The sequence below is a fragment of the Lutra lutra genome, chromosome 10 (assembly GCF_902655055.1).
Source record: "Lutra lutra chromosome 10, mLutLut1.2, whole genome shotgun sequence".
Classification (NCBI taxonomy): Eukaryota; Metazoa; Chordata; class Mammalia; order Carnivora; family Mustelidae; genus Lutra; species Lutra lutra.
Genome location: NC_062287.1, coordinates 43,494,026 through 43,566,114, shown reverse-complemented (window position 1 = coordinate 43,566,114; position 72,089 = coordinate 43,494,026). Strand labels below are relative to the sequence as shown.

Sequence of the window (72,089 nt, the reverse complement as noted above, 5' to 3'; positions counted from 1 at the left end):
TAACACCAGACCCAAAGCCACAGAGGGGATGACAGGGCACGATGGGCTCTTGCAGGTATCTTACCCAAATCACAACTGTGCTGCAGATGGAAGTCAGGCACTTTGGGTCCTTCCAACTAGGCCAGGTTGTGTTGATCGAGAACAACATGAGGCTGTAAAGCAATCAAGAAGATTTCTTTAAGGTCTTAGGAATTGTAACCCAGAAGACAGAGTTACAAAGTCAGCTGAAATCAAGTGTGCTCTGACTTGGAAACAGGGAGTACAGGTTTATAAAGGCAAAACTCACAAGGTTACATAACTTGTTTTGAAAGAATTATGGTTAGTGCTGCCAGAGGTTAACTATCTAATACAGTTTAGCTAGTAGTTAGTACATTATCTCTATTCCAGTCCAAAGGAGAAAGATGTGTTGGAGGAAGTGGTCCAGGTGCAACTGACAAAAGTGGAGGTAAGAGTTCTTGGTTTTCTAAAAATTGAAACAGGAGGTGTGCATAGACCCTGCTTCCTCAATGTCTTCCTGGTCCTATTTTGAAAGATTCTCTTGGCAATACTTACTTCACTTTGGAATCTCTTTCACAAATGATAAGAGTCCCCATCTCCTAGAATTGTTGTGAGGGTCAAGTGCTTAAAACTGTTAGCACATGGTCAGTTCTCAGTAAGTGTTGGCTATTATTATTTATTTGTATTATTATTCAATATGTCATATACCCTAAAGGGCCCAAATCAGTGCTTATCCATATTAGGAGTTGCCCAAAGTATAAAAGTTTAAGATACAGCAAATTGAGCCACACTGCTTTGTAGATATCAGTAAATTGAGCTAAATACAGATTTAAAACCAAAATTTGAGGCAGCCTTAAAATATTTTGAGGAAACATTTTTATTACTTTGTTTCCATTTCATGAATGTCATAATTCTTCTAGCAAAACATTGCATTATGTATGATGCACGTTTTTGTTTTGTACATTTCTTTGGATTAATTTCAGTGTTGCTTGCTCATCATGGTGTTGAATTCTTCTCTCTTACATTAATTCTCCTTACCAAATTCAAGTCTGTGACAATGCTGAAATGTATACTTCTAAGCTTTTCTGATTTGAGGCATTAAATCAAGATTCCTTCTTCTCTTATTCTTAGGAGATGGATACTGTTACAAATCCCCACTCAGTACTCCAGAAGAATGTTACTTTCTTATGAATATTCTACAGAGCAAGCCATACAGACATACATCTAGTATTTGGAATGGCTGGTCATTTGTACCCCAGGGCCAAGGTAGATCCTACCTTGTAGACTCACCAGGAACTCAGTGATGAAGTATCAGACCACCCAGGGATGCAGCTCTGTGGTTTCAGGAGTCCACAAAGACAAGAAACCTAAGGCTGTATGCTAACATATGCAGAGGTCACCCTAGTGGACTCGGAAAGATCATGGGCTAGCCTCTATTTCCCTGATCGAATGCTTTTTTTCCTCTTTCCAATACATGCAAAACATAAACCAAACAAAATTCTCTTTTTATAGTCCACTTTAAAAGTGGACAAACTTAAACTTTTTTTCTCCTGATTTCTTGTGGAACTGTATTTGAAAACTATTGCTTGAGGTCATAATCCTCGTCTTGATTGCTTTTCTTGTCAAGTAAGCTTTAGGACAACTGACCCTGGAGAAGTTTATAACCTGGGAGAGAATTCAGTAAGATTCAGTAAGTTTAATTCTACAGTTTGTCAAAATAGCCCATATCCAAGCATTTCCCCACAAGCATTTTGAAAATTTTACCAAAATGTGTGTGTTCTTCTGTACAGGTGATCTTTCATTTCTTGGTTCAATTCTGCCCAAACTGCATGGAATGGGAGGCCAGGCTGTCCTACAGACTCTTGAAGCTGGTATACCATCATGGGAGTCCACTTTCTTCTGCTTTGAGGGTGCCTTTCAGCCTGGAAGAAATAAAACATGACATTGAATAATTGAAACATTCTCTTTGAGAGCTGGCATTCTCGTAGAGAGCTGGCAAAGACTGAGTATACCTGTAAGTTACTGGGTCTTTCTCTGGAGACTTGATGGACAACTTTGAGAAAGTAAACTACATCCTGAGCAACAGTGCTGAGTGGAATACACTCAATGCTGTATTGATTTATAGGCCTGCATAGTTACACAAATATTTGGTACTTACAGTTTGCTTATAATAGACTACAGTGCATCAGTCAGATACCTTCAGTTGAGTAAGGATGACACACAGAAAGAAACCTCTGGCTATAACTGGCAGAGCTTGTATGCTCAGAGTGAAGTCTGGCTGGCTTTTTACAAGAGTTGTTCTTTCTTTTGCAGACATTTATCTTAGCGGGATCTGAAGGGAGTGACAGACCTAGGCAAGAAAGCAGAGGCAACATCTTGTGACGCCACTAAAGGATGAAGCCAAATGAACCCTCGTTTATTTTCTGGTTTTTCTTTTCCCAAAGATTCCTTGTCCTAAAAATTACAAATTACATTAATATTCTTGAACCAACACTGACCAATGTGTAGGACTTGCATATATTTTCTTATGACCTGAAGGAGTTGAACACTCTGTATTAAGTACAAAGTACTGCAAAATAAGGGAGACATACCCAAACAATGTATGTCTAATGAAGATTATCCATTGCATTTCCATTTACTGTCTGTGAACCAGTTTGTATTCCTGTAGTATTTTAGAATCCCTTTAAATGCTAAACAACTCCTCACTCTCTAGAATGTCTGGAATTTTCTCCGATTTTTGGTTAAGAGGTGTTCCCTTCTTCATGTTTCAAATAATCGCTGATGGATATGTATATATATATAGAGAGAGAGAGAGAGAGAGAGGGACATGCTCTGGAGTTCACTCCATAACTTAAGGCTACAGAGGTTTTTTTTTTTTTTTTTTAAATGCCAATATCCAAAGTTTAGTCAGCCATTCCATGGACATTCCAAGCACTAGGAACATTTGGGTGTATACTCAATATCCTAATCAATGTGACACTTGAATTAAGCTAATTTGTTCAGTGCAAACATGACCTTGAATTATAGAGTAATATTTTAATGTTGCGCTAAGAAACTTTACCTACTGGGAAGAATTTTAATTAGAGTATGATAAGAAAAGACACTTAATTTGGCTCATTGACTCGTTGCTGTTCAGAAAATAATTGGCACTGTTTGGAAGTTGCATGGAGGGTTTCACATTAAAGAATCATTTGAACAAATGGAAAACCAGGTATATTTTGGAATGGGAGTAAGTAAGGTCTGGAGCTCCTAGTTCTCTTGTTCATTCATGAATGAAATTAAACAATGCCGAAGGGTGAAACAACCTCTCTACTTAAAAGCATATCTTTAGCGCGGCATCCAAGCTCTTGCTGGTTTTTTCCTCCCCCTTCATCATCCTCAGGACATTCACATTCAATGAGCTACTGAAAAAGGAGTCCAAACGTCTGTTCTTTCCAGCCTGCGCATTCTTTCAGACACTTTTATTTAGGGTCCACCAGCTGCACTGCACGGTTTTGGTGTGTGAAACACAAGTGTTTAGGCACATCCCTGTCTTCAGAGGATTCCAGCCTATTGGAAGAGACTGACCTATAAACAGTCATTACCATGTATTGTTATGGCCACTGTACCAGGGAGACTAGAGTCCTGTTGTCACCTCGGCACACCTCAAGTGAGGCAGTGTATCCAAAGCTATTTCAGATATCTCTGTTGAGTGTGTGTTTTCTTAAATATAGAAAACTAAGCTTATAATAGAACATAGTGTAAACCTAGAAAAACACTGGAACTGCATCATCAATGTTAATGACTCGTAAACTCAAGCATTCCTTCTTAACACCCTTTTTAGTTCTCACCGATGTTCTCTCTGACTTCCAGTCTAGGGGAAGAAAGGAAAAAACTCCAAAGGGCCTCACTCACAACGCTGTGAAACTTCTCCTTCAGTACTCTTGTTATTGAGACAGCGTTGCATCCCACTGTGAGGGTGTTCGATGGATATCTACTTCCCACACTATGTTATAGATGCTATCAGGGCAGTGACACAATCTCTGTCCCCTTTATATCCAGTGTCCCCTGAAAAGTGTTAGTCCCATAGTATTTATTTAATAATTTTTGGAGGGGTAGATGAAACATGGATACAAATACAACTCTGGTGCAGAAATGATAGCATTCTGGATTAGGGAACAGAAAACAAAGTGGATGGATTTAAGAACTGAGAAAGTAATGCAGGTTCTGGTTATTGATTAGACACATTGACAAGGACAACATCCGGATATCCTGTCTGAGTAATTGGTAGAATGGTAAGTGCCCTTCCTTGAGACAGATAAATTATGTCCCAGTGCATTAAAAGGACCTAACAGATATAAAAAAAAAAAAAAAAAAGTCAGCAAACAGTGAGAAATGAAAGGCACTAAAACAGGGGGATCAGATATGTTCTGAATTAATGAGACATTTAATAGATCCATTTGCAGTCCTTTTCTAGGGATGCCATAACAAAGTACCACAAACGTTGTAATTATTTTTATAATTATATGTATCAATTGCTTTAAATAACTTTACGCTAGGTGTTATTATTCAATTCACTTTGTATATAAGGAACTTGAGGCATATAAGGGTTAAATAAATCGCCCAAGGTCTCAGCTTCTAAATGGTAAACACAGGTTTGGAACCAGTCTGCACTCTTAACTACTAAAGAATAATACTTCACAGTAAATTAAAGCAAACAAAAAGTAAGGTTAAAGAAAATTTGAATAACACAATCAATAGCTTGATCTAATGGGTATACACTAACTTTGTACTCTAAAGTAAGAAATTCCTTTCAATTATACATGGTTCTTTCTGAATATTGATATTTTAGGGTACAAAATGAAAATGAAAACCAAATACCAGAATTTTACAGACCATGTTTTATGACATTATATTAGAAGTCAACAGATGGTAACTATATTTATGTACATTATGAAATGCTGGTCATAATTGCTGAATCACTACTGTTGTACACCAGAAATTAATGTAGTATTATATGTCAAGGATACTTTAATGAAACAATAAAAATCAAACAGAAAAAGTGGTCAATTAAAAACTATCCCCTAATAAAATTTTTTTTTTCAAAAATATGTATTGCTAAATAATGTGTTGACTAAAGAAGAAATCATGATAGAATTTAGGTCATAATGAAAATACTATCAAGATGTATATGATTGCATATACCATATGTAAAAACTATTATCTATATTACACATCAAAATGAATTGCAGCAAAGCATTCCAAGAGAATCAATAAAATATGAAAGAAAAACCAAAGATTAAAAGCTAAGCATTCAAATCAATAAGCTAGAAAAGATCTAAAAAATTAATGACATAAACCGTAGAGCATATCAACAAATCCAAAAGCTATTTTTTTAAAGACCAGTAAAATGGTTAAAACTGTTAAGATTTATCATAAAAGGAAAGACTATTAGATTTTTCTAGAAATCATTAGAAATGGCATGAAGAATTTAGGGCAATAATCTGCAAATTTGGATGTAATGGGCAATGTCATAGAAAATGCTAAGATCAAATAGATTTAATGAGAAAAAAAAGAAAACTGGGCCTCTGGTAATTAACACAAATGAATAAATTGTTAAAATTTTCCAACTACCTTCCTTTCAAAATGCATGAGATTTGAATGGGTTTCAGGTAAGTTTTCCTGAAGGTACAATTTCAAACCATATACTTTTTCCCAGCAGTATAAAAGAAACACTCCTAACTTCATTATGAAATAATACATTAATATTTAATAATTACATTAAATATAATTTAATATTAAAATGAAGTAATGATTAATATCTCGATTCTCTTCCTTCTGGAAACATGGGGAATGGCCATGTGACTTAAGTGAATTACACTTTTTTCTTTTAAAAGCTTTCAATTAAAAGAGGAACGTGTTAATTTCACATATTGCCCATTGGCCAATATAGTTGGATTCTTAAGCAAATTAGAAGAAATAATTCAAAAATATTTATAAAATAACCAAAAAATATGCAGGGTCTTTGTGAAGAAATCCTAACACTACTGAAATAGAAATAAAGGACATTAAATTTAAAGATAAATCATATTCATGGGTGGAGAGAATATTACAATTCAAATGATTGTCCTAAAAATTAAATTGGAACATTAAATGAAATTTCAATAAAAATATACAAAGGGATTAATTTCATTGAATGAATAGATGTAAAGGTCCAGACAAATGTGACAAGTCTTGCTAACCTAATTTAGTCAGTAAGACAGTGTGACTTTGATGCAAGATAAATAGATGATTTTATCAGAAATATAGCACAGAGGCATATCTACCATATATGAAAACTTACATTATAACAAAAGTTGCATAAAAAGTAGTAGAAAGAGAATAGATTATTTGACAAGTGGTCCTGAAGAAGGAAATCAACTGGAAATAAAATTAGATCTCACCTTGTCCCCTAAACAAATGACTTCCAAGTGGATGAAAGACCTAATTATGAAAAGCCAAACCTTAGTATGGAATGCAGAAGGACACAATAAATACAAGAATAATTTTTTGATAAACAGAACATTTAAAAAATAAATTTGCATTAAAATTTAAATCTTTTATGTGGCCAAGACCTCTAAACAAATTGGAAGATAAACCACAAACTTGGAGAAGGTATTTATATGTAGCCAAGGATTAGTAGTTAGAATGTGTTTGTAATAACAAGGAGTGACACTTTTTTACACAACCAAAAGAAAATTGGAAAAAGGGATTGAAAATTCCTGAAAGAGGAAAAACCAATGGCTGACAAATGCACAGAAAACAGATCAAATTCATTAATTATTAGGGAACAACAACACTAAAAAGGTACACTATGTTACTCCAACAGATTGGCAAATACTAAAAGGTTAAAAATACCAAGTGTTGCCCAGGAGATGACGAATGGAATGCTCACCCTTTATTGGTGGGAGTATAAATATGTACAACCACCTTGGATTTAACAAGAACTAGAAGTTCACAGTAGTGCATACCCTTCAATGAAGTGATTCCTCTGTGACTGTATTACAGATTAGAACTATTTACACATGTATACATGGGTGCCTGTATAAGAATATTTATTGCAGCATCATTGTAAAAATGAAATATTGGAAGCAATCTAAGTTTGCATTAACAAAAAAATGTAAACACATCCCCAAAGGCAAGGGAAAGGAAAGTGAAAATGAACTTTTGGGACTTCGCCAAGATAAAAAGTTTCTGCACAGCAAAACAAACACTCAACAAAATGAAGAGGCAACCCATGGAATGGGAGAAAACATTTGCAAATGACACTACAGACACAGGGCTGATATCCAAGATGTATAAAGAACTCCTCAAACTCAATACCCAAAAAACAGATAAGTCAAAAAATGGGCAGAAGAAACAGACACTTCTCCAATGAAGAAATACAAGTGGCTATCATTCACATGAAGAAATGTCATCATCATTAGCCATCAGGGAAATTCAAATCAAAACCACATTGAGATACCACCTTACACCAGTTAGAATGGCCAAAATAAACAAGACAGTAAACAACTAGTGTTGGAAAGGATGTGGAGAAAGGGGAACCCTCTTACACTATTGGTGGGAATGCAAGTTGGTGCAGACACTTTGGAAAACAGTGTGGAGATTCCTCAAAAGATTAAAAATAGAGCTACCTTGTGAGCTGGCAATTGTGCTACTGATGTAGTGAAAAAAAGGCCCACATGTACCCCAATGTTCATAGCAGCAATGCCCACAATAGCTAAACTGTGGAAAGAGCCGAGATGCCCTTCAACAGATGAATTGATAGAGAAGATGTGGTTCATATATATAATGGAATATTACTCAGCCATCAGAAAGGATGAATAGCCAAGTTTTGCATCAACATGGATGGTACTGGAGGAGATTATGCTGAGTAAAATAAGTCAAGCAGAGAAAGTCAATTATCATATGGTTTCACTTGTGGAACATAAGGAATAACATAGAGGATATTAGGAGAAGAAAAGGAAAAGTTAAGAGAGGAAATCGGAGGGGAAGATGAAATATGAGAGACTGTTACCTTCAAGGAACAAACTAGAGGATTTCAGCTGGGTGGTGGGGGGCTAGGTGAGCCAGTGGTGTGTATTAAGGAGGGCATGTATTACACAGAGCACTGGGTGTTATACGTTAACAATGAATCTTGGAACGCTACATCAAAAACTAATGATTACAGGAGGAGGAGTCAAGATGGCGGAGAAGTAGCAGGCTGAGACTACTTCAAGTAGCGGGAGATCAGCTAGATAGCTTATCTAAAGATTGCAAACACCTACAAATCCAACGGGAGATCGAAGAGAAGAAGAACAGCAACTCTAGAAACAGAAAATCAACCACTTTCTGAAAGGTAGGACTGGCGGAGAAGTGAATCCAAAGCGACGGGAAGATAAACTGCGGGGGGGTGGAGGGGCCGGCTTCCAGCAAGCGGTGGAGCAACGGAGCACAAAATCAGGACTTTTGAAAGTCTGTTCCGCTGAGGGACATCGCTCCAGAGGCTTAACCGGGGTGAAGCCCACGCAGGGCCAGCATGGCCATAGGTCCCGCAGGGTCACAGAAGGATCGGGGCTGTCTGAGTGTCGCAGAGCTTACGGTATTAGAACGGGGAAGCCAGCTACAGAGAGCCGAGGAGTAAGCTCTAAGCTCGGGGTTACCTTAAACCGGTCGCAGGCTTGGTCAGCTTGGAGCGCGGCCGGAGGCCAGGGTGATGGGAGTCATTGGGCACTGTTCTCTGAGGGCGCACTGAGGAGTGGGGCCCCAGGCTCTTGGCTCCTCCGGGCCGGAGACCAGGAGGCCGCCATCTTCATTCCCGTCCTCCAGAACTCTACAGAAAGCAAAGCGCTCAGGGAACAAAAGCTCCCAAAAGCAAACCCGAGCAGATTACTCAGACCGGCCCCGGGTAAGGGCGGTGCAACTCCGCCTGGGGCAAAGACACTTGAGAATCACTACAACAGGCCCCTCCCCCAGAAGATCAACAAGAAACCCAGCCAGAACCAAGTTCACCTACCAAGGAGTGTAGTTTCAATACCAAGGAGAGCAGCGGAATTCCAGAGGAGGAGAAAGCAAAGCACGGAACTCATGGCTTTCTCCCCATGATTCTTTAGCCTTGCAGTTAATTTTTTTTTTCAATTTTTTTTTCTTCTTCTGCTAAATTTTTTAAACTTTTACCCTTTATTTTTTTAGTTTTTTTTAAATTTTTTATAAACATATATTTTTATTCCCAGGGGTACAGGTCTGCGAATCGCCAGGTTTACACACTTCACAGCACTCACCATAGTACATACCCTCCCCAATATCCATAACCCCCCCCAAACCCCCTCCCCCCATCAACCCTCAGTTTGTTTTGTGACATTAAGAGTCACTTATGGTTTGTCTCCCTCCCAATCCCATCTTATTTCATTTATTCTTCTCCTACCCCCTTAACCCCCCATGTTGCATCTCCTCTCCCTCATATCAGGGAGATCATATGATAGTTGTCTTTCTCCGATTGACTTATTTCGCTAAGCATGATACCTTCTAGTTCCATCCACGTCGTCACAAATAGCAAAATTCATTTCTTTTGATGGCTGCATAGTATTCTATTGTGTATATATACCACATCTTCTTTATCCATTCGTCTGTTGATGGACATCTAGGTTCTTTCCATAGTTTGGCTATTGTGGACATTGCTGCTATAAACATTCGGGTGCACATGCCCCTTCAGATCACTTTTTTAACTTTTTTTTTTTTTAATTGTTTCTTTTCTTCTTCTTTTTTTTTTTCTTTCTGAACCTCTTTTATCCCCTTTCTCTCCCCTCATGATTTGGGATCTCTTCTGACTTGGCTAAAGCATATTTTCCTGGGGTTGTTGCCACCCTTTTAGTATTTTACTTGCTCCTTCATATACTCTTATCTGGACAAAATGACAAGGCGGAAAAATTCACACAAAAAAAAAGAACAAGAGGCAGTACCAAAGGCTAGGGACCTAATCAATACAGACATTGGTAATATATCAGATCTAGAGTTCATAATGACGATTCTTAAGGTTCTAGCCGGGCTCGAAAAAGGCATGGAAGATATTAGAGAAACCCTCTCAGGAGATATAAAAGCCCTTTCTGGAGAAATAAAAGAACTAAAATCTAACCAAGTTGAAATAAAAAAAAGCTATTAATGAGGTCCAATCAAAAATGGAGGCTCTCACTGCTAGGATAAATGAGGCAGAAGAAAGAATTAGCGATATAGAAGACCAAATGACAGAGAATAAAGAAGCTGAGCAAAAGAGGGACAAACAGCTACTGGACCATGAGGGGAGAATTCGAGAGATAAGTGACACCATAAGACAAAACAACATTAGAATAATTGGGATTCCAGAAGAAGAGGAAACAGAGAGGGGAGCAGAAGGTATGTTGGAGAGAATTATTGGAGAGAATTTCCCCAATATGGCAAAGGGAACAAGCATCAAAATCCAGGAGGTTCAGAGAAGCCCCCTCAAGATCAATAAGAATAGGTCCACACCCTGTCACCTAATAGTAAAATTGACAAGTCTTAGTGACAAAGAGAAGATCCTGAAAGCAGCCCGGGAAAAGAAGTCTGTAACGTACAATGGTAAAAATATTAGATTGGCAGCAGACTTATCCACAGAGACCTGGCAGGCCAGAAAGAGCTGGCATGATATATTCAGAGTACTAAATGAGAAAACATGCAGCCAAGAACTATATCCAGCTAGGCTATCATTGAAAATAGAAGGAGAGATTAAAGCTTCCAGGACAAACAAAAACTGAAAGAATTTGCAAATACCAAACCAGCTCTACAGAAATATTGAAAGGGGTCCTCTAAGCAAAGAGAGACCCTAAAAGAAGTAGATCAGAAAGAACAGAGACAATATACAGTAACAGTCACCTTACAGGCAATACAATGGCACTAAATTCATATCTCTCAATACTTACCCTGAATGTTAATGGGCTAAATGCCCCAATCAAAAGACACAGGGTATCAGAATGGATAAAAAAACAAAACCCATCTATATGTTGCCTACAAGAAACTCATCTTAACCTGAAGACCACCTCCAGTTTAAAGTGAGGGGGTGAAAAGAATTTACCATGCTAATGGACATCAGAAGAAAGCAGGAGTGGCAATCCTTATATCAGATCAATTAGATTTTAAGCCAAAGACTATAATAAGCGATGAGGAAGGACACTATATAATACTCAAAGGAACTGTCCAACAAGAAGATCTAACAATTTTAAATATCTATGCCCCTAACGTGGGAGCAGCCAACTATATAAACCAATTAATAACAAAATCAAAGAAACACATCGACAAGAATACAATAATAGTAGGGGACTTTAACACTCCCCTCACTGAAATGGACAGATCATCCAAGCAAAAGATCAACAAGGAAATAAAGGCCTTAAATGACACACTGGACCAGATGGACATCACAGATATATTCAGAACATTTCATCCCAAAGCAACAGAATACACATTCTTCTCTAGTGCACATGGAACATTCTCCGGAATAGATCACATTCTTGGTCCTAAATCAGGTCTCAACCGTTATCAAAAGATTGGAATCATTCCCTGCATATTTTCAGACCACAATGCTCTGAAGCTAGAACTCAATCACAAGAGGAAATTTGGAAAGAACCCAAATACATGGAGACTAAACAGCATCCTTCTAAAGAATGAATGGGTCAACCAGGAAATTAAAAAAGAATTGAAAAAATTCATGGAAACAAATGATAATGAAAACACAACGGTTCAAAATCTTTGGGACACAACAAAGGCAGTCCTGAGAGGATAATATATAGCGGTACAAGCCTTTCTCAAGAACAAGACAGGTCTCAGGTACACAACCTAACGCTACACATAAAAGAGCTGGAGAAAGAACAAGAAAGAAAGCCTAAACCAGCAGGAGAAGAGAAATTCATAAAAGATCAGAGGAGAAATCAATGAAATAGAAACCAAAAAAACAATAGAACAAATCAATGAAAACTAGGAGCTGGTTCTTGAAAGAATTAATAAGATTGATAAACCCCCTGGCCAGACTTATCCAAAAGAAAAGAGAAAGGACCCAATAAATAAAATCATGAATGAAAGAGGTAGAGATCACAACGAACACCAAAGAAATAAAGACAATTATAAGAACATACTATGAGCAACTCTATGCCAACAAATTTGACAATCTGGAAGAAATGCATGCATTCCTAGAGACATATAAACTACCACAACTGAACCAGGAAGAAATAGAAAGCCTGAACAGACCTATAACCAGTAAGGAGATTGAAACAGTCATCAAAAATCTCCAAACAAAAGCCCAGGGCCAGACGGCTTCCCAAGGGAATTCTACCAAACATTTAAAGAAGAACTAATTCCTATTCTCCTGAAACTGTTCCAAAAAATAGAAATGGAAGGAAAACTTCCAAACTCATTTGATGAGGCCAACATCACCTTGATCCCAAAACCAGACAAGGATCCCATCAAAAAAGAGAACTACAGACCAATATCCTTGATGAACACAGATGCAAAAATTCTCGCCAAAATACTAGCCAATAGGATTCAACAGTACATTAAAAGGATTATTCACCACGACCAAGTGGGATTTATTCCAGGCCTGCAAGGTTGGTTCAACATCCACAAATCAATCAATGTGATACAACACATTAATAAAAGAAAGAACAAGAAGAAGAACAAGAACAAGAACCATATGATACTCTCCATAGATGCTGAAAAATCATTTGACAAAGTACAGCATCCCTTCCTGATCAAAACTCTTCAAAGTGTAGGGATAGACGGCACATACTTCAATATTATCAAAGCCGTCTATGAAAAACTCACCGCAAATATCATTCTCAATGGAGAAAAACTGAAAGCTTTTCCGCTAAGGAACATGGCAGGGATGTCCATTATCACCACTGCTATTCAACATAGTACTAGAAGTCCTAGCCTCAGCAATCAGACAACAAAAGGAAATTAAAGGCATCCAAATTGGCAAAGAAGAAGTCAAACTATTACTCTTTGCAGATGATATGATACTATATGTGGAAAACCCAAAAGACTCCACTCCAAAACTGCTAGAACTTGTCCAGGAATTCAGTAAAGTGTCAGGATATAAAATCAATGCACAGAAATCAGTTGCATTTCTCTACACCAACAACAAGACAGAAGAAAGAGAAATTAAGGAGTCCATCCCATTTACAATTGCACCCAAAACTATAAGATACCTAGGAATAAACCTAACCAAAGCGACTAAGAATCTATACACAGAAAACTATAAAGTACTCATGAAAGAAATTGAGGAAGACACAAAGAAATGGAAAAATGTTCCATGCTCCTGGATTGGAAGAATAAATATTGTGAAAATGTCTATGCTATGCTACCTAAAGCAATCTACACATTTAATGCAATTCCTATCAAAGTACCATCCATTTTTTTCAAAGAAATGGAACAAATAATCCTAAAATTTATATGGAACCAGAAAGGACCTCGAGTAGCCAAAGCAATATTGAAAAAGAAAGCCAAAGTTGGTGGCATCACAATTCCGGACTTCAAGCTCTATTACAAAGCTGTCATCATCAAGACAGCATGGTACTGGCACAAAAACAGACACATAGATCAATGGAACAGAATAAAGAGCCCAGAAATAGACCCTCAACTCTATGGTCAACTAATCTTCGACAAAGCAGGAAAGAATGTCCAATGGAAAAAAGACAGCCTCTTCAATAAATGGTGTTGGGAAAATTGGACAGCCACATGCAGAAAAATGAAATTGGATCACTTCCTTACACCACACACGAAAATAGACTCAAAATGGATGAAGGATCTCAATGTGAGAAAGGAATCCATTAAAATCCTTGAGGAGAACACAGGCAGCAACCTCTTCGACCTCAGCTGCAGCAACATCTTCCTAGGAACATCGCCAAAGGCAAGGGAAGCAAGGGCAAAAATGAACTATTGGGATTTTATCAAGATCAAAAGCTTTTGCACAGAAAAGGAAACAGTTAACAAAACGAAAAGACAACTGACAGAATGGGAGAAGATATTTGCAAATGACATGTCAGATAAAGGGTTGGTGTCCAAAATCTATAAAGAATTTAGCAAACTCAACACCCAAAGAACAAATAATCCAATCAAGAAATGGGCAAAGGACATGAACAGACATTTCTGCAAAGAAGACATCCAGATGGCCAACAGACACATGAAAAAGTGCTCTATATCACTCGGCATCAGGGAAATACAAATCAAAACCACAATGAGATACCGCCTCACACCAGTCAGAATGGCTAAAATTAACAAGTCAGGAAATGACAGATGCTGGCGAGGATGCGGAGAAAGGGGAACCCTCCTACACTGTTGGTGGGAATGCAAACTGGTGCAACCACTCTGGAAAACAGCATGGAGGTTCCTCAAAATGTTGAAAATAGAACTACCCTATGACCCAGCAATTGCACTGCTGGGTATTTACCCTCAAGATACAAATATAGTGATCCAAAGGGGCACGTGCACCCGAATGTTTATAGAAGCAATGTCTACAATAGCCAAACTATGGAAAGAACCTAGATGTCCATCAACAGACGAATGGATAAAGAAGATGTGGTATATAGACACAATAGAATACTATGCAGCCATCAAATGAAACGAAATCTTGCCATTTGCGACGACGTGGATGGAACTAGAGCATATCATGCTTAGCGAACTAAGTCAATCGGAGAAAGACAACTATCACATGATCTCCCTGATATGAGGGAGAGGAGATGCAACATGGGGGGTTAAGGGGGTAGGAGAAGAGTAAATGAAACAAGATGGGATTGGGAGGGAGACAAACCATAAATGACTCTTAATCTCACAAAACAAACTGAGGGTTGATGGGGGGAGGGGGGTTGGGCGAGGGGGGGTGGGATTATGGACATTGGGGAGGGTATGTGCTATGGTGAGTGCTGTGAAGTGTGTAAACCTGGCGATTCACAGACCTGTACCCCTGGAGATAAAAATATATGTTTATAAAAAATAAAAGTAAAAAAAACAAAACAAAAACACAAACAAAACCTAATGATTACAACATAACACAATAAAAAGAGGAAAAATGTAAACATAAAAGTATGCATAAAATGTAATATTGAAAATTAAAATTATACCAGAGTTACATGTATTAGTATAGAAAAACTTATTTCAAAGTTCCAATGTTTAGTGAAGAAAAATTTGCAGAATGGCATGTTTATGTGCAAAAACTCATTCAATGTTCTCCATTAAGTATGCTTCCATATTGAGTGTATATAAACATGCCTGGCAATAATACAAACCAAATTCAGGATATGTTCTCGGATAGGCAGGAAAGAAAAATTTAGAGGGACCTTCACCAAATTTGTTATTTTTTAATAAAAATATCTTGTTCAAATATATCAACATGTTAGGTTTTAACCAAAAATTAACCAGGTGTAACACATACTTTTTTGGTAGTTCTTTTTTAACCTATAAAATACTTATTAATTTCTTTCACAATAAAATATTTTAAATTTAAAAAGAAATCCTATATTTTTGTGTTTTTGTGAATATAATAATGAATAATACGGGTTTGAAATATGGGTGGGATTTTAACAGGTTGCAAGGGGGAAAGAATTTCAAATGACATCTTGAACAAGGGCAAAACCACAGAGATGGTGATGGGTAGGGTACTAGGAGAAGTCAGGGAGAAACCACACGTCCTGAGAGAGACAGAATGGTGTAGTGGTGAAGAACAGGCCTTCAGAGTCATGGAGAAGACTTGGTTTTAGGCCCAACTCTCCTGTCCCCTCCATGGGGCTGTTTGAAAATTTAATCAGGAGTACGGGAAAGGTTGAAGCACAAGACTTGACCCTAGTACTTTCTCAGCAGTGGCTGCCCTTAACTGCCATGGTCATGGGAAAGTAAGAGGGAGTATGGAGGACGAGTGAAAGACAGCTTGGCCCTAGTGTCTCACACACCTGAGAAGTCTTAATTTTATCCTCAAGACAGTGAAAAACTGTCAGTGATATTTTATGAGAAAGTAAGTTTAAAGTTTGGCGGAAAAGTTTCCTAAGTTCATCTCATCCCATGGATACACCAAGCTATGTATTGCAACTGTGAAAAAAGACCTGAGGATGCAGAATAGATCTTCCACATCTAGTCATTAAAAGAAGAATACATCAAAAATGGTAGAAGGCATAGAGACATTGTCAAGAACCAAACCACCAGTACAACTAACCGCTAATGGGAGGGACATAACAGGCAGAGTGAAGCAAGAAGATCAGACTCCGCACCCACTACCTGTGGTTTTGGGGACCTGCACTGGGAACACAAGTGCCCATAATACCTAGCTTTGAAAATCAGTGGTGCTTAACTCAAGGAGAGCCAGAGGGCAACAGAAAACCAAGTCTCTCTCCTTTAAAGGCCAGCTCGCTAAATAACTCAGTCTCAGGTACAGCACAGAACAGCAATTTGAAAAGCTCTTGGGGTAAGAGTAAAAGAGATTTCCTGATTAATTTTAGGACATGTGTCTGAGTGGCAAGAATCTATAGGAGATTTCTCTAGGAACAAAAATGCTGGCAGACACCACTTTCCTTCTCCCCCCTGAGCCTGGATCACTATATGCTTCTTGGAGCCACTGTTCCCCTGCAGACCTGCCTCACCTAGTCTGCTTGCTACAGCCGGCACCCACCTTCCTGCCTGCCACACTGGCAGGCAACCCCCAGTGGGGGGATTTGGAGGCAGCCCTCCGAAAGGACTCCGACCCTCTGTGTAGGGGGCAGTTAACCCCCTACTATAGCAACATCCACAGTTCCTGCAATGAAGCGTCTTAGCTGCCTGCACAGGGAACAAGCCCTGCCCTTCAGTGAGCCTGCAGCTATCACAGAGGCTAAATGCAGATAGCCAGGCTGAGCACTGACCCCACCCACCAACAAGTTCCAAGATAGATGCACAAGGTCTCCTGCAGCACAGGGCGCAAACCCTGCCCAGTGTGCTCACAGTGGGCAAAGACAGTCATTGCAGCCAGCGGAGCTGAGGACCAGCCCCACCCACCTATATGCCCGGAGCAAGCATGGATCAGCCATAGTGGGAGGGTACACACAGCCCACACAGAGGATACCCCTGGTGACCAGGGATTATTGCACTACAGGGTGTGACAGGACTTCTACTACACGAGACCACTACTTTCAAGACCAGACAATGTAGCTGACCTACTTAATACACAGCAAGAAATACAGAGAGTGAGACAAAAAGAAGAGACAGAGGAACAGGTCCCAAATAAAAGAAAAGACAAAATCTTAGAAAAAGAGATAAACAAAACAGTTGTAAGCAATGTGCCCAATAAAGAGTTTAAAAACAGGGGCGCTTGGGTGGCTCAGTGGGTTAAAGCCTCTGCCTTGGGCTCAGGTCATGATCCCAGAGTCCTGGGATGGAGCCCAGCTTCTTCGGGCTCTCTGCTCAGCAGGGGGCCTGCTTCCTCCTCTCCCTCTGCCTGCCTCTCTGCCTACTTGTGATCTCTCTCTGTCAAATAAAATAAAATAAAATAAAATAAAATAAAATAAAATAAAAAGAGTTTAAAATAATGGTCATAAAGATACTCATCAAACTTTAGGAGTGCATGAATACAGTGAGAACTTCAACAAAGAGGTAAAATATATTAAAAAAGAACCAATTAGAGTGGCAGGATACAGTAACTGAAATGAAAAATACACTAGGTGGAAGTGCCAGGAGGTCAGAAGATGCAGAAGAATGGGTCAGTGATCTGGAAGACAGTGTAATAGTAAGCAACCAAACTGAACTGCAAAAAAGAAACAGAATGATAAAAAATGAGAATAGGCTAAGGGATGTCAGTGACAATATCAAGCATAACAACATACTCACAGGGGCATGTCAGAAAGAGAAAAGAGAGACAAGAGGGCAGAAAACACATTTGAATATAAATAGCTGAAATTTCCCTAATCTGGGGAAGGAAACAGACATGGATGGCCAGAAACACAGAAAGCTCCAAACAAGATGAACCCAAGGAGGTCCATACCGTGACACATACTAATGAAAGTGGCAAAAACTAACGATAAAGAGGGAATTTAAAAAGCTGTAAGAGAAAAGAAAACAATGACATAGAAGCGGAACTCTATAATGCTATTAGCTGTTTTCTTCAGCAGAAACTTTGCGGGCCAGACGGGAAGGCATTATATATTAAAAATGCTGAAAGGGGAACAAAACCCAAAAAAACCGAAAACCAAAACAACAACAATAAGAACACCACAAATGAACCTAAAAAATTACAACCAAGAATACTTTAGGTGGCAAGGTTATCACTCAGACTTGAAGGAGAAATAGAGTTTCCCAGACAGATATGAAAGGAGTTTATCACCAATAAACCAGCCATATAAGAAATGGTAAGGGAAATTCTTTTACTGAAAAGAGAAGACTATAACCTGAAGAAAAATATTTAACTGGTAAGAGCAAATATATATTAAATATATAGATTTACTATATTATTATTTACATATATATTTATATATAAATTATATTTTATTTATATAGCAAATATATAAAGAAAAATATTTTACTGGTAAGAGCAAATATATAGTAAGTATATAGATAAATCACTTATAAAGCCAGTATGGTGGTTCACAAAAGTAGTAAAATTTATTAGATCTATAGAAATGAGCTAAGAGTACACAAAATAAAAAGAGGTAAAATATGACATCATATACACAAAATGTGGAGAGGAGTAAAAATTTCGTGCTTCTAGAACATGCTCAAATTTAAGTAACCATCAACTTAAGGTAAACTGCTACATATATAGAATGTTAAATATGAACCATATAGCCAAAAATCTAAAGCCTACAATAGATACACAAAATATAAAGAGAAAGGAATTCAGGCATAACACAAAGAGAGTTATCAAACCATGGGTTACGAGAACTAAAGAACAATCAGAAAACAATGAAAAAAATGGCAAAAAATGTATACCATTAAATAATTACTTTAAATGTAATGGACTAAATGCTTGAATCAAAAGGTATAGGATGACCAGATGTACTTAAAAAATTTTAAAAAGACCCATCTAAATGCTGTCCACAGGAGACTTATAAACTGAAAGTAACAGGAGGAAAAAGATATTCTGTGTAAATAAAAGTGAGGGGAGGGAAGCTGGGATAGCAATACTCAGACAAGATAGACTTTGAAACAAAGACTGTAATAAGAAACAAAGATATTACAAAATGATAAAGAGATCAATTCAACAAAATGATATAATAACTTTAAATATCTGTGCATCCAAGAGAGGCATACTTAAATATACAAAGGAACTATTAACAGAAATAAAGTGAGAAACTGACAGCAAAACAACATCAGGGGACTTTAACATCCCACTTACATCATCCAGACAGAAAATCAACAAGTAAACAACAAGTAATGTGTGTGTGTGTGTGTGTGTGTGTGTGTATAAATCTGTAAAGTCCATCTGGTTTAATGTATCATTCAAAGCCACAGTTTACTTGTTGATTTTCTGTCTCTCTCTCTCTCTCTCTCTCTCTCTCTATATATATATATATATATATATATATATATATATATATATATAATATTCCATCCCCAAACAGCAGAATATCTATTCTTTTCAACGGCACATGGATCATTCTTCAGAACAGATCACATGTTAGGTCACAAAGCAAGTCTCAATAAATGTAAGAAGACTGAAATCATGATTTCAAAAACACTGTTTTTTACCACAATGGTATGAAACTAGAAATCAATTATAGAAAAAAATAGAAAAACACAAACACATGGAGGCTAAACAACATGCTACTAAACAACCTTAATGAAAAAAAAATCAAAGAGGAAGTAAAAACAATACATAGAGACAAATGAAAATGGGAGCACGATGGTCCCAAATCTTGGGGATGCAGCTAACGTAGTTTTAAGAGGAAGAGGAAAGTTTAAAGCAATATAGACCTACCTCAAGAAACAGGAAAAATCTCAAACAATCTAATCTTACACCTAACAGAAGTAGCAAAAGAAAAAAAGCCTCAAATCAGAAAGAAATAATGAACATCAGAGCAGAAATAAATTGAGACTAAGAAAAAAAATAACCAATAGAAAAGATCAGTGAAATCAAGAGCTGGTTCTTTGAAAAGATCAACAAAATTTATAAACCGTTAGCCAGTCACCAAGAAAAAGGAGAAGGGACTCAATATCAGAAATGAAAGGCGGGGGAAGGGAAAAAAAAAAAAAGAAACAAAAGAGAACAAACTGACACCACAGAAATACAAAGTAATATAGGAGACTGCTGCAAAAAAACTATATGCCAGTAAACTAGACAATCTATAAGAAAAGGAACAATTTCTAGAAGTATTATTTTCAAAACTGAATCAGGAAGAAATAAAAAATTTGAGCAGACTCATTACTAGTAACACAATTGAATCAATAATTTAAAAACTCTCAACAAAAAAAAGTCTACAACCTGAAGCCTTCACTAGTGAATTCTACCAAACAATTAAAGAAGAGCTAATACCTATTCTTCTCAAACTATTCTGAAAAATAGAAGAGGAAGGAAGATGTCCCAATTTGTTCTATGAGGACAGCATTATCATGATTCCAATAACAGACAAACACTGCAAAAAAAGGATTATTAGCCAATAGCCCTGAAGAATGTAGATGCAAACACCTTCAACAAAATACTAACAAAACAAATTCAATAATATATTAAAAGGATTATTCGGGGCACCTGGGTGGCTCAGTGGGTAAAAGCCTCTGCCTTCAGCTCAGATCATGATCTCAGGGTCCTGGAATCGAGCCCCACATCGGGCTCTCTGCTCAGCAGAGAGCCTGCTTCCCCCTCTCTCTGCCTGCTTCTCTGACTCCTTGTGATCTCTGTCTCTGTCAAATAAATAAATAAAATCTTTATAAAAAAAAAAAGGATTATTCACCATGATCAAATGGGATTCATTCCAAGGATGCAAAGATGTTTCAATATTCACAAATCGATCAGCATGATACATCACATTAATAAGAGAGAAGATAAAAACAATATGATCATCTCCATAGATGCAGAAAAAAAATCACTTGACAAAATGCAACATCCATTCATGATAGAAACGCTCCACAATGTAGGTTTAGAAGGAAAACACTTCAACACAGTAAAGGCCATATATGACAAACTCACAGCTAACATCATACTCAATGGTGAAAACCTACAAAGAGAGAGAGTTTGACTTCTTCATTGCCAAATGAATACTTTTTATTTCTTTTTGTTGTCTGATTGCTGTTGCTAGGATTTCTAGTACTGTATTGAACAAGAGTAGTTGAGAGTGGGCATCCTTGTTGTGTTCCTGATCTCAAAGGGAAGGTTGTCAGCTTTTTCCCCCATTGAGGATGGGTTTTTCATAGATTTTATGAAGTTGAGGGATGTTTCCTCTAGCCCTATACTTTGAATCGTTTTAATCAGGAACCAATGCTGTATCTTGTCAAATGCTTTTTCTACATCAATTGAGAAGACCATGTGGTTCTCTCTTCTCTTATTGATTTGTTCTCTCACAGTGATTGATTTACAAATGTTGAACCACCCTTGCATCCCATGGATAAATCCCACCTGGTCATGGTAGATAATCTTTTTAATATACTGTTCAATCATATTAGCTAGGATCTTGTTGAGAATCTTAGCATCCATATTCATCAGGGGTACTTTCAATGCCACCCTGATCAAAATTCTACCAGCATTTTTCACAGAGCTGGAACAAAAATTATTAATAAAATACTTAGGAATAAGTTTAATCTAGGAGTTGAAAAACCTATATTCTGAAAACTGTAAGACTCTGATGAGAGAAATTGAAGACAACAGAAACCAATGGAAACATATTCCATGCATGGATTGGAAGAATTTATATTGTTAAAATGTCCATACCAAAAGCAATCTACAGAGTCGATGCAGTCCCTATTAAATTATCAATAGCATTTTTCACAGAACTAAAACAAATAATCTTAAAATTTGTATGGACACAAAAGACCCTCAATGGCCAGACCAGTTCTGAGAAGGAAGAACAAGCTGGAGGCATCACAATCCTAGATTTCAGATGCGTTACAAAAGCATAGTAATCAAAATGGTATGGTACTGGCATAAACATAGACACAGAGATCTGTGGAACAGGATAGAGAATTCAGAAATAAATCTATACCTATATGGTCAATCAGTGACAAAGGAGGCAGGAATATACAATGTGAGGAGTGCAGTCACTTCAATAAATGGTGGTAGGAAAACTAGAGCACTACATTGAAATAATGAAACTGGACTATTTTCTTACACAATGCACAAAAATAAACCCAAATGGATAACAACCTAAATGTGAGACCTGAAACTCTGAAACACCTTCAAGAAAACATAGGCAGTAATCTCTTGGACATTAGCCTTGACAACATATTTTTGGATATGTCTTTTCAGGTGAGGGAAACAAAGCCAAAATAAACTATGGGAACTACAACAAAGTTAAAAGCTTTTGTACAGTGAAGGAAGGCATCAACAAAACAAAAAAAGACAACCTACTGAATGGGAGAAAATATTTGCAAATGACATATCTGATAAGAGTTAATATCCAAAATACATTTAAAAAACTTATAAAACTGAACACCCCCAAAACAATCTGATTTAAAAACAGGCAGAGGAACTGAATAAATATTCCCTCCCCCCAAAATACAAATGGTTAACAGACCCATGAAAAGATGTTCAAAATCACTCATCATCAGGGAAATGCAAATCAAAACCACAATGAAGTATCATCTCACACCTTTCAGAATGGCTGGTATCAAAAGACAAGACATACCAAATGTTGGTGAGGATCCAGAGAAAAGGGAACCTTCACGCACTGTTGATGGGAAGGTCAGGCGGTGCAACCACTATGGAAAGCAGTACGGAGATTCCTCAAAAACTTAAAATAGAAATAACCTGATTCAGCAGTGCTAAACATTACTGGGTATTGACCCCAAACAATACAAAAACATTAATTTGAAAAGATATATGCACTTCTCTTTTTATTGCATAATTAGCTACCATAGCCAAGATAAGGAAGCAAGTCAAGTGTCCATTGATAGACGAATAAAGAATATGTGGTATACATTATACAATAGAATATTACTCAGTCATTAAAAAAAAAAAACAATGTTTTGGTATTTGTGACAACATGGGTGAACCCAGATGGCATAATGTTGACTGAATTAAGTCAGAGAAAGATAAATAACATGTAACTTCACTTACATGTGGAATCTAAAAGACCAAAACAAATACAAACTGATGGTTGCCTGAGAGGAGGTGAGTGGGTCAAACAAGACAGATGAAGGGGATTAAGAGGTACAAACTTCCAATTATAAAATAAATAAGTCACTGAGGTGAAAAGTATGGCATAGGGAAAATAGTCAATAGCATTGTAATAACTTTTACAGTGACAGATGGCGACTATACTTACTGTGGTGAACGTAGAGTAATGCAAAGATTTGTTGAATCACTATGCTGTATACTTGAAATTAATATAATGTTCTGTGTCAACTATAATAATAAAGTATTTTTAAAATTTTAAACAAGAAAGTTGAGGAGGTCACTGTGGAACTGTAGGTGTGAGGTGATAAACAGATGTATGTGATCTTTCTAAAGGGGGACACTAAGTGATGACATACAGGGAGGGAGGAAAGGCTTGCAAATGACACTGGAGTTTCTGAGTGAATTAAAAGGGAAGGTGCTATTTGCATAGATAGGAAAGGGAGCACGCAAAGTTATTTTGGAAATAAAATTGTTTCATAAGAAGCTTTAAGAGTAGTATCACTGGTCCAAATGCTCATCCCTGCCCCCCAGCCCCATGCAACTACACTGCAGGAATGTCAGTAAAGCCTGTGAGCATGTTTTCCTTCTATGTTGGGCAGCATAGCTCTATAAGCAGTGTATGTGATTGGTGTCTGAAATAGCTGAGTTTAAATCCTGGCTCTTCTAACATATTGCCTGTCTCAGTTTGCTCATCTGTTGAATGGAGATAATAGTACCTACTTCATAGGGTTCTGGTGAAGATCAAGTGCAATTTGTTCCAGGTCCATGATTCTGCTTAGAAATGTGGCCTTTAATCACAGAGCAGAATGAATTGTTGCCAAGAACTCTAACGTGAATGGGCTTCTAGTTGATTGCAGGTTTACAGGAAAATGATGAAAATTTCTGGCTTAGATAGTAATGAAGAGGTTCAGAATAGCAATTCTTTTTTCACACAGGTAGTAATTTAGCTTGTGTAAGTTAAAGCACTGGTGAATAATTGATTGCAAAATATGCATTATAATGTGCATAATTTAGTCAAATAAAAGCACATGCAAAGTCAACTTCAAAAAGAGATGTATTACTCAGGCTATAGGCACAGTCTTTCTATCTAGAACAACCCTTGAAATTTTAAAACGTAAGTCAGTTCAGGGAAAGTGCCAATTACTTATTTGAGGAGGAATAGTTTCCTGTGCATATATGAGTATATGTCCTATTATAGTATTATATATTATGTTAGCATACATACTGTATGTCCAAAATATTATATATGGTAGTTACCATATAGTCAGTATAAATCACACTCTTTGTAAATACTATATGTGATATAGAAATATGCATATACCTAAGTAAGTGTCATGTACATTACATAATCACATGGAGTATATATCTTTGTGCATACACACACACACACACACACACACACACACACACACACACTACATATATCTATATAGGTACTATATACCTTAGTGTGTATATACACACACACATACACACACTGGGGTAAGCAGTGTATATATAGGTATTCTGGAATATGTATCTTACTACACACACACACACACACACACACAGGAGTATATCTTTGTATGTCTATCTGTTAAAAAAAGTGTGTGTGTGTGTGTGTGTGTGTGTGTGTGTGTGTGTGTGTGTATCTGTTAAAAAAAGAAAAAGAAAACCACAGGGGCCCTGGGGTGGCTCCGTTAAGTGTTCAACTCTTGATTTTGGCTCAGATCATGATCTCAGGGTCATGAGATCAAACTTGGCATCTGGCTCCATGCTAGGTGGAGTGATTACTCAAGATTCTTTCTCTCTTTCTCCCTCTCCACCTGCCCCTCTCCACCATGTTCACTCTCTCTCTTAAGAAAAAAATAGAAAGTCACAGGCCCAGACCCAAAATGGCATCCTTTAGGCCCAAGCTGGTAAACCAGGACTTACCACCTCATCTAAATGTAGTTTCCACCCCCCAGGAATGTAACCTTTAACCAGTCAACATGGGAATTCCTGGTCAGCGTGAGACATTTACTGACGGGCTTCTTACATTCCCCTTGGGAGGGTGAACTTGCTTAAGATAATCGATTTGTTTGCCAATAATTTCTTTTTTTTTTGGTCCCTCTCTACCTTTAAAACCTTTCCTTTTCTGTAGCCCTTTAGAGCTTCCCTGTACTTGCTAGATGGGATGCTACCCAATTCATTCAGCCAAATAGATCTTTAAAAATTTTCAGTTGAATTTTTATTATTTAACATATCTAAATGTCTATCTCATATATAGAAGCCAATGTGAACGTGTAAGAAAAAGCATTTTGCACACCTTAAGACACTGAATCTATTTTACCATGCATATTTTATGTAAATATACTGTAATCTGCCAAGAAATCAAAGATATATAAATGGATATGTAGTGGAATTTTTAAAAAATTCTAATATAAAAATGATCTGCTCCCTTCACAATTATTTTGTCAGGGTTCAGCATCTCCAGTGAACCATATCAATGGATTATAAATACTTTAAAACCAAATAATTTTTTTTTTGGAAACATGAACCAGCTCACAGTGAAAACAAACCTTTATAAATTCTAAAATACCTAAGCCCCAAAAGGCCTTCTCAAATTACTAAGATGCATGAGTTATTGCATGTTGTAAACATACCTGGGTTGTCGTAAAATACTGAGTCCTTTAGGGGGCGCTCCATCTTGCCGCCACCTGAGCTCTCCTACCAGAACTCTGGATCCCCCGTGCACATAGAGTCTGGCTTTCGGATGAGTCAGAGAACTGCAAGGCCTTGGTGTTCAAAGGCTGAAACCCCAAGAACCTGAATAAGGAGCCATTGCAGTCCTGCCTTATGGATGGATGGATGGATGGATGGATGAGCAGGCAGGCAGAACCCTGCCCTGGAAGGCTGGGACCCATGTGCCTGGACTCTGGACTGCCCCATCTGTGGCGGCACATGGTCTGTCTTCTGGACCTCGACTGTCAAACAAACTCAGATGACCTTAACGCTCCTGAGATGATGGATGGCCAGGGTCTGGGATGCTCAGCAGGGCTTCCCTATCTTATCCCCCTTGATCAGTACCAATACCAACACTGCCTGTTTCCAACTTTTTTCACTCTTCTCTGGGCACCTGACTGCTTGAATTTTCAGCAGTCCAGTCCACGGACGACCACACCTTTGTGCACCTGATTAACAATAGGTGAACACTTGCCTTGGCCCGCGAGGAGGCGCCATGGCGTTACTGTGAGGGAGAGTGGCGGGAGCGGACTCGGGGTTCTGGCTGTTTCAGGCTCGCAGATGAGCGGTCTTAATCCCGAGCTGATGGCAAATCTGTAGGCAGGTCTACACGACCGCAGCCCTGGATTAGTAGCCCCCCATAAGTGAACCCAGAAAGGGGCCGCTGGCAACGCAGACATCTTCTATAGCCCCGTGGACTCCTGTGGGGCTTGGCAAAGAATCGCTTTGATGTTAATTAATGCCAACTGGAGAGCATTTACAGTGATTTGGAAGATCAAAGAAAATACTTTGAAAGTAATTTTTAGGATCAGACTACATGGCAGTTGAAGCGGGGGAGAGGAACCAGTTCCCTGGATTCAGTACCAACCTCCCTCGGTGATGACCTCAGGGTCCAGCTGATCACCGAGGTCTCTGCTCAGGGGCACGCAATCAGCAGGGGAACTGGCTAAAATGTCATCCAGGGTGCAGAGAACCCTGCTTTGGCTCTGCCTGTCACAAAGAGTAAGATGATGAAGGAAGGCTGGTGCTGAAAAGCACTCAGAACCCCTCAGGTCGCCCCATTTCTGACGTATTGAGGACCATGGCCACAGGCGGCAAAGCAGAGAAGCCTTCATTCTGTTGCCCGGAAGCCAACAATGACAGCTGCAGGCTGTAAGGGACCCAGACTCAAGCCAAAGGCTCTATGCTCTGTCATTCTGTTTTCCAAGTGAACAAGCCGGGGGATGTCCTCTGACCAAGGGATGTATTCCAACTCGTGATTAATTTTCATGGAAAGACAAAGGGAGAAAATATTTGTAGTGCGAACTGATCCCCATGGGAAGGGAACACGGTCACAGGGACATGCTGCAGGTGGACCGGGAATTGGCTGCAGCAGTTAGGAAGGAATCCATTCCAGGTTGCAGGGTTATGTTTGAAGGGCCAGGAGCACCAGCCACAGCAGGATAAAAGGGAGAGGGTGACATCACCTAAAGAACGCATTCAGAGGGGCGCCTGGGTGGCTCAGTGGGTTAAAGCCTCTGCCTTCGGCTCAGGTCATGATCCCAGGGTCCTGGGATCGAGCCCCGCATCGGGCTCTCTCCTCGGCGGGAAGCCTGCTTCTCCCTCTCTCTCTCTCTGCCTGCCTCTCTGCCTACTTGTGATTTCTGTCAAATAAATAAAATCTTAAAAAAAAAAAAAAGAACGCATTCAGTAAATATTTATTACTGAATAAATGAATAAATTAATAACAACGGTCCATGTCCGGCAAACAGGCAACAGGAAGGGCAGATAAACAAGCCTGTCCCAGGCTCTAGAAAAAAATAAGTCCTGTTTCCGGGCCTTGTTACTCCAAAGTTGGTCCCTCCGCAGCACCAACGGCCTCACCAAGGAGCTGATTAGAAAATTCAGAGCCCAAGTCTTACCCGGCTCCCCAGATGACCAAGTATATACATTCAAGTTCAAGAACTGCTCTAAGGATGTGCCTGGTCACTGTCAATAGAAAGGACAGACAGATGGGGCCCAAGGTTATCGGAAGCTAATCAATCACTGTGTGCAGGCTATGAGGACTGCTGGTGAAATCACAGGTTTCATGGGGGAGAGACAGAATAGGCACAGAGAGAGAGGATCAGAAGTTGAAATAGATAATAATCATAGATTACGGGAGAGACAAATCAGGTGCAGGAACGAGATAAACAAGAATGGGCCATATAAGGGTATATCCAAATACTAAAAGAAACATTTAAAATGTCCTCTGGTGCCAAGAGGGAAAGAGAACTACCCACTCTGTTTTGTTTTCTTCTAGTATTCCTTTAGAAGTTGCAAATGCTTTCAGGAACTGCTTCAGATGTATGTAAATCTTTTTAAAAGTGAAAGTAGCCTCTGGCCTGTTCTGGCTCCTTAGAGTGATGTTCTGGGAGGCTACTGGCATCTCTCTGGAATGTGAGTGTGGGGAGGATGGTGCCCAGATTTCCCTGTCCCTGTGTGAGTTTAGTTAGCTTAGGCACCTGCCTCCAAGTGGGAACCATTCGCTTGTCATAAAGGTAAAGTTTATTTTCCTTTGGAGAAAGATAATTAACATTGTGTAATGGAATGTATCTGCCCAGCTGTTCTAAAGGGCAAGGTTTCTTTCAGTCCTTGCAATCACTTTAGCAATTGCCTGTGATCTGCCTTGCAGTCTGGTTTCACGCTTAATCACCAAGAAAACTGTTTCATTCTTTTCTATATTTTGTAAAGATATTTCTTTCAGGTTAGCAGGAAATTTTTTTTCCAAGGTTCTTTTTTTAAAAAAAAAATCTAATTTAACTTAATTTTATTCTTTTTGTATTCCAAAATTCATTGTTTATGGACCTTACCCAGTGCTCCATGCAATATGTGCCCTCCTTAATACCCACCACCAGCCTCAGGTTCCAGGCAGGAGATTTTTAAAGATTACTTCCCCAATACTAATCAGAAGGGACATGAAGCTTGGGGTGTCTGCCCCCCACAACGTGTAGGTAAAATGACTCTCAACATGGCTGTAGGAGAAGGCAGCTGAATCAAAAGGTGGATTGTCATTTCATTTTTATTTGCGATAGTTGGTGATATACAGTAGGTCTTCATTACAAGTCTTAAAAAGAATGGAAAACTATGTGACAATGGAGAAATAGAAACTGTTTTTTACAGAAGAATACAATTCTGAGAATGTAAATCTTTTACAATCTTTTCCTGAAACTAGGAAAGAACAGTGGTCCCTGTAGTTCTAAAAGTCACAAATGATGACACCAAGGGAGGACAACCTCATAACTCTGCTTTTCCTACCAGGACATAGCCCATGAGGGCCTAGACTGGTCTGGCCTGGAGTCACGGGTTTTGCGCAGGGGGACTGGAGCCGAGAGCAGTGTAGTGGGCTACACAGCTGGTGTATCCTCTCTGGAAGATCCCTGGAGGTACTGGTTGGTCCATTTACTCATTCATTCACACCCCCCAACATTTATTAAAGATCCTAGAGCACCAGTTTTAGCACGAGATACTGCAAGCAGAGCTGGATAAAACTCAGGTCTTACTCTTAAGGAGCTTCCAGCTTACTGGAGAAGAGACCCATGAGTGACAATGGCAGAGAATGACAAGTGTCATAACTAGAATCAGCACAAGGAGTGATGAAAATTTAGCAGACAACAGACATTCTGGGGACAGGTCAGTGAAGTCTTCCAGAAGATACAACAGCTGGGCCCTGTCTTGAAGCTGAGAGTCTAAACTCTACAGCCTTGGCTCTCATATATCTTCTTTTTGGCCTGGCTAACTCTTAAGACCCAGATCCTTTCCGTCTCAGCTTATATAACCTCCACCAGGAAGACTTCAGTGACCAGTAAGGCCAGGATAGGTGATGCTTCTTTGTGCCCTCACAGGGCCCTGTGCCACACCACCCCCATCACTGTTACTAGTTTCTTCACTGTCCACGCTCATTTACCTGTCAGCCCCATGTCACCCTGGGAGCTCTGGAAGGGCAGGAGCTTTACGATACTCCCCTCTAGATCTCCAGCACCTCGCATAGTACCTGACACAGAGGTAGTGCTTAATAGATAGCTGGGAAATGGCTAGATGCCGGGCGAAAAGCTGTATGCGAGAGAAGGATGGGGAGGGGAGGAGAGGAGTTATTGACATTCTCAGTAGAGAGAACAGCATGAGCCTATGGAGGCAGAAATAACTAAGTATTGTGTGGGGGAATGACAAATATTTTGGAGTTGCTGGACCATACCCTGCAAAGGAGAGAGTGGCAGGAAATAAAATTGGAAAACTAAGGAGAGACCCAGCTTCAGTATCATGGTAAATGAAGTCAAGTGCCCTCCATTGATCTCTGTTTTCCTGTGGCAGGGTCTTAAGGATTGCTCACTGAAGCTGACATCTGTCTAATGTGAACATGGTACAGACCATTCTCCCTACCAAGTAATGCAACAGAAATGCAGCATGTACAGCAGCTGAAACTAATATGGTGACCCTAACTGCAGCCCACTGTGAACCTTTGGAGGACACTTCTCCGGAAAGAGTTACCCACACCAGAGGGGATCTACAACAGAGCCCAGGAATTAGGTACAACATAAAATCACAGGTACCTAACTAGTACCTAATTTGTGTCAAGTTCCAGAATGTCCGAAAAGACACTGCTTGGCCACTGGGCATTTTCAGCACCAAGCTTGTTGGTGGGCTGATACCATGGTGGTGGAGGATAAGAGGCCACTGGTGGGTTAATATCTGTACACCCTGACCTGACCCAATTTTAAGGCTACCTGCATCAGAGATAATCCTGAGAGGAACCAGGGAGATCAGCCAGCTTGGTGCACTGAGATGGGGTGTGGATGAAGGATCAGAGGACCCAACTTCTGTTTCTGGCTCTGTTTTAAATGAGTTCCATTTTCACTTACAAGTCATACACCTCTGGTTTTGAGATCGTGGATGCAGAGGAGATCTCGGACGCAGAACTCTAAAACAGTCAACAATTTTAGCATTTTATTACTCACAAAAATCAATACTGAACCTGATCAGGCAATCCCTCTGAGTCCAGCTAAATACAAGGGCTGGAGAGGGTACAAGGAAGTAAAACTTTGTATTTCTGCCCTCACGGTTCTTTCTACTTTGACAGTAAAGACAAAATCAACAGACACATAATAGAGAACAATTAAGCTTGGACTCCTAAGGCAATCTGAGTTCAGGTAAGAGAGGAATCAATTGAGAGATGGAAGTATGATGGAAGTTCCAAGCTGAGTGTTAAGAATGATTTTACCCTTTTCTCTTTTCCTCTTCTTTCTTATCACTTCTAATTCCCACAGTCACACACACACACACAAATAATAAGTACAACTGTCTATACTGATTAATAAAAAAAATCTCAGTACACTAAGAAGAGAACTACCTTAAATTTGACAAAAGTTATTTATGAAAGGTCTACAGCCACTATCATATTTTTTTGTTTCAGTTGAAGGTAGTTTCTGTTCTCACACTTTAATTCTTCATGCTACTGGGAGTTCTAACAATACAATGCAGCATGAAAAGCTAATAAAAATCACTAAGTTTGGAAAAAAAGAAGTGCAAGTATCCTTATTGCAGGAAACGTGATTGTCTCTACAGAAAGAGCTAAGGAAACTGCAAAGGAAGTAACAGAACTAATGAGTGAATTTAGCAAGGTTGCAGAATAGAAGGTCAGTGTGCAAAAACTGTGGTTTTATAGACTAGCAGCAAACTTTTAGAAAACAAAATAAAAATATTCATAGTAGCTTAAAAGAGGAACTTATGTAAAATACTTGGATATAAATTTAACAAAATGTTTGATACATATCCATTCACTGAAAAGTACTAAACATTGCAAAGAGAAGTTAAGTAGACCTAAATAAAAACAAGATACACCATGTTCAAGGATTGGGAGATACCACAGAAAATTATCTTCCAATTATTTAAAGTTTTAGAATAGGTACAATTAGTTTAGAGTTAAAAATGTTCAGAACAGGGACACCTGGGTGGCTCAGTGGGTTAAAGCCTCTGCCTTCGGCTCAGGTCATGATCCCAGGGTCCTGGGATCGAGCCCCGCATCAGACTCTCTGCTCAGCGGGGAGACTGCTTCCTCCTCTCTCTCTACTTGCCTCTCTGCCTACTTGTGATTTCTGTCAAATAAATAAAAAATCTAAAAAAAAAAATGTTCAGAACACTCTGAAAAGGTAGGAGTGTTTGACTGGGAAATGACGTGAAGAAATTTTTTGAAGTTATGGAAATATTCTATGTACTATTATGAACAGAACTGCGAATCATATGTATGCATTTGTCAAAACTCATGAAATTTTGTATCTAAGATTTTTGTTCACTGAACATAAATTTTATCTAAGTAAATAATGTAAATCATATTGAACTGTAGTTACTAGGTGTGCGTGGTGCTGTGGTATGGAATACCAACGCTGAAATGACTTTTTGTGTTTTCCAAGCTTTAGCCAATGAGTAATTGTGTTGGGAAAATGGAAGCCAGCGTTCTCGCTATTATGTACTAAGAATATTCTTGTGTGTGTGTTTAAATATATGTATATTCCCCAGATATTTTATTGAGATGGTCTAAAGGCATGGTCTATCAGTTGCAATGAGTACAACGTCATTATTCACAGTATAGTACAACATTACTCATCAGCCCAGATCTTGATTTCTAAATATCATTTTCTATTAAAAGGAACCAAGATTCTTTAGGGAAATGGACATATCCAGGACTGAGGCAGGGAAATTATGAATTGACCTTGAAACATGTTATTTTGTCAGAAAATATGGAATTATTCAAAGAATGATGAGAACATTATAAAGGGACACCAGAGACAAGTTATAGCAACTTCATTGGCCAAATCGGTGGCAATTTAGGTCCCAAAATAAATAATCATAATATTAAAAATGTATTTTTAACCACTGAATGAAATATAAACCCATGAGTTATACCAGTATAAAATGTGAATAAATGGGAGAAAAGGAAAAACTTTCTGTTAGCGGAATTTCAACAAAGAGAGACATAAAAGTAGGTTAGTGTTTGATGGGTAAAAAGATATTTACATGGTCTCAAGTTATTTCCCCACAAAATACCCATTAGCAATTGAAAATGGCACATTTATATTGGATAAGCCTGATAGACATTGCCTAAATCAAGTGATAATGTTAACATGACCAACATCAGGACCAACTGTCATTATGAAAATCCTGTGGGGGATATAATGACACTCTTGTGCTGTCTTGAGAAAAATGCCTAACTTAAATGTAACCATGAAAACATATGATAAATCCAAATTGAGAGTATTCTACCAAATAATCGTTCACTCTCTTGAGAACTATCAAGGTCAAGACAGGTGAAAAAGGACTGAGAAATGATTTCAGAGTAAAGATGATTACCCAAGAAAAGTGACACATAAATGAAATGGGTGATTCTGGGTTGGATCCTGGACTAGGGGGATCAAGACTTACATACTACTATTGGGGCAATTGATTAGATTTAAAAATAGATTAGAAAACATATTATGGCAATATTAAATCTCTTAGTTTTGGGTAACTGTATCTGATGATATGAGAGAGTGTCTTTGTGCTTAAGGAACACACACTGATCTTGTCCTTAGGAAATAGGCACATTGAGAAATCAATGAGGAAAGTGTGTCCAACCTCTTGTCAGATGGTTCATCCATACATAAAATGATAAATCAAATGAACAAAATGTCAACAAATGTTGAACCTGGGTTAAATGTATCCAAGATTTTCTTGTAGTATTCTTGGCATTTTAAGTTTGAAATCATTCAAAAATAAAATCACCAAAAATGTGGCAGGATGTCTAAAACAAAAGTCAGGATAATGATTAGGTCTTGAGGGAAAAGGAAAGTAGGGAGATGCTAAGGGCCAAGGGTATAGAGGGCCACAGGGACATTTCTCACATGTTCAGAATATTCTGTTTCTGAATCAGAGTATTGGGTAATCGTTGTATATTGTATTATTTTTGAAACTCCTAATGTATGCTTTATACCTGTTTCTATAAGTAGGATTCCTTAAATAATAGAAAATGTGGCACCAAGAGTATAAAGAATCATCCAAAATATGACTACTTATTTATGTTAAAGTCAGGGCTGAAAGCTAAGTCTTTGGATTCCCATCAAGTCCATTTCTCCACCAGTGACAATGTTGTGAACCATAATGAGGTTGATATGCTTTTGGCCAGAGAATTCCTAACCCCTGGCCTCAATCAGCCATCCCTGCCTACAGGGTCCTAAAGGGAAATGTATGCATAGAAAAAAATGTCCTATTGACTGACGAAGCAAAACTTCAGGGCTGACCAAGTCCTTGATCCCTAAACCCAGTGCAATCCCTGGTGAGTAAACTGGACCAGGAAGAGAAGTTCTCTTTTCCAGGCTGTAGATGGCCAGACCCTAGAAGCATAGCAAGGTGAATGGCCCTTTTCACCCCATTCTCCCTATGTCCAAGTCCTGAATTGTGTGTGACCCTGATAGCAAAAGTAGTTTTAAATACAGCAGGCCAGCCCCCAAGCAGAGCAAGAAGTCTGTGTATGCTTGTTCATATCCTGCTACAATCCATTTCTTCGTAAAAGCTGCCCAATCAGAATCCTTGCCCTCAATCAAGAAAAAATGATACTTTTGGCAATCCAACCGTCTCTGGAAATCAAATGTATTAAAACATTTAGTAAAAGAAAGGGAAACCTGAAAAAAAAAAGATACTTTTGAGAATGGGGTTGAAAGTGAGTTGTGAACTCATTCTGGTCAATCAATACCACTGTCTGTTCCTATTTATAGGCAATCTTTAGGCCAACGAGATCACAAAGGCAGGTAGGTAATGAAGACCCACCTGTGCTGTAAATATAGACAACTTAAGGAATTCAAGCCTTGGTAACTTGTGAACAAGTCCAATTATAGCATTTCTTTATCTGCTTTCTTATTATGTGACTATAGAAAGATATCAAAAATGCATTTAAATTTTCCTATAGGGAGGAAATATGTAGATCATAATGAAGGTAAGAATATGCTTATAACCATATGCTTTTTTTCACCAAAGAAAATGTGCCCATATACAAAATGTTCCATTTTGAAGCTTCAGACACCATGTGGTGGTGGTGAGTTGAAATGTCCATGGTGGGTTCTTTTGGGTTTTCTTCCCCTCATATTGTATGTTTACATTGTTCAGCCTAAAGGTTTTTATATTGCCATCTCTTCCCTCACCTCCTTCCCAGCCCCCAACCTTGCTCTTTTGTATGAAGGTGGGGTCTGAAAACACATTCCAAATAATGTCATATTCCATATACTTAGAGACAAAGGAAATGGTTGCCTAGCAACAAGGCCCTGTTAGAAATTTTGAGCACTCTTTTACTTTCCATTTTAGGGCAATGCTCAGGAAGCTGTTTGCAAAGAGATCCAAGACTAGAATCTCTTTGTCTAAGAACTCAGTCTAAGATGGAGGGAAAAGAGGAGAAGAGATGGGGGAGAAGGTGGAGGAAAGCATCAAGGTCTTTCCATTACAGTCTAAGTGGTATCCTCAATGGCAATTGGAATGGACAGTCTAGTCCCTAGGTGGGATGGAGCACTTCCCTTTTCCATTCCCCTTCTGGTTCCCCCAGTGTTTCCCACACTTAACCGGGATACTAGTAGATTAGCTGAGCTGATATGGAAAAGCTCTAAGGGATGCCAACCCTAGCTCTGTCAGCCATCCAAGCTCTCTTGTCATGAGGGTTTTAGGCACAGCTTGAAAGAGGCAGCAACTTAAGGTTCATTTTGGCTGTTATTAGTCTTCCTTAAAATATCTACCAGTTCTCTGTAGGATGAATACTGTTGCATTCTTTTTTAATACTGCTGCATTTTTAAAAAAAGATTTTATTTGTTTATTTGTCATAGAGAGAGAAGTGAGAGCAAGCACAGGCAGACAGAGTGGCAGGCAGAGGCAGAGGGAGAAGCAGGCTCCCTGCCAAGCAAGGAGCCCGATGTGGGACTCGATCCCAGGACGCTGGGATCATGACCTGAGCCGAAGGCAGCCACTTAACCAACTGAGCCACCCAGGTGTCCCAATACTGCTGCATTTTAATTGATTTTCTATTGGGGACATTTTCCAACATTATTAAATATTTCATGATGATAAGGTTGTTCAGAAACATATGCTGTAGGAATCACGTGACTCACCTAACCAGTCATAATTGTACACTTAGCATATTCAGAACAATTTGCTTCCATTGTTGCTGTTTTCAGGAATTTACTATTCTGAAACTTGTTATATCTCAGAAATTTCTGTAAAATCAGTGGCTAAGAGAATTTAGAAATACCTTAAATTTTTTAAAATTGGACACTTTAATATATTCTTGATATTTATAAGCTGATTGCTTCTAGAAAACTTGTACTAATTTATGAGCAAATATTTTCTGATTTGACAGGCACTAACATGTTGATAGTTTTTTTTAGCTATTAGTTGGTTACTAGTTAGGTTAAATACATTTTGCTTAAAAGCCATTTCTAAGCCTGCCTGAAGTTTCAGATCATGTGATTTCCCATTATTTCCTGTTTGAGTGTTGTCTTTATTATTTCATGAAAACTTTTTATATTCCCCACACATGAGTAAGTGTCCTTTATACAATGATGACTGACGTAAGGAGGATGGGGTAAGAAGAAGGGACTAAAGTAAAAGACATATATTTATGATCTTATCTGTTGAAAATATTTCTCCTAATTTGTTATTTGCCTTTTACTTAATGGGAGGTTTAAGGTTTTTTTTACTTTATGGGTTTTTTAATGATTTTTACTTTAGATCTATAGTTTATAGCATCCCAGAGAGCACAGTAATGAACACAGTTTCCAGTATTTGCATCCCTGGGTTGGAATCCTGGCTCTGCCATCTCCATGCTGTGTTATCTTGGTCAAAATACTTCAACAGCTCTCTGCCTTACCTTTCTCCTCTATAAAATGGGCATATTAATTGCACCTAACTCAGAGTGGGTGATGAATTTTCACCAAACAATACGTAAATAAAACACAGAGAATGAAGTCTAGAACATACTAAGCATTTAATAAGTTAGTCAAAATCATGTAAAAAATATCCTAATGTATTCCTTTGTGATTTCTCCCATAGCTCAGAAAATGTGCATCCGTAGAAAAGTGATAAAGAATTCATTTATATTCTGTTTTATTTTCATTATTAATTTACTCATTTTTAATGTTTAGCTCACGAGAATTTATTTTGGTATATGGTAAGAGGTAAGGTAACTTGATTTCCCCCCCAAAATGTTCAATGTTGCCTTTTGTCAATTAATCAACCCTTTCTCACTGGTTTGTATGATTTCCTTATCCTTACCAAGTTTTTAATATACACTTGGGTCTGTTTTTGATTATTTGTTATAATCTATTGCTCTGTCCTTTGATTTCTATTGTAGTGCCATGTTGAAAAAACCAATGCAAGTTTTATTATTTACTAGGTTAGTTCTGTTTGCATTGTTTTCAAAACTCTTTTAGCTATTTTAGGCTGTAAGTCGTCCAGGTGATTATCTGAATCATTATAATAAGTAAAAAATATTCCTGGGATTTTGAACAGGATTACAATGATCTATAAATTGATTTAGGGGGAACGGACACTTTTGAACTATTTAGTTTCTTCATTTACAAAATGTTTTGGATCTCTCAATAGATTTTTTTTTAGCATTTTCACAAAGCTTTCCATACATTTCTTAATATTTTAGCAGTTAACTTTTTTCCCCCTAATTGTAGAAAGGACTTTATCCCCTGGTATAACTAGATGTAGAAAGAGACAAGTTATAGTCCTAGTTTTCAACTCAACCTCACTTTTTTTACTCACATTATCTCTGTGTATTCTTTTCCTAAGATTGTTTGAATTCTGAAATGGGGACTATACCTCTAAAGTTTTGTTTTTTTTTTTAAAGTAAACAAATTTTGATTGCATCCCAGCAACATGTAATGCTTACCTGCAGAGACAGAAGTAGTTCCTGGTACAGAGTGGACGTAGAGAACTGATTTAATCCCAGCTATGATAAGAATGAGGGAGAATGGCTGGGGCCCAAGATGAGGGTCTAGCCTGGGGCCACAGCAAGCAATCTGTAGGAGATGATATTTGAGCTGAGCTCTGACAGATGTAGGAATTAACCAGGCAATCCATGGGAGCACCTGACAAAGAGGTGAGCCCGAATGTAAGATGTTCAAGGAAATCAAGATAAGATCTCTGTGGCTGTGAAGCAGAAATGGGGAGTGAGGTGGGACGTGACATTAGGTAAGTCAGAGGAAGCGTTTTCACCTTAAGAGGAAAACAGAAGGGCGCCTGGGTGGCTCAGTGGATTAAGCCGCTGCCTTCGGCTCAGGTCATGATCTCAGGGTCCTGGGATCGAGTCCCGCATTGGGCTCTCTGCTCAGCAGGGAGCCTGCTTCCCTTCCTCTCTCTCTGCCTGCCTCTCTGTCTGCTTGTGATCTCTCTCTCTCTCTGTCAAATAAATAAATAAAATCTTAAAAAAAAAAAAGAGGAAAACAGAAGTGACTTTGAAAAAAAACTAAAAACAGACCAACTATTCAAGTATCTAATACTACTATCTATCTCTATCTCTATATCTATATCCCGCCTCCCCCTTGGAAACCAGGATTGTTCCCATGAATATACTATCATAGTCCTTGAGAAGATAGCATTGTAACAGTTAATGTGTTTTAGAAAGAACATTTCCTCATAGAAGAAGTTAAGTCTAGCTTCTTCTTTAGATTTCTTGATAGAGTTTGCAGCCCTAATCAAAGACTAACCAGGGCAGTCTGCTGTGGGATGCAAAACCCCTGAAAGCCGACCGTTCTCGTTAGTGTTGTCTAGAGCAAACCTCAGCGTGTTTTGTAAAAGTTGTTGTCTGTGGAACAATCACATAGTCCCTTTTGTGAAATCTAAGAATGATGAGTGCCAGACTGATTGATGAAATGTTAAATCGCCAGCACAATCTAAAAGACAGCTTACCCTATGACCCAGCAATTGTACTACTAGGTATTTACCCCAAAGATACAGAAGTAGTGAAAAGAAGGAGCACATGCACCCCAATGTTCATAGCAGCAGTGTCCACAATAGCCAAACTGTGGAAAGAGCCAAGATGCCTTTCAACAGACGAATGGATAAAGAAGATGTGGTCCATATATACAATGGGATATTACTCAGCCATCAGAAAGGATGAATAGCCAAGTTTTGCATCAACATGGATGGGACTGGAGGGGATTATGCTCAGTGAAGTAAGTCAGGCTGAGACAGACACTTATTCATATGGTTTCACTCATAAGTGGAGCATAAGCAATAGCACAGAGGACTATAGGGGAAGGGAGTGAAATCCAGAGGGGTAGAAATCAGAGAGGGAGACGAACCCTGAGAGACTATGGAACCTGGGAAACAAACGGAGGGTTTCAGAGGGGAGTGGGGTAGGGGATGGGAGAGCCCGGTGACAGGTATTAAGGATGAGCACTGGGTGTTATGTGCAGCTAATGATTCATTGAACACTACATCAAAACTAATGTACTATACAGTAGCTAACTGAATGTATTAATTTAAAAAAAAGACAGCCTATCCTCTAATTGAGGCAAGGGTCTTAGGGTAGTGTTCCTCAATGTTGGCAACTAACATTTTGGGCCAAATAGTTCTTTATCATGGGTCTGTCCTGTGACTTGTAGTGTGTTTAGCTGCAACAACCCTGGCCCCTCTTCACTAGACACTAGTAGCATTCCGCTCCAGTTTTGTCAACAAAAAGTGACAAGCAAAATCTCCCAGGCTGAGAAACCCTGCGTTATGGAGATTGGACAATTCCGATCCTTCCTGGGTGGAGCTATTATACTCACTTTTGTTTGGCCACAAATTCACTCATACATTGTAACATTTAACAAATGAGATTCAGAATTATCACTAATTGCTGACTCTCCTCCAGTCTGCAAAGCATTGTCCTCCACATCTTTTACTCATCTGCTGCAGCAAACACCCATTAAACATCTGCTTTGCGTAGGCACCAGGCCGGTCGCTAGAGCCACAAGTTCAAGTGGGACAGCTTCGCAAGGGGCCTAGAGTGTGGGGGGAGATGAAGGAGGAGAGAGTCTATGACAGGCACCATTTAGAAATGTGGCCGATGTCTCCTGAGATGTGTGCAGAAGGTGTAGGATCCCAGGTCAGGGTGGAGCCCCCGGGAGCTTGAAGTGGAAACGAGGCTCTGTGCTGCTGCTGAGCCTTGGTATTTTTCAGGCTGATGGATTTAGGGAGTGGGTGGGGAGCTGTGAGAGCTTCTGGAGTATTTCTGAACATGTATTATGATCATCTCTCTTTTAAGGATAAAGAAACTTCAAGGTTAAACATTCAGCTCAGGGTCACTTAGATAGCAACAAAATTAACCTGTCAATGGAACTATTTTCTGAATAAACACTGTTGCCTTTTCCAACAGAATGCAAAGTTCTAAGACTCAGGGAACATTTTTGACAAATAGTCCTCTCCACCCCCCTAAAAGCTGTAAGGACAAAATAATATTCCCTTACATTAGTACATTTCACAAGGCACATTCCCAGACCTTATAACACGTGATCCTTCCACCAACCCTGGCGGTGAGACAGTGGGCACGCATTATCATCCCTGCTTGAGAGAGAAAAGGGGACACTCAGGGAGTGTGCTGACGTACAGCGCTCACAAAGCCTGTTGCCCTTCTCAGCGTGGATATGTAGCTCCCCTCGTGCAACGTAATGGTTCATTGTATTTTAGCACCAGGATACTGCCATCATTTTGCTATCCTTAAAAGCAGTTCAATTTCTGCACTTAGAGCTGAAATTGTAGTGTCTCAAAGCTAAATTTGAAAGAGCAATTTACTGCTGTCCCCATGAAGAAACAGAACCAATCAATGTAATAAAAAAAATTTGAGATCATTCTGTACTTTGTACGGTTGCTATTGCAGTAGTGTGACTCCTAGGGAGCAGCAAACTGCCTGTCATTATGGAATATTTAGAAAGCAGGAAAATGCTCGGCCTTGGTAGGTACTCAGGTTCTGGGCTGGAAGGACGGATGGATGGACAAGTGAATGGATGGACGAGAAGGTAAATGGAAAGATGGTTGCTGTCAAAGTGAGAAATAGTGACCTTTTCTCAGCAGCCTGGCTTTGGCTATTTGTTAGGAATGAGTTCTTGCCACTGGCTTCCATGGGTTTCTAATCCCAGTTCTTATTTGAAAGGAGGACAAAAACAGGTGAAAAATATTGAAATCAAGGGCAGCCTTTAGTTTGGAAATCTCCTTTCTAAGGGAGAGGCGTTCAAGACCCACTGTGTTTGCCACAAATACTGTCATGATCAGGCTCAAAGATGACCCCATCCCCCCTTCCTTTCTACCATATCCAGGTAGTCACCACATCCTGTCACACGTCCCTCTCGGGGGGGGAGGGGGGCATTTTATAAATGTCCCCTCGCTTCCATTTCTTTCTTTTTTTTTTTTTTTTAAAGATTTTATTTATTTATCTGACAGGCAGAGATCACAAGCAGACAGAGAGGCAGGCAGAGAGAGAGAGGGAAGCAGGCTCCCTGCTGAGCAGAGAGTCCGATGTGGGACTCGATCCCAGGACCCTGAGATCATGACCTGAGCCGAAGGCAGTGGCTTACCCCACTGAGCCACCCAGGCGCCCCCTCACTTCCATTTCTATCCCAGTTACTAAAGCAACAAGACCCTTAGCACCTAATTTCTGGGCTGTCACCTTAATGCATCAACTGGTTTGTCTTCTCCATATTCTTCCATTCCACCTTGAGTACCATATTCAAACTAAAATTTAAACATGTCTTTTGTTTTTTCTTCTGTCTTCCAAAACTTGTAATAGCTGTACATGATGAAGCTCAAATTTCTTATTCTAGCACACCAGGCCTCCCACAGTGGGGCCTTCCTATTTCCTCTTTATATAAACCTACTCAAATCCGAGTGGTTCTTTATTGTAACCAGAACATGTTTTGCACGTCGCCTCCTACTATTTATTCTTTTGTCCAATATATCCTGAGAACCTTCCATGTAAGCTGTGTGTATTCACTCATGGGTATTCAGAAAAAGAACTTGAAAAGACATACCTCCTACCTCCAAGTGGCTCGGTACCCTGGGGATATGAAGAAGCTATTTATTAGGGAGTGAATGTGCTGCCATACGGGACGAGTAAGAGGAGGAACGCCTAAATCTTGTGCTTCCTATTTTGGACCAGTTCTCTATCTGTTGCTCAACACTTCCGGTATTATAATTTCACTTCTACTCTCTTTTATAATTATTCATCACCCCTCAAGTCAGAGATGAGTCTTACTTCTGGCTCCTGACATCCCAGTCTGTGCCAGACCACAGCAGCACGTCCAAGAGCGAGCAGTCGCCAGTCACCTGTTCTCTGAGAGGTGTCGTACTGGAAGCTTCATACACATTTTCCCTTTTGATTTCCACAATGCAATAAGCATGACTGATGCATTTGTAAGATCTCTATTTTACATAGTGATATCAAACAACTCACCCAACCACTATTAGGTGGAGGGGCCAGGATTAGAAGCCCATGTGTGTGATTCCAAGACCTATGCCCTTATTCACCTCCAAATCTTAACACACCAGTGAGTTAGTGATGAATGAATGAATGTACCTTTTTCTCTGTTGGTGGTTCCTCTTCCACTAGGATTTCATAAAGCTTCGGAAGAGGCCCCATTCCAACATTTTTCTTTTCCTTTAAAATGAGAGATGTTGAAACTGAATTGATGAAAGTGTAATTAATTAGTCATTCCAGAGAAGCCACAAGCACCAGGCACATGCAAGGTGTTGGGGCAGATAAGGGTGATGAATACTGAGTGTGGACCTGAAACGGCTGGAAATGGAGCCCTTGCAGTTATCTAGATGGGATCACATTATGTTCTCTGTCCCATGTGACCAATCAAATAAACAGGACCAGGGGTGACAATTCCAGGGGAGGGAGATGGTCGCTCTCCCAAGAGCTTCCCAAGTTCCCCCCTTCCCTGGCCAATCCAGCTGCCTTACTTTGTTCTCTCTGCTGAGAGAGGACTTCTCATTCTTCTCCAGCTGCAAGGCATTAAGGGGACAGAATTACAGGGAGGAAGCTTGCCTGTGCTTGGGGAAAATAAGCTGCACTGGGTTTGGCAGAATTTGGCAGCTGTTCCACGTGGGCCACTGTGATAAGGTAAGGGAAGGGGGTTTGTGCTAATGAACAATGCTGGTCAGTTGGCTCATACCCCACCTCTCATCTGAACATGTCTTTGGGCTCAAGAGAGGTTTTTATAGCCTCAGGGCTTCTTAAATCCTCTTGTGATGCTGGCATAGCTGAAGCAAACCTTGAGGATACACTCCAGGTCAGAACTATCAGCAGAAGCTATGATAAAGTGGAAAGAACACAGAACTTGACTTTAGAAAATGCAGTTCTGACTGCAGCTTGGCCTCTTGGCAGTTATGGGGCCATTTCTGAGCTCTAGCTTATTATCTGTAAATGGAGATAAAATACCTGCAGAAGGGTTGTTTTGATGATTACAAAACATTTTCCTTTTTTTTTACTTACATTACCATTTTACTTATGGGAGACTCTAAAACATGAGACATTTCTTATTTTTTCCTATCTTTAAATGCCAAGTTGAAGATTCTTCCCACCCCATCCCAGTGGATTTTGATGGGGGCTGGTCTCAGATGACTGATAGGAAGAAGTGAGTAGGGCTCACTTAAGATGTGAAAGTAAATGACTGTACTGGTGGACCCCCAAACTATCTATGAATAAATATCTCTAAACTCTTTCCTTAGCCACTAAGGAAAATTCTGGCATTTTCTGCTCTTCAGGGCTACTGTTTGTCAAATTACAGGTCTGAAGACCACCTGGAAATGACCAAGTAATTAACAATTTTCCACATTCTCCTGTAGCTTTATAACTGTTACCTAGTGTACTTAATTTATTCTAAGAACTAAAATCTCATCCCGAATGAATTAATAATACAGAATTCTGTAAGAGATTAGAATATGTAACGATTTCAAGATACTGTGAGAACTGTCTTCGTCCAAAAACTGTATTTGCTTTCTGTTTGAAAAAATAGAGTGTCTTGCTCATAGAATTTGCCTCAAATCAGGCAGGAGATGTGCAATCTTATTTTGTCACAGTCCATGTTTGTGCCCTTGGTGAAAATAAAAGGCAAGACTGAGCTAGCCCACTGGAAGCCTTGCTACAAAGTGCTCTCTCTGGTTGGAAGCAGGCCAGCTATGTGATGATCAGAGTGCCGGCTCCATTCTGGCTCTTCCCAGGTTGGTGTTCTTGTGTGAAACCCGGACCACTGTTTCTGGCAGACCTGATTAATGGGATTACAGCACCCCATCCTCTTTTAAAGCCTTTGTCTGCAGTATCAGTAGAGAGTGATTATGGGTTGCATGCAAACTTCTATATATCTTATTCCAGTATCAAGTATGAGTCAAGGATTGCTCAAAATTATAAAGATAAACATTGGCTAAAGTGCTAACAAATACTTATTTAGAAGTACCTATAGTGTGCTAACCATTGAGATAAATGCTTTCAAAAGCACTGTTTCATTTGATCCCAAGGTAAACCTGGAGGAAGATATTATCGTTCCTATTTTACAAGTGAAGGGATTGTGCTTCAGAGGTGAAATATAATCACACAGGAAAAAATATTAGGGCCAAATTTGACTTGAAGTCTTTTTTTTAAAAAAATAGCATTATTCTGCCTTAAAACTTCCAATCTGTGTAATATTGTCAAATTCCCTTTATCCCAGTGCAAGGTGGCACATAGATTATTCCTCCAGGGTAAATGTGTAGGAGATAGGGTGATACTACACCGTACAACACAGCTCGAATTTGGCTAAATTCTTTTCTTTTTTTGATTGATTATATCTTCACTTGTCAGTGTTGTGAGCTGATCAGAGAAAATAAGAAATGATCCATCTGACCTACCAGGATCCAAGAGGCAATGTGCCTAATAAGAAATCTATCCTTTCATTACTTTAATCATTTGTTTAACACATAAACATTTATTGATATCTTGCTTTAGACTTGGCTGGACATCATTCAATGTTATGAAAATAAGAATAGGATTTCAAGAAAGGATTTTGCTCAAATAGGGGATACATTCGTTTAAACAGATATTTAAGATACTCATCCTACAAAGCTCTGCCAAGGTGTTGTCATCTCTAGAAGTCCTCCTGAGTTACATTGCTCACAGTTTGTGTTATGATAACATAACATGCATAATGCCTTGTCAGCATTTAGCCATAGAATATGGAAATTTTCCGGTTATATTTTTATCTCCCAGATGGAAAGTATGCTACTCACTGGCGGGGATTTTCTCTTCTCTTTATCCCATGCCTGCTCTGTGTTTGTGATTATAAATATTTGGGTAATTAGGTCACATAATATAGAAAATGTGCTAACAACGGAGTAATGTAGAGCGTCAGTGGGAGCATGATGGAAGAGTTGGGAAATTCTCAGAGGAACTTATTCTTGAGAGAGAAGAAGGGATAGCTAACAAGTGAAATAATGTAAAGTTGAAAAGAATGGTGAAGGAGGAGTAAAAGATCATGGACTTGAAGTCAGAGTGCATAGCATAATCAAAGAGAGCCATAGAGGTACGGATGTGCTAAAGGAACAGTGAATGATCAAGAGGCATGAGCGAGGGGTAATTAAACATGGATGGTCAAGAGATGACAACAGGTAAGTACGTGATAGACTTTAAAAGGAGTTGTATAGAAGGATCAGCATTTGAACCATGTGGTGTGTGGACAATAGGGGGTCATAGAAGATTTGCTAGGCAGAAGGCTGATGCATAGGAGAGGTGTTTTTCAAAGATCACTCAATTTTTAGCTCACCATTTTTCATATGCATGTTTCTGCTCTTTGGATTTTTAAGGTGAGGGAAGATGTGGGGATGTCCCAAGGGAGGTTAAGTTGCAAGGAACAGTCATGGTAGGGATATTAGGAGGGTTATCATCTGAATTTGTACTGTTATTTTAGTTCACGGGGAATTATAAAAGAAATTGCATATGGGTATAACTACTCAGGGTGGGATTTGGAGCTCTATTCATTTCAATAATGTCTGCCAAATGAAAAACTTCAGGGTCTTTATTAAATTTCCCAGAGTATTAGTTGGTGGTTTCCTTTAAGTCTGCTGCAAACTCTGGATTTTTAGAAAACTGCTCTCTTCCCATGACTACCTAAGTTTTGGAAAAATAATAACCAAAACACAACAGATTTTTCATTGTACTCTCAGTAGCCAGAGTTAGGGAATATTACCCTCTCTTCCTCTTATTTCTGGACCTAGTTCTAATTCTGCACAAGTATCAGGTTTATTTTCATATGGGTTTGTTTGCTTGTGTCTCATGTTGTCAAACCACTATATAATTATTGAGTCATATCAATTTCTTGACAGCATTATATGATAAAAATAGGAAAGAGTTGGCTCATCTGCACCGCATGTAGTTTTACAAAACTGTGTACAGTTAACTGTAGGTATCATGAGAGCTTATCCTTAGGCACAGAGGGCAAGGCAATGCAACAAGTCTTGAAAGCCAGAACACCTATGTTTGAGTCCCAGCTTTACCAGCTCATCCTTAAAATGTAAATCATACTAAAATGGAAATTTGGCTTCTTTTTCTATCTCAAAATATTTCTGTATAAAACATGAACAGATGAAAATGCCAATCACTGTGTTTCAGCTCTCTGACAAGAGGTATTGGATTTGAGATAGAACTTAACTAGATCTCAGGCCTATCAGAGAGAAGTTCCATGAGAACAAATTCAGTCCAGTAAGGGACAATAAATTATAGACCATGTGAAAAAAATTACTGGAAACGTCATTATTTTTCTTAAAAAAGGTGATAAGATATTTCACCCCAACAAAGAAGAAAGGCTAAGGCTGTTGGAGTGTGATAGGGATGTCAAGAGTAATGATGGATAGTATTGGAACAAAGCTAAGAACATGAAATTGAAGCAGAGATGGGGAAAATTTGGACTTTTGTAGATATTTTGGCCACTGCTTCAAGCCCTATTTAGAGACTGTTAACTGAACTGTTCAGTTATAGGAGTCTATAAATTTTCTCTCTTGGTTTAAAACATTTTGGAGTCGAATTTTCTATCCCTTGTATTTCAAAGAATCCTACTAATTTTGGTAAAGTTGATGAGATAAATTATATCCCGTGCTGCTCTTTAGGCTGTGATTTCTCAGCAAAGCAAATTTGGAAATGTAGCCATTATATTGTTTGTGGAATCACTGGCTGTCTAAGCAGATAATGCTGAAGAGCTTGTCCCTTTCAAATGGCCATTAAATAACCAGAGTCATTATTTTTCTAGTTTTGAAATGATTTTCACATCACATAATGAGACACTAAAATTTTTGAAGCATTATAGTAAAGAATTAACCACAGGACTAGTTATTTAAGGTATTTCTTACAATTTTTTAAATACCCCTGAGAAACTCTAGGGGCTTTTTAAAGATGTAATTATATGTTTATACACACATATTTGTATATACACATACACATATATGCACACATATATACAACCATCCACATATGTATATGGAAAGATATATGTACAATCACTTTTCTATGTATCACTTTACAATTTGGGGAGTACTTACCTATTATTTAATTTTATCTTTACCATAACTCTGGATTACTGTCTAGTCTTCGTTTTAGCATCAGTACTAGACTGGTGGTAGCTTCCAAGCTTATGTAAATGAGAAAATCATTTCAGAGAATTTATGTGACTGCCCAGTGACACAGAAGTAGTAAGAAATACTCTTCTCTTCTAGAAAGAGTAGACTTAATTTTCCCTGTTTCTGCTGCCAAGTACAGCTAAAAACCCTAGACATTATGTATATGAAAGACGGAAAAAGACAAACATGCTAGGGTTTGGGGGATCTAAAGAACAACGTGGTAGTAAATTTCTTGGGGTTTCTTTTGCCTCATATATCCTGGACTGGATGCTAGAGAAATCAGCAAGTCAGAAACACCAAGGGGTATAGATTTAAAAAATACCCCAAGAAAACCCCAGTCTCTCTCACCATAGAACTAGGAAGGGGTCAGCCTAGCAAGAAAACAAACAAACAAACAAAAAGCTTTGTAGACAACAACATGCTGCTCTGGCCAAACACCACAGTAAAGAACTGAGGCTCCACATGAAACTCCGAGTAGCACAGACTAAGTGAAAAGCCTAAATTTCCACCATTGACAGGTTGTAACTGTATCTCCCAGCCCCAATGACAAGGTGAGCAGAGGCCTTCTGGGAAGCTGGCGCTTTCAGCCTGCTAAGTGATAGTGAGCCACCCCAGGCCACATTGCTATCAGTGGAGACCACCTAGTGAGCTGGACTTCCACACCTAGCTGAGAGCAATGAAGTGCTCTTTCCCCTCCCTTTTGGGGTTGTAGCAGAGGAGATCTGGTGGAGAGTCAAGAATTTATCACCACCCAATAGTAATGAGGCCATACCTCTGTAGGTTTAGTGGAAGCCAGGTGGAGAACAGTAAGGCACTACTCTTCCTCCCAGCCAGAATGGAATCACCAGAATTCTAATGGAGAGCAGGAGCTACCATCCATACCCAGCAGTACTGAGCTACTTCTTCTTTTTGATATTGCCAACAGAAACCAAGTGGGGCATCTGGACTTCTACTCAATCTGATAGTAGTGACATGGCAGACCCTTCCCCTGCTGGCACAGTGTCAAAGAAGTCCCACTGAAACAATATTTAAATAAGACCCAGCATCTCATAGTATCTAAAATGTCTAGTTTCAATAGAAACTCACTTATACAAAGAATCAGGAAAATCTCAACTTGAATGAGAAAGATATTAATGGACACTAAGTCTGAGGTAACACAGATGTTGGAATTATCTGACTGGGATTTTAAAGCAGCCATTATTAAAATTCTTCAGTGAATAATAATGTATATATTTGAAACAAATTAACAAAATAAAAGGTTTCAGGAAAGAAGTGGAAGATCTAAAGAATGACCAAATGGATTTTTAAATTTTGTTTTCTAAATGGAATTTTAGAACTGAAAAATACAGTAACTGTGATAGAAAACTCAGTAAACAGATTCAACAGCAGGATGGAAGGAGAACAGGGAAGTATCAGTGAAATGGCACATTTCCCCAGGACTAAAAGAAAAAAAAACTGTCAACTTAGAATCTTACATCCAGCAAAATTATCCTTCAAAGAAATGAAAGAAAAACAGGACAGTTTAAAAGGAGGAAACTAGGAAAATCTGTCACCATAAGTCCTACCATAAAAGAATAGCTAAAAATGAAATGCTTTACCTAGAAATGATAAAAGTCTCCAGAAATACTAGGAAGGAAGAAAAAAAAAGCACTATAAGGAATAAAATTGTTTGGGTAATGACAATAGACTTTTCTTCTCTTGCGTTTTTCTAAATTATGCTTGACAGTTGATGCAAAAAGTATGACACTGATGTGGTTATTGATTTTTTTTAAATTTAAATTTAATTTTTTCCAGTAGTTACCAACAGTGTTATATTAGTTTCAGTCATATAATATAGTGATTCAACAATTCTATACATCACCCAGTGCTCATCATGACAAGGGCTGAATTTTGTAGAGGAAAATTTAAGACATTTAAATTATAAATGGGGAAGGGTCATAAGGGCATAGAGGGAGGTGAGGTTTCTGTTCTTCTCTGAAGAGATGAAATGTCAGCACCATCAGACTATGTTATGTATGCATAATACCTAGAGGAACCACTAAAAAAGCTATGAGAAGAGATATACTCCAAAACATTACAAATGGATGGAGTTCTAGAAGATGTTCAAATAACCCAAAGGAAAGCAGGCAAAAGAAAACAGTAATGAACAAAGAGAAAAAAAAATGGATTCCATTTATATAATATTCTTAAAATGACCATGTTTTAGAGCTGGAAAACAAATTATGGTTGCTGGGGGTTGGGGGTGATAAGAGGGAGAAGCATGAGGGAAGCCTTAGTGGTGATGGAATAGGTCTGCCTCTTGTTTGAAGTGATAGTTACCTCATCTACACATGAAAATATAGCACAGAAGTATACACCATTGGGGGAACCTGGGTGAAGGGTATATGGACCTCCTGGAACAATCTCATTATTTCCTGTGAACCTCTATCTCAAAACAAAGTTTCTTTTAATAATGGCGATAAATATTAGAACCACAACAAGACATCATCTCTCTTGTGTCCCAGCTCAACTTTCAATAGTCATGTAATACAGAGAAGGAAACGGCCAATGATAAAACATTAGGAATACGAAACATTCTACATATCTTAAATGCTACTTCTCTTTTTCAAAGTGACCTGGCATCTCTGTCAACATTTCTTTCCTTATTACATTATAGTTTCAGGTCGGAGCTCACCTGGACTCAACTATTCCATGAGGGCATTCCTAATTCTGCCAGCTCCAGACTGGCATTCAGAATTTCTGTAGACTCAAGTTTCTCCCATACCATTTAATATGGTCATATGCAGCCTAGTGCTTTTCATTGGGTCATATTTGCTACCGTATTTACCTAACTAGTTTGTAAGCTTCTTAAGGTCAGTCACAAGGCTTATATTTTTTTTCCTCTGTACACCTGGCTCAGCATTTGTTAAATCACCTATAGGCTGACGGAATGATGGTCAAGTGCATTTATTAGAAAGTTGTTTGTATCCCATAGTTAGGAGTATCTCATTGTTTGTCTTCCTGTGTGATTTCTTCCCATTCCATTTTCCCTCCCTTCCCCTATGATCCTTTGCACAATTTCTTACATTCCTCATACAAGTGAAAGCTGTATGATAATTGTCTTTCTTTGATTGACTTCACTTAGCGTAATACCCTCTAGTTCCATTCATGTTGATGTAATGGTAAGATTTCATCCTTTCTGATGGCTGAGTAATACTGCAATGTGTGTGTGTATGTGTATGTATATATAATCACATCTTCTTTATCCCTTCATCTGTTGATGGGTATCTCAGCCCTTTTCACAGTTTGGTTATTCTGAACATTGCTGCTATAAACATTGGTGTGCAGGTACCTCCCTGAATCACTACATTTGTATATTTGGGGTAAAAACCTAGTAGGGGAATTGCTGGGTCATAGGGTAGCTCTCTTTTTAACTTCTTGAGGAACCTCCAAACTTTTTTCCAGGGTGGCTGTACCAGCTTGCATTCCCACCAACAGTGTAAGAGGGTTCTCTTTTCTCCGCATTCATGCCAACACTTCTTGTTCCCTGTCTTGTTAATTTCAGCCATTCTTATTGGTGTGAGGTGATATCTCATTGTGGTTTTGATTTGTATTTTCCTGATGCCAAGTGATGTTCAGCATTTTTCATGTGTCTGTTGGCCATTTGTATATCTTCCTTGGAGAAATGTCTTTCATGTCTTCTGTCCATTTCTTGACTGGATTCTTGTTTTTTTGGGTGTTGAGTTTGAGCTCTTTATAGATCTTGGATACTAGCCCTTTATCTGATATGCCATTTGCAAATACCTTCTCCCACCCCATAGGTTGCCTTTCAGTTTTGTGGACCCCTTTGTTGTGCAGAAGCTTTTCATCTTGATGAAGTCCCAATAGGTCATTTTTGCTTTTGTTTCCCTTGCTTTTGGAGAGGTGTATAGCAAGAAGTTCCTGTGGCCGAGGTTGAAGAAGTTGCTGCCTATGTTCTCCCAAATCTAGGATTTGGTGGATTCCCGTCTCACAGTTAGGTGTCTTTCATCCATTTTATATTTGTGTATGGTGTAAGGAAATGGTCCAGTTTCATTTTTCTCCATGTAGCTGTCCAATTTTCCCAACACCATTTGTTGAAGAGACTGTCCTTTTTCTATTGGATATTCTTTCCTGCGTTGTCAAAAATTAGTTGATCATAGAGCTGAGGGTCCATTTTGGGGTTTTCTATTCTGTTCCATTGATCTATGTGTCTGCTTTTGTGACAGTACCATATTGTCTTGATGATTACAGCTTTGTAATAGAGCTTGAAGGCCATCAACTTTGGTTTTCTTTTTCAACATTCTTTTGGCTATTTGGGGTCTTTTCTGGTGCCATACAAATTTTAGGATTATTTGTTCCAGCTCTGTGAAAAATGTTGATGGCATTTTGATATTGATTGTATTGTATGTGTAGATTGCTCTGGGTAGCATAGACATTTTAACAATATTTATTCTTCCAATCCATGAATATGGAATGTTTTTCCATTTCTTTGTGTCGTCCTCAGTTTCCTTCACAAATGTTCTGTAGTTCCTAAAGTACAGATCCTTTACCTCTTTAGTTAGGTTTATACCTAGGTATCTTATAGTTTTTGGCACAATTGTAGATGGGATCGATTCCTTGATTTCTATTTTTCCTGTCTCATTGTTAGTGTATAGAAATGCAACTTATTTCTGTGCATTGATTTTATATCCTGCCATGTTGCTGAATTCCTGTATGAGTTCCAGCAATTTGGGGGTGACAGGCGTTAAGGAGGGCATGTGATGTGATGAGAACTGTGTGTTATATGCAAGTGATGAATTACTGAACTCTACATCTGAAAGTAATAATGTACTATATGTTGGCTAATTGTATTTAAATAAAAATTAAAAACATGAAAAAAAACCCCAGAAAGTTGTTTGTAAAATTTACAAAAGTAAACTCTTCTCAAAATGGGCTCAAATGGCATTCCAGAGATAAATTTTCCAACGAATCCAAATGTTTATCACAAGTAGTATTGCTTTTTTATTGCCAAAATTTTAGCCACAGCATTTCACACATGTCTTTCTATTGCTAGGAAAGAAAATCCAATTCAAATGGACTTGAATAATAAAGGGAATTTCTTGGCTAATCTAACTGAAGGTTTAGGAATAATTCAGTGAAAGCTTGATCTAGGGGTTAAGTGCCAACAAAGATCTGACTTTCTGATCTCTACAAGGTTAGGTTCTGCCACAGGTTTTATAGTGCCCTGGTCACTCTTGTGGTCCCCTAATTATCATAAAATGCCTGCTCTGGTTCCATTTCTGACATTTGTATACCACAGTCTCCAGAGAAATAGTTTTCAAAGAAGAGAGAGGAATCTGTTTTATCTTGGGTTCTCCAGCAAAAGTCACTTTGCATTTCTTTGACCCTGAGTACTGTGGCTATTCCCAAAATCTATCATTATAGCCAGGAGGATTAAATAGACAAATTTAGCTTTAGCAGAGCATGAACCACTCCTGGATCTGAGGGTGAGAATCAATAGTATTCAAATTAAGTGGCTGAGAATGTGAGGGTAATGATCCCTCCAATGCAAATTTTGGGTATACTGATGGGTGGAAGATGATGTGGGTGCTGAGAACATAACCAACAATGTTCATTGCACAAAAGCAGAAATTGTGTCTGGGCAGGACTTCAGAATCCCTTTGCTTTGGATCTGGGCCCAGAATCTGTAAATATCAGATTTAGGTCTGACTTCAATTTTAGTTGTGTTGGAAAATTCAATTAATTTCTGAGTTTTAGCCTTAAGAACTTATTTAGGTGGATATGTTGCTGCTTTACTGAATGATTGTGTGGATCAAATGAAACAAAGATTGCAAAAGTGCTTTAAAATCTGTAATTAGTGTTAAATAAAGATAAGGTGACTGTGTATCTCCCACACATATGTCTACATGTTGGTATATTTTTATATGCATTTATCCATTTGTTGTTTTCTGTTTCTTAGAATACTTTTCAGTAAAATGTTTTTAAAATGCCAGAAAATGATGTTTGTGAAAACATTTTTTCTTCAGTTATAAATACAGAACAATTGAATTGTCAATATAGGAAAGTATTTGTGGGGGGTAGATATCTGTGATATTTTACATGCGTGATCTCAGTAAATTCCTCCCCCAGTTCCATGAGGCTGTTACTATTGACCCAGCCTTCATAGATGTGGAAACTGAGTTAAAGTATCTCATCACACGTTAGCAAAAAGCAAACCTGGATTCAAACCTATTGCAACCTGACAAAATGTCTCTACTCTTTCAACAACAGAATGTATTTGCTATAACTTCCCTCAGAGCAAAAGAATATGTGAGTTTTAAACAAATATCCCCCTAAAATGCAGGCTGTCTAAAGAGGTATTTTCAGTGTCTTTAGCTCTTGTATAGCTGCTCATATGTCTAGTATTTAAGATTTCAGAGTTTAGCCTAATCATCTTGCCATCTGCTCTGAAATGATGAGCCCATCTGTCAAGATATTCAAGACAGTATCAGATTCCATTTATTCTATGAGAAGACAATGACTCTTGAAATACCAAATCTGAATATGTCTGATTACAACATTACGTTATGCTTAAGAATTGCAAAGCCAAGTTCCCTATAGTTAAATGATAGCTTAAGTCCTCACATTGATAAGGTGATGATGAGGCAACCAAATTAGAAAAATCTAGACTGCCAAATGCTGATTTGGAAAATTTTCAGTTCTGGTATGATGACCACTATCATAATTATTCCTGCATTATATTACAAAATACACATTATCTGGAAGTTTTGGAAGCAATATTCTTATATAGCATTCTACAAAGTGCCTTTAACTCAATCATTCATGTAATCCTTTAATATACATTATTATTCTTACCTTCTTCCTATTCTATTTATTCTTTACCATTTTACATATTTTTTAATTTATTTTAGAAATAACCAAGCCATGTTTTAAGTAGAATTTCCAGACATATGCCTCTAAAAGGGAAATACATGAACCTGGGAGTTCCCTGCTGGGGGACAAACATGAGATATTACAAAGGTATGACAGGTAATGTCACTATATCTTTTATTATTATTATTATTAGTAGTAGTAGTAGTAGTAGTGAGATATTACAAAGGTATGACAGGTAATGTCACTATATCTTTTAGTAGTAGTAGTAGTAGTAGTAGTAGTAGTGGTAATCATCAAATGAGTTTGAACAAACAGGCCCTTAAATGGTAACATGAGTTGACTGGTGAGTGTGTTTTAGGCTACACTGGTAGAGATTTTCCTCTCTGCACTCCAATTTTGCTTTATTAAGCTTAACTGCAGGGTCATCTAGTTTATAAAAGCAAATCAAAATCTCAAATACTTTCTCAATTCTAAAGACAAAATAATTCCCCAAATATGCATGCAATACCTCCTATGCTCCTGTATCCCCTATTCTCTTCCATTTTAACCTTGGTTTGTTTGCTATTGGATGAATGAATCTGTTTCATCTATTTTTCTGCAGCTGCTAAATACATCTCTTACACTAGCAGATACCTCCAAAGTTCTCATGTTCCCATCCTAAAGCGCTCCTATAAACTCCCTTTCAGAAGGATAACAAGACACATAAACATGTCCTAAGAGAAGCCTACCTATACCAAATTTTAAAAATTGTATCACTCCCAGAATCTTGGAGATGTTAAAAATCTGGACACATATTACTATTACTAATTCAGACCATTAAAATTTTGTGTTAGTGCAAGAAAGCAATAGATCAGGATTGAGGGAGAAAGAAAAAAATCCCCCATGTTTGGATTTACCAGAATCAGTCCATTACCATGTTGCTGAGGCCAAGATGCTGCTCAAGCCCATGCTGTTGTTGTTGGTACTTTCACACCCGGTGTCCTCAGGGGCCTGTCTGCTCTTGTCTCTCTCTAGTCCATCTCTACCAAAGAACAATCTATCGAAACCACATTGAGATACCACCTTACAACAGTTAGAATAGCCAAAATTAACAAGGCAGTAAACAACATGTGTTGGGGAGGATGTGGAGGAGAGAAAGGGGAACCCTCTTATACTGTTGGTGGGAATGCGAGTGCATGCAGCCACTTTCGAAAACAGTGTGGAGATTCCTTAAGAAATTAAAAATAGAGCTACCCTATGACCCTGTAATTGCACTACTGGGTATTTACCCCACAGATACAGATGTCGTGAAAAGAAGGGCCATCTGTACCCCAATGTTTATAGCAGCAATGGCTACAGTTGCCAAACTGTGGAAAGAGCCAAGATGCCTTTCAACGGATGAACGGATAAGGAAGATGTGGTCCATATACACTATGGAGTATTATGCCTCCATCAGAAAGGATGAATACCCAACTTTTGTATCAACATGGACGGGACTGGAAGAGATTATGCTGAGTGAAATAAGTCAAGCAGAGAGAGTCAATTATCATATGGTTTCACTTACTTGTGGAGCATAAGGAATAATATGGAGGACATTGGGAGATGGAGAGGAGAAATGAGTTGGGGGAAATTGAAGGGGGAGACAAACCATGAGAGATTGTGGACCCTGAGAAACAAACTGAGGGGTTTTAAGGGGAGGGAGATGGAGGGTTGGGTGAGCCTGGTGGTAGGTATTAAGGAGGGGACGTATTGCTTGGAGCACTGGGTGTGGTGCATAAATGATGAATTCTGGAACACTGAAAAGAAAAAAAAAAGAACAATCTAAAATATAAATCCCTTCAGGTAGCTCAGCTTTCTTTAAGAAAAGCTTTGCTGTGTCCCCTCCATTATCAGTGTGAAAAGGGAGCACACTCAGCTGAGTGCTGGCCTTTGACCCCTCTCCAACAAGAGTTTGGCAGGTCTTTTGCTCTTATGCTATGTTCAAGCATAAGAACTTCAATGTGTGGCTCCCTGGCACAAACCATGCCTGAGATCATGTCTTAGGTCTGCTTGAAACCATCTTACCGGCTGCCCACAGCACTTAAAGTAAATCCTGAACTTATTCTGTGTAGCAGACCTTGCATGATCTGGCCACACTCTTCAGCCTCATCTCCTACTACTCTCTGCCTGCTCCCTATTTTAATTACATTCTAAGTCTCTTCTATCTGCAAGACATTTATATGTGCTATTCTATCTACCTGGAATGGTCTTTCTGTCCTCCCTTCACATAGCTGATCTCTCTTATCCTTTAGATACCAGCATAAACATCTTCTTCTCAGAGTCCTTCCATAGCCACCCTATTTAATGTAATAATCCTTTATAAAGGAATCAAATTATTTTATTCATTAGAGCTTAACAGAGTATCAAATTGTTGAATAAATCAAGTTAAATTTCTTCCCAAGGTTTTTTCAGCTTCTTTCTAAAGTCTTTGCTAACCATCTAGATGGAATCCACTTTTTTCTGTTGCATCTGGAAGACATATTGTATATATTCAAGTGTGTCACATTTAATTATGTACATCGCCACTATGCCCTCTAGTCTTTGAGATTTCTGAAACCTGTATCTCATACATATTTGTATTTCCAGGTCTTAAAAATAAGGTGCCAAGGGAAAAATGTCCTTTCTGCAGTGTACCAAGCAGATTCGCTATGCCCTACACACCCACACACATCCCACTATCCTGCACCGGAAGCACTCTCTCTCCTTCCTTTATCTGAGTATTTCCAGTATTTGGGCTCTCACAGCCCTCGACTCCCTCTCTGGGATTGTCTGCCAGTACTCGCTCAAGGTTTCCACCTAAGTGACTCTACTTGTTTCGGCTGACTCAGGTTTTGACCAAAGGCAATTGGACTAATTGTGGGGACCGACCCAAACTTAACCAAACAGATTCATTCATCCAAAAGCAAAAAAGATCGTCTGGATGTGAGCTACGCCTCTTCTCAATCTAGACAACTGAGCTTCATATCCCTAGTTCTCTTTCCCCACCCTCCATCATTGCATGCATGACAGAAATTGAGACTTGCTAAGAAAGGAATACTAATTATGATCAGGAAAACTAGTAGCAATTTTGGTGTCTGGGGTGGGGGAAGCAGGGGAGTAGTTTATGAGTTCTGAATCCTTCCAGAAGTAAACTTCTTTCCTTCCATCTGAGCAGAAAAACAACGGAGACAAGAGAGGGTGCTTTTGCATCAATGAAGCAGCTGTAACATTTGGTGAGATGGGTCTGGAGTTAAGAACCTACACCACTCGTGCATAGCTGCTCCTGCCCTGCCCACAGTTAGCACCTGCTAGCACCACCAGCCACGTCCAGAGCTTAGAGATGCTAGTTTGAGTCATGTATTGTGTCACCTTGGGCAAAATCACTTGACTGCTTGAATCCGCATTTGCATTTCCCTTTTTTTTTTTTTAAAGATCTTATTTATTTGACAGAGAGATCACAAGCAGGCAGAGAGGCAGGCAGAGAGAGAGGAGGAAGCAGGCTCCCCGCCGAGCAGAGAGCCCGACACGGGGCTCGATCCCAGGCCCCTGAGATCATGACCTGAGCCGAAGGCAGAGGCTTAACCCACTGAGCCACCCAGGCGCCCCCGCATTTCCTTTTAAGTGCAAGATATTGTGTTCGTCTCCCTTTCCTCACCAAGTTTGTATGGTGAATATCAATAAAAATAATGCAAAGTAAATACAACTTCTTAATTGGTAGAATAATGTAAAATCTGGTTGTTATCCTTAAGAAACAAAACAAACAAATGTATGACAAGGGAATAATACATGAGGCTGAATGCTGTGCCTAAAAACATAGGAAATCTGACAGAAGGAAGAAAAGATTTCAAATGCACCCCCATCCTTTGTACCATGCAGCTCCACAGAGACTCTTACCCTCCCCCGGTAATGACTCTTAAATAACCAGAAGCTATTCTCCTTTCTTTCCTTCATAAAGCTCTTTCCTCCCGTTATTCTTCAATCAGAAAGATAGACATGGGTAACAAAAGAATATGATTTTACCTGGAGTGATTCTACAGTAAATTAAAGTCTTTGGTATTTTATGCTTAAAAAGCTGATTCTTTCTGATAATTACTGCTCTGCAAAGAGAAGAGAATGGGAGGCAGGGAGGAAGAGGAGAGAGAGGGAGTACCAGACTTATCCAAAAAATTAGTTCTTCCTGATTCCTCCAGCATCAGGTTCAAAAAGAAGTATTATTCTTTTAAGTTTAAATGTCCTAAATTCTTTCCCCTCGAGCTCAAGTACTTCTTCACTGAGTCACTTTCTAAAGGCAATGAATACTTTTCTTTTGGATCAGATTTTTTAAAAATCTAGATTGCAGCTTGGACTTCCTCAAATTTCACATTAACAGTAAGAATCTTTGCCAAATGCACACAATTACATCCTTTTGTATTTCACAGTAAAAGAACAAAGTTGCTTAAGAAAGTTTATATGACTCATTTTTTAAAAAATATATGATCTCTGAAGTTTAGAAAAACTTTCTCTTCTAATAAATTTCTCATGTTAACACATTCCCATCTCCAGCATCCTCATGATTTTCATTTTTATTTCGAGGTCAGAGTCAGACACACATGCTATCTTATGATGGGCCAGAAAATAAATATGACTCCATATCGACCAAAAAAAACATTTATGATGTAGCTGTTTTCCCCCCTATTTTAAAAATGAGGAAGCTAAAGATTTAAGTTGTTATGATTTATATAGCAAATCCCAGGGAGTAAATGGAAGAGTTAGGATTTGAACTCAAGTACTTCTTCCCTTTAAAACTTTTCATACCACAATAGCTTTCCTTCACCTGAGAATAAAAATAAAAGTTACTTGTATTCTAAGTAGAGACAGAGCTGGAGAGACAGCACTGAGAGTGAGAAGATAAACAAGGTGTCTATAGTCTAATAGTAGAGACAGATGCATATATAAACTGATAATTGCAAAATGATTAAAAAGTACTACCATTTAACATCTACTAATGCTTCTATTTGTAAAGTGCTGTTCTAAGTGATTTCTTGCATTGAATCACACGTACAATGATAGAGGAATGCATGAGGTGCATGGTGGCCAAAGAAAGGGGAGAAGTAGATCTTTTGAGGGAATCTATTTCATCATAGTAAGAGAAGCATGTGTTAGAACAGGTGCCAAAGTGAAGGTAAGAATTCGCAAGGTATGTGTGAATGGGAATATTGAAGGCAAAATGAATATATGTGCAAAGGTGAAGGGACATGGAAAAGGAGGGCCTTCAAGTTGTGCCCAAATAGAATGAGTATGTGAGAGAGTGGAATAGATCCGTTTGACCAGGTGGGTGGGCCTCAGACCCTGAAAGGCCATGCATGCCACGATGCAGAGTCTAGATTTTATTCTATTGGCAGTGGAAGGCCACTGAAGTGTTTTAAATGAGTGAATGGCATAGGACCTCAGCTGTCTAGCCACACTAGAGGTGGGTGTCTTTTCCAACTGTAAATGCTCAGGTCATGGAAAAGGGCTGGGGGCCAAAGTTCTTTCCAAGTCATAATAACTACATGATTAACCACAAGGCTTGGACCCCAGTCTTTGGTTGTGCCAATACAGGGGCTGGTGCTTCCCCAACCACGCAGCTTAAAAGTCTCAGTGCCCAAGGACTATGGTATATCTCCTAGAGTCCAATGCTCTGCCAGCTAGATCCCTGTTGAATGTCTCAGAAAGTGATAGACAACAGAGAATTGACACATTTGCTACTTCTCTGGTCTTCAGAATTTACCCCAATAAATAGAAAAAAAAATACTCCAATTAGGTAAAGACTCCTATAATTCCTTCCTTAGAGGGTTTAGTGGAAGGAGCTCTTTTGCTGCCAGTTGAGCAGATCTTCACTTCTACCCATGTTAGCTTACAGGTCCTTCCTCCTGAAGGCAGGGGAATAGAACAAAAGATTTTTGACAGTCTCTCGTGACTCTTTCTATAACAGGCCTTTCTGTGTTCTGAGGTACCCTCATCACTTAATTCAGAGAAAAACAGTTTGTCTGGCTCCGATTTCCTATTACCATTTTTCCAACTTCAATCAGTGATATCTTCAGAGCTTGTTGTCTCAGGCAGATGTGGGATCCTGGTGTCATGCACAGAAGTAGCTTGATTACAATCACATTCCCTTAATGATCTCATTCTAACTAGGCAGCAGCTTGCTGCCCCTATTCCCTTCACAATCTGCCTTGCTCTGTTGCAACTTCAATCCTGGATGTCTCTTCTATTTCTGCTTTCTTGCTATTCAGGAGAGCTGTGATTTTCTAGTTATTAGGCACCCAGTATTTATGAAACACCCAAATTTCCAGGGGAAAAGTGAGCCCTTTCCTTTTCTTCTAGGGGCAATTCGTAAGTTTTTTATTTCCCCCTCCCCAATTTCTTACCAACCTCAATAAGGCACACCACCTCCTACGAGGATTCCATTAGCCACTTTCTTTCTCCTCATGTCCAAGGACACTGAACGTTTGCCTCCTTCATTCCTCCTGAAGCCCATCTCATGTCAGAATTCCTCCAACCTCATTTTCTCAGCCAATTATGATCCCATTATCTCTCTAACTTGCTACATTATACACACATAGATTACTGAAGATGAAGAGATTATGATCTTAATATTTAATCGCTTTTCATAATGTGGTACTTGTTTGGAAATGAAACTCTGATGAGGGGGCATTTCTCTGTTACATACCATTCAGTGACAGTCAATTAACTGCAAAAGAAAACAAAACAAAATCTTAGTTGTGATTTTGAGGAAAAGAAGGATATTTCTGTATAAGCCAAGATTGCTGACATTTAGCTGTTTAAAATGAAAAGTAGAACATGGGGACCTTAAAGAGAAATGGTACACCTCAGAGCTCTGGAAAACATTCCTTCTACCATGAAAATGGGGTAGGTATGACAGAGGAAAACTCATTCCCTGTGAACCCTAAATCCAGGCCTTTTATTCCTTGACATTCCTCCCATTCAGAAAGACTAATTTACTCACACAGTCATCCACTCAGATGTTTATTGAGCACAAGTTGTGTGGTAAGCACTGGAAGTGGAGGTAAAACAAGATGTAAGCAGCCTCTACCGTCATGGCTCTCGGCTGGCCATAGAGGTGGCAAAGACATGTAAAAGGGCACACATGAGAAGACTGATGCCCAAAGAGGAGGCCTGGGATCAGAGGAAAGGATGAGAAGTTGAGTCTGTAAGACTCCATGGACCAAATGAGACAAAGTCACAGGGGATAGACACTGTTGGTACTTGCCTCAGCAAGCACGGAGGCGTCAAGGGTACCAATCTGGCAGCTGCAGTTGGAATGGTGTTTCACAGCAGTTCTGTGTGATCTCAGCACAGGGTTGAAATCTGACTTTCCATGCTTTTTTGCACACGTGTCACACTTTCTACTGCTCCCTATCATCTTACACCTAGGTGATTTTACACACTTATATGACTCTCTTGGTCTCCAAATATATTGAATTTTCAGATGTCAGCAGAAAGATAGCAAATAGAACGACACATTCGAGAAACCTCAAGTAGCTTGGTATGGGCAGAACGAAGGGTGAATGCAGCAAAGGGAAAGAAAGGAACCTGCAGTATTGCGTGGGCTTCTGAGTAGGCAGAGTCCTGCATGCAAGGACAGAGAATCTGAATCTCACCCAGAAAATTCAAGGAAGCAATTAGAACAGCTCAAGCAGGAAGTGTCAGGGTCAGATTATAGAAAGATCATGAGGCAGCAGGATGCAGGACGGATTGGAGGAGATAAAAAATAGAGATGAGGATAAAAGTTCTAATGTTATTGATTAAACCAGACTGAACATCATAAAGACCTTATTCAGTAATGGTCAGGATGAAGGAGTGGGGCATATCTTTTGAAATAATAAAAAGGTCACATGAATAAAACTTGGCAGATGATTGTTGTGGGAAATGCTTAAAAGGGAAATGTTTTGGATCAAGTCTATTTTTTTCTGTCTCAGGGAGCTGGATTCATGGTGGTGCCATTTACCAAAATAGGGAAAGAGGATTAAATTATTGGAATTTAAACTCTTTTTTTTTTGTCCTTTCTCATCAGTTCATCACCTAGAGAGTGGGTACTCTACTTATATCTACAATCCTGCCTTCCAAATGAGATACAAAGGAGAGAGATCATAGTTTCATGAAGATAAGTATTAGACTTGTAACCAGGACACCCTGTTTCGTACCATCTCTTTATGTAATCTTGGACATATTTATTTTCTTCACTGTGCCTCAAGTATCTCATCTGTCAAATGGTGAAGCTAGAACTTTCTGCCTAACTCAAGGCTTCCTTGAAGATAAAATGTACTGAAGAAAAAAAAAAGGAATTGACTTTGGAACTTGCCAAGTGAAAGGAAATATCTAAAGAGGTTAATTAAGTCTCTTGGGCTCATTCACTTCAGGAAAGTCAACATTGACCTAGAGGTGATCATGTAGGCAGATTAAAAAGTAGTGAGAGAGCACAAGTTTGCTGTGTCAAAACCAGGAGCAAATGAAGCTAAAATAAGCAAACTCTAAACTGGTGAGATGGAATGAAACCTTGAAAGCCAGGTCTGACTGACAGGAAGTAATCTCTGGGCAGCCACAGGAAAAAAAAACATTGAGGAAGGATTCTGCGTTTGCTCCATAGTCTTTCTCTAGAGAAATGAAGCCTGGAAGGTTCACTACGAAGGTTCATCTGCTGGCTGTTTGAGTTCCCTGCACCTGGCGCAGAATGTTTCTGAAGCAGCTTGCGAGCCATGGAGTAGCTGGAGAACAGGGGTAGGCTGTATCTCTCTCAGAGATTCTGCTTCATTTGGAGCAGAGGTTCATTTGAGGGCCAAGAACCCAGTGTAAGAACCAATGATCTGGCAGAACCTCCAGACCTTTCTGCAATCCTCTCCTCAAGCAGATGTTAGTGGATCCCTGAAGCAGGGTCCTAAGGAGGTTGCCTAAACAAAGAATGGTTATGCTAAGATATGGATTAGGTGGCTAGAACAATCTTCTCAAATACAGTAGCTTAAACGAGAGAGAAGTTTCTTTCTGCTTTAGAAGTCTCTGTAGGCATTCCAGGGCTGTGAGAGACAATCCAATTTCCTCTTATATCAATGCTCCATCCTTGTCATAGGCACATGCTTGAGGTTGGTTCAATATCCTTCTGCTGGAAGTATATCTTTCACAGCAGAAAAGTGTGAAGGGAAGGAGAAAGTACACTTTCTCCCTTTTAAGGTCATAATGTAGAAGTTACACACATTATGTTCAATTAGGCAGATCCTAAGAGCCCATGTCCACACCTATCTTCTGGAAAGGCTGAGGAGTGTGGTCTTTAGCTGGTGATCCATGTGTCTACCTAAACTTGGGAATTACACAAGCAGAAGGGGTGACTGGATAATGGAGGGGGGTAATTACCAATCTCTGCCATAGCGGTAAAAGCACTTAGGCTTGGAACTTAATAAAAATCATCTCAGTGTTTCTCCTTATGGATATCCTTTAAAAACAATCTTCAATCTGAAGAGATGAAGTAAAATACTAGAATCTAATTCTGGCATCTGCTGTGTTTTCTTTTTAGTACAGCATATAATTTATATACTGTCCAAGGTACAGATCTTAACTGTTGCAGTTCAATGAGGTTTAAGTTTCTACACTGACCTAACCCACACTCTACTAAGAGAGTGAGCCCTTCCGTCATCTAAGAACACTTCTTTATGCCCCTTCTAAGTCAATCCCCCACACGCTGCAGCCACTGTTCTGAATACCATCATTATAGAAATGATTCACTGGAAAAAATGAGTTTTAAGAGTCATTTGTGTTGTTGTGAGTAGTATTCCATAATATGAGTTTACCACATTTTGTTTGCCCATTCTGTGACTGATGAGCATTTGGGCCATTTACAGATTTGTACAGCTATGAACAAAGTGACTATGAATATTCATGTATAAATATTTTCTGGACATTTATTTCATTTATCTTGGATAAATATCTAGGAGTGGAATTAATGGGTCCCAGGGTTGATATATATTATGTTCATAAGAAATTGCTGGTTTTCCAACCAGCAATTTACAAATATCAGTTGCTCTAAATCCTCAACAATATAGAAGTTCTTCTAATGGGCTTGTTGGGTTTTGAAAGGGGAAAAATAAAATCTGGTTTCTGATTCACATATTGTATTTTCAACAATTCATTTCCATAGGATGGCAAATAAATACTGAGGAAATGTGCATAAAATACTTTGAAATACAGAAAATCTTATAAAGAAAAGTGATCCTATGACAAATATTTTTATGGAAAGGACTCTTTTTAATAAGACTTGACAGTGTCATGGCATACTTGGAATCAGAAAACCTGGGTGTTCTCTCTGAGCTCTCATTTTTTTCATCTAAAAAATGGAGATAGAAATATCCTTATGGTTTTTATGAAGTCTAAATAAGATAATTTGCCTAGCACTAGCATAGTGCCTAACACAGAGTGAAGAATCAGTGCTTTAACAGAATCTAAGATGAAGTGGTCTTTTTCAAATACGGTCATCATCACCATCACTGATATCATCATTAACAGAAACCTTACCATATCCTACGTGCTGCTAAGCAATTGTATTTTCTAATTAAATTCTCAAAATAATCCCGAGCTTCAGTATTGATATTTTAATTTCTCATGCAACTGCTGACCCTTTTATCCTGGTTTTCCAGCATGTACTAAGTAAAGCTTGTGGCTCTGTGCCCTTGCGTTGGTAGAGGAGGTGCCATTATCCCAGCAGCTGTGCAAACACAAATCACTTAATACCTCAATGCCTAGAACTCATGGCAGAAGTGTCAGCAGTGACACAGAGACTCCCTTTCCTTGTCCCTGTGTGGAGAGAGGATCCTTTCCTGGACCGTAGCTGCATGGTGTGTCCAGCTGTGGGTCAACCCAAGCGTGCTCTTCGCAGTGTTCTAAGGGAGGGGGCTTGTGCATCTGCTCATTTTTCTGACTCTGGGTCCAGTCTGTACCGGCTGACATCATGATAGTTTGTATAAACACTGAATGCACCATACAATGGACTATGAAACGGGACTCAAAAAAGGTGCATGATTTGCTCAAACTTGCAAAGTTGAAGAAACAAAATTTGAACCCAAATTGTGTGAAAAAAAAAAAAAAAGCCTTTAGTCCAAATTGCTATGAGATACAGACTGCTTAATTAGAGATTTATTCATTTGTTTTGTAAATTCAACTGGAACTTTAGGTTTCTTTCTAGTATACCATCCAAAATGTCCTCATGTTATGTGACTGAGGAGGTCACATCTGAAATCAGGCACATGTAATAAATTTGCACATGCAGTGACATGACCACAGAAAACAACATTTGATCCAGCGATGACCATTTGCGTACCTAGGTCATTTTAAGGCAAACCTCTAAGACACAATTGTGTTTCAAAGACTAAAGAAAACACAAACTTTAGTCAAACAAATCTGGGTCAGAATCATTCTCGCCACTTACTGGCTGTGCAATCTGAGATATGTTACCTGAACCTTTGAAGACTCAGTTTCTTCATTTATAAAAGAAATGTATTGGGACTTCCTAATAGGTTAGTGTGAAGATCAAATAGAAATATGTTGTCAATGTTGATTTGAAGAAATCACTGATTATAAGAAGCATGCATTGTTTCACTTATAACTAAGAAAATTACAATTTTAAGTTGTCATTGATTATGAAGACCAAAAAATGTGTGTCTTAAACATCAATAAAATGTTAAGTGCCTATACACAGGCTCCCACTGAATGATAACTACTGTTGTGATTGGTGTTATTACTACCATTATCATCTCTTTGTAAGCCAAAAAATTTTGGCACAGAGAAGATTTCCAGGAATAAGATGCCTTAAAACATGGAAGGCAAATTATTTCCTTGATACATTCAGGTGCTCACAACTCAAACCATTGGTATCTCTATCTTTGTGGATACCGGGACCTCACACAACTATCAACTATGATATCTGGCTTTTTAAAAAATTTTATCTTTAATATATCAGAATTAAATCCTTATCAGTGAAGAGAATTCTAAAAAGGACAGAAGAGGTTTTTTCCTTTTCTTAGAGATGGAAAAGAAACCAAGTATTACTAGTTCCTTTTGGTTATGTATCTTGAGCAATACAGGTGTCATTTTTTTAAAAGATTTTATTTATTTATTTGACAGACAGAGATTACAAGTAGGCAGATAGAGGCAGGCAAAGAGAGAGGTGGAAGCATGCTCCCTGCTGAGCAGACAGCCCAATGTGGGGCTCGATCCCAGGACCCTGAGATCATGACCTGAGCCGAAGGCAGAGGCTTTAACCCACTGAGCCACCCAGGTGCCCCACAGGTGTCATTTTTGAAGTTAAAAGTCACGTTCATCTATTATCGTCCATGGATATGGAGAAAAAGAAATCCTTGGCAACAGAAAGAGTATCTCTTTTTAAAGGTAAAGTATTAATGATGGGTAGAAAGATCTTCTGGTATGTAATTTCTATGGAAAATAAATTATTAGGGAAAAAAATGTTTACTTGGATTCAAATTAGTAGATTTAGTATTTACTAGTGTGTGATCTTAAGCAAGTTACTAATTCACTCTGCACCTCAGTGTCCTTAGCTCTACAATGAAAGAATAACACTTGCCTTTCAAAATTATTTAAATGATTTCTCCCAGGTAATTTCTTCTGTTCCTCACCATCTTGCTTTTCCTTCTGACCTCCACTTATACTTCTCATCTTAATTCAACTATCTCCTCCAGTGAGAATTATAGAGAGGGCCTAATAATTCTCCTTTTCAGACTTCATAATTTTAATTTAAATAATTACCTTTATCCCATAAGAAATAAAACTGAAATAACCTATGGTCCAGTAATTCCACTACTGGGTATTTACCCAAAGAAAATGAAAACACTAATTTGGTAAGATATGTGCACCCATATGTCTATTGCAGCTATATGTACAAGAGCCAAGATGTGGAAATAAGCCATGTCCATCTACAGATGAATAGATAAAGAGGAAGTGGTATATATCTGCAATGTAATATTAGCCATAAAAAAAAACGAGGTCTTGCTATTTATGATAACATGGATGGAGCTAGAGGGTTGTATATAAAATAAAATAAGTTAGAGAATGACAAACACCTTATGATTTCACTTATATGTGGAATCTAAAAAACAAGAGTCCAGTAAAGAAATCTAAAAACAATGAATACTATTATGCTGAAAATAAATTTAAAAAATGATTTAAAAAAATAGATACGGAGATCAGTGGAACAGTATACAAATTCCTGAAATAGATTCACATATATATTAAAGACAAAGTGATGTGTGTGCATATATATAGACAGATATATATATATATCTGTCTCTCTCTATATATATATTAATATTATTCAACCATAAAAATGGAATGAGATCTAACCATTTGCAATGTTATGAATAAGGCTACAAAGTATTACAGAAGTGAAGTAAGTCAGTCAGAGAAAGAGAAATACTATATGATGTCACTCCTATGTAAATTTAAGAAACGTAGGAGCAAAGGGGAAAAAAGTTAACCAATAAACAGACCCCTAACCTTAAAGAAAACCTGATGGTCACCAGAGGGCAGGGTGCAGGGGATAGTTTAAATAGGGGATGAGGATTAAGGGATGCACTTGTAATGAACCCCAACTATCGCATGCAAGTGTTGAATTGCTACATTGTATACCTGAAACTACTATTACACTGTACATTAACTAAGTGGAATTAAAATAAAATCTTTAAAAAAAAAAGAAATCTAAAAACAACAGACTCACAAATACAGAGAATGGACATTTTCCCAGAGGGGAGTGAGGGGAGCTGGGAAAAATAGATAAAAGGAATTAAAAGATACAGACTTACATTTATAAAATAAGTCCCAGATGAAAAGTACAGCATAGGGAATATGGTCAATAATATTTTAATAATGTTATATGGGGACAGATGGTGACTACACTTACTGTGGTCAGCTTTGAATAATATATAGAATTGTCAAATCACTACCTTATACACCTAAAACTAATATAACATTATATGTTAATCATATTTCATTTTAGAAAAAAATTACTTTTTAACAATGTGTCTAACATTTGTTTCCTCCACTAGATTATGAGCTCTATGATGTTAGGGACCATGTAATATTACTGTTTTATTCCAAGCCCCTACCACAGCTCCCAGCACACTGTATGTAGGTGGTTTATCATTTTCTCGAAAGAATGAATCAATGGATGGAAGAACAAATGAGGTAAGTGCCTAGCTCAGTTCCTGCCATAGAACAAGTCCATAAACTGTAACTTATAGTTTCTCCAATAGTTCAATGCAATTTTTATGAAAACCCTTGGAAATTCTATTTTGCCTTTTTTCTGGCATGCCATATTGCAGTCATTTTAGGTACACTAAGCCTGCCTGTCCAGAACCTGGCTCTGTTTTCAGGATCATTTGGATCCATACGGCTGAAGGAAGATTTCATAAGTATGTTTGTCATTTCATAGTGGACTGTCACAATCCATATCCATTCGAGTGGACTGTAGTGAAGATTTGTTTCTTTAGAAATTAAGGCATTTTCTCCCGTTGTGCATGAGAGTGAGTCAACAGCTGCTGTGGAAATGCCAACACTCACGGACACCTTCCAATTATCCATGAAGCCTGGTGACAGGAAAGAGCAACAGTGTTTGCTTGAGGAGTTGCCTGGGGAAAAAGCACAGCCATTTTCAAGTGCGCAGAACAAGTGGATTTGACAGAAGAATTGAAAGTCTGTGAATAGAACCACAGTCAGCCAGAGTGGCTTTCATCATGATAGTCTCTGCCAAGCTCAGTCCATTATTCTCAGGGTGCAAAGAGACCTATTTTTTGCATGGCAAAGGATGTACAGAATGAGCTGGAAACAGTCTCAGGATTTGCAAAAAATAATGCAGCTTGTTTTGATGTATATGAATGGAACATGCAGAGACCATTGACCAAAGGTATGGTACCACCCTGGCTTTGATCTGAAAAGGGGATTTTTATACTTAGCCTAGATTCTGAAGTCAGACCATGAATCACAGTTTCCTGACTTATTAGATGTGTTCTCTTATTCCTGAATCCCTTGGTACCACAATTTCTTTGTTTTAAGGGGAGAAATTACAGTACTTCTCTCAAAGAGTTGCTGTGAGGATTAAACCAGTTGTTAAACCTAATGAGGCAAGCTACCATCATTATCATTAACAGTTATTCATTCTTTAGACTTCCTGTCTGTGGCACTGGATTTGACAATTGTATATGGTGCCCTTTTTATTGTGGTCATGATCATCATCCCCGTCACATAAAGGTGTGATGCTTTATAGTTCTTAGAAAGCAAGCCTATTCCTTAATGTAGCTCATCTTTCCAACAGTCCTCTAAGACAAAGAACTATAACTCATCTAGTGAAACATGGAACTCAACAAGAGTTTGTCAGGTGCATTAGGCCCTGGATTAATAGGTCAAGCTAAATTAAAAAAATTCAGAGGAGCTTTCAGACTAGTAAGAACAGAGAGATTTAGAAACTAACATCTTTGAGTCACTACAATGCACCCGACCTTTTACTGGGTGCATTCACCAGTGTCATTTGAATCGTGGTCATCGCCACATAAGCCAAACTCTCTCCAAATATACATTTCACAGATAGGATTGGTCAGAATGGAATTTTAACTCAATCTTATCTGACTGGAAAGCCCATATTCTTTCCATTATGCAATAATGTCTATTCAACTAACAGTATTAACTCAAGTGTGTTTAAGTGCCCCCCATCACAATTAAACTAGCATGAGGTGTTTGTGACAGAGTTGTACTATTGCATCCAGTGTTTAAATTCTGAGGATGAGTGGCTGGCAGCCACAGGGAATGGACCAGAGATGAGCCTTATCATCTTGGTTTCCTCAGTGCCTATGACAGGGCATGGTGTAAGATGGGGACAGAAGAGAAAATAAGATAGGAAGGGGAACAATCTGGATGGGAAAATGGCCCATTGGTCTTCTATATCCCTAGATGTTTCTATTGTTATTTGGACACATTTCCTAAGTCACTAAGTACTTTGCTTGTCTCTCTTGGTATACACTCTGTTTTGTCAATATTCCAGATGTGAACACACTTTCCAGGTGTTATATGCTGACTGACACATGATTGATGCCACATGTACAAGGACTGTTATTTCTCTTAGGCCATTATACTTTTCCCAGTGCAACCTAGGACTAAGAGAAGTGTTTAGCAGTTGCCGCCCATTTACCCAGGTTTATTCCAAGCTTAGTATTAACTGAAATCTGAGAACTTTTTGACTGAAACCTCAGCATCCTGCACACATAGGATTGTTGTGAATGGAGACTCAGGACTTGACAGCTAGTTCTATTGTGCTATTTATTCATGGAGAGAAATTTTTTCTTTTTTTTTTTGGAAAGAGGGAGAGTTTTAGGAATGGCTTAGTTGATGGAAGTTGGTAGGTTAAATTTAAATACAGGCAGAAAAGGCCATCAGGCTGAGGTTATTCAGTGATGGCTGAAAAGACTGATAAGTAGCTTTAAGTCCAGGGAACTGGCCTTATGGAGGAAGGGACTCTGTGCGAGAGAACACCCTACAAGACAGGGTGAGGCACTTAGAAACCATGTGGGATTCAATGAGGAACAGTTATTAGGCCTGGTAAAGGATGGGAGCACTGGAGCTCTGGTAGAACGTGAAGTCTCTCATCTTCCTTACCTCCTCAAACCCCTTTGGGAAGATCTCCTGTGCTGTGCTCAGAAGTACCAAAGAGGCTTTCTGTATCCAGTAAATTGGAATGTCTACCTCCATGAGTTAGAGTTAGAATAAAAATGTCTTGAACCAGGCAAACTTGATTCTGAAGTCAGACCATGACTTTTCTGAGTCCCATATATCAAGGAGGATTCATAATTACAGTGGACGCTAGAAATAGGAATGCCATTGTGGCACCGCAGAGTGTTCGCACATTCAATTATTGCCTTTTGCATAGTATATCTAATGAGTCCCAGCAGTTAATAGCTAATATAAGAAGCATAAAGCCATTTGTCTCATTTCAAAAATATTCCATTTCTTCCTGGCTCCTTTTGTGGCTTTCTATTCTGAAAGCCAAGCTTTACCCTCACCATCCTTTCATTCCTTCTTACTTATTCTAAAGAACTAATTTTCTTAGTACCCTGACATCATTTCCGTTTTTTTTTTTTTAATTTTTTTTGAGAGAGTCTAACAAAGTATTTGTTTCACAGCCTTAAGATTTTGGAAGCGATATTGTGATATGTGGCTTAAAGGCAGGATCCCAAATTAGAGTATATTTAAAAGAATTATTATTGAGTCCATCTGGCTTCATCTATCAGAAGCAGAAACTATTCTTGCTTTCAAATGCTTAGAATATCATCACTGAAAAATTACAGCAAAATGGAGTATTTAGTGATTTTAGAAAGATGAAAGTAAATGGGGTTTTTACCATGCTGCCACTAACAGCTCTTCTGAGAACAATATCTTTGTGAAAGCTACCCCAGGCAACACAAAGGATGAAGGTACTTGGATCTTTCCAGTCACTGGTCCCCCCAAGTTATGGGTGAGAACACTGGTATACTCACAGAGACCCTTTTGGGAGCTGCAC

At 38.7% G+C, this 72,089-nt stretch overlaps 1 long non-coding RNA gene across 2 annotated transcripts; it reads left to right on the top strand.

Annotated features, from left to right (window-relative positions):
• Positions 1–31,062: 31,062 nt before the first annotated feature.
• Positions 31,063–64,288, top strand: LOC125079086 (uncharacterized). 2 transcript variants are annotated; one of them, XR_007121040.1, is made up of 3 exons: positions 31,063–31,146; positions 54,576–54,667; positions 62,565–64,288. It is a non-coding gene; the product is annotated as an uncharacterized LOC125079086 (long non-coding RNA). The 2 variants fall into 2 exon arrangements; XR_007121039.1 differs by lacking the exon at positions 31,063–31,146 and adding an exon at positions 44,094–44,218.
• The last annotated feature ends 7,801 nt before the right edge of the window (positions 64,289–72,089 follow it).